The 65,567-nt window shown below is 44.9% G+C and overlaps 4 protein-coding genes across 5 annotated transcripts; all 4 read right to left on the reverse strand.

The window, feature by feature from the left end:
- Positions 1–11,351: 11,351 nt before the first annotated feature.
- LOC121445883 (paired immunoglobulin-like type 2 receptor beta) lies at positions 11,352–12,730 on the reverse strand. Its single transcript, XM_041648048.1, has 3 exons — positions 12,643–12,730; positions 11,929–12,315; positions 11,352–11,623 (listed from the first exon to the last, which is right to left on the reverse strand). Exons 1-3 carry the CDS (start codon positions 12,728–12,730, stop codon positions 11,352–11,354), a joined length of 747 nt encoding a protein of 248 aa, XP_041503982.1.
- Positions 12,731–20,023: 7,293 nt separating this feature from the next.
- LOC121445884 (paired immunoglobulin-like type 2 receptor beta-2) lies at positions 20,024–24,110 on the reverse strand. Its single transcript, XM_041648049.1, has 4 exons — positions 24,023–24,110; positions 23,309–23,695; positions 21,794–21,983; positions 20,024–20,036 (listed from the first exon to the last, which is right to left on the reverse strand). Exons 1-4 carry the CDS (start codon positions 24,108–24,110, stop codon positions 20,024–20,026), a joined length of 678 nt encoding a protein of 225 aa, XP_041503983.1.
- Positions 24,111–34,444: 10,334 nt separating this feature from the next.
- On the reverse strand, positions 34,445–36,346 carry LOC121444062 (paired immunoglobulin-like type 2 receptor beta). Its single transcript, XM_041645809.1, has 3 exons — positions 36,259–36,346; positions 35,573–35,959; positions 34,445–34,638 (listed from the first exon to the last, which is right to left on the reverse strand). Exons 1-3 carry the CDS (start codon positions 36,344–36,346, stop codon positions 34,445–34,447), a joined length of 669 nt encoding a protein of 222 aa, XP_041501743.1.
- Positions 36,347–49,841: 13,495 nt separating this feature from the next.
- Pvrig (PVR related immunoglobulin domain containing) lies at positions 49,842–51,369 on the reverse strand. Of its 2 annotated transcripts, XM_041649313.1 has the most exons (5): positions 51,273–51,369; positions 50,826–51,185; positions 50,625–50,748; positions 50,487–50,544; positions 49,842–50,273 (listed from the first exon to the last, which is right to left on the reverse strand). In XM_041649313.1, exons 1-5 carry the CDS (start codon positions 51,367–51,369, stop codon positions 50,121–50,123), a joined length of 792 nt encoding a protein of 263 aa, XP_041505247.1. In that variant the 3' UTR covers positions 49,842–50,120. The 2 variants fall into 2 exon arrangements, with proteins under 2 accessions (XP_041505247.1, XP_041505246.1); XM_041649312.1 differs by having other exon boundaries at positions 49,842–50,544.
- Between the last annotated feature and the right edge of the window lie 14,198 nt (positions 51,370–65,567).

Consider the following 65,567-nt stretch of genomic DNA (forward strand, 5'->3'; position numbering starts at 1 on the left):
CAAGAGCAGACCTGAACCAGCAACTTCCACAGGAACAAGCCCAAGGCAGCAACCTCCATGGAAGCAGCCCCAAATGACCCCTGGTACTGCAGAGCAAGCCCAAGGAGCACTGAGCGACCTCCAGGAACACAGAGTGCTCTCCGGGTGACTGGAACCGTGGCTCTAACTGCACCACTGGGTGCAATCATCTGAGTCTTGGATCCACTGACACCTGGAAGATTGATCACCTGAGACACAGACAACCCCAACTACACCAATCAGAGGAAAAGATGGGTATACTAAGTAAGAACACACTCAATACCACAAAGAGCAACAGAACACCAATAAAAACTAGTGGCCCTACAACAGAAAGACTTGAACAACCAAATATAGATGAAGCACAAGAAAATGACCTAAAAAATAACTTTAAAAGAATGTTTGAGGCCCTTAAAGAGGAAATGAAAAATTCCCTCAAAGAAATGGGAAAAAAGACAAAAAAAAATTGAAAAAAAAAATCAACAAATCCCTTCAAGAAAACCAAGAAAAAGCAACCACACAGGTGGAAAAAAATTATTAAAGACTTGAAAGTCAAAATAGAGACAATAAAGAAAACACAAACTGGGGGAATTATAGAAACAGAAATTATGAAAAAATGATTAAGAACCACAAATGCAAGCATAAACAGCAGAATACAAGAGATGGAAGAGAATCTCAATCGCTGAAGACACAATAAAGGAAATAGACTCATTAGTCAAAGAAAACATTAAATCTAACAAAAGCTTAACACAAAATATCCAAAACATATGGAAGACCATGAAAAGACCAAGCCTAAGAATAGTAAGGATAGAAAAAAGAGAAGAACTCCAGCTCAAAGGCACAGAAAATATATTCAAGAAAATTATAGAAGAAAATTTTCCCAAGCTAAAGAAAGATATACATATGAAGATACAAGAAGCTTGTAGAACACCAAATAGTCTGAATAAAAAAAATCCCCTTGCCACATAATAATCAAAACACTAAACATACAGAATAAAGAAAGAATATTAAGAGCTGCAAAGTAAAAGGCAAAGTAATATATAAAGGCAGACCTATTAGAATTACACCTGACCTCTCAATGAAAAAAAAAAATGATAGCCAGAAGGTCCTGGTCAAGCGTTATGCAGACAGTAAGAGACCATGGATGCCAGCCCAGACTACTATACCCAGCAAAATTTTCAATCACCATAGACAGGCAAAACAAGAAATTTCATGACAGAACCAGATTTAACCAATACCTAGCCACAAACATAGCCCTTCACAAAGAACTAGAAGGAAAACTCCAACCCAAGGAAGTTGGCTACATCCACAAAGACACAGACAATTGATGATCTCACAGCAGCAAATCCCAAAGAAGGGAAAAACACAATAACCACCAATAATAAAAACTAAAATAACAGGAGATAGCAATCACTGGTCATTACTTAATATTAAATGAACTAAACTCACCTATAAAAAGACACAGACTAGAGACGCACAGAGGCGGAGCGGCGGCGGCCAGACGTGGCGGAGCAGCGGCGGCCAGACGTGGCGGAGCAGCGGCGGCCAGACGCAGCGGAGCGGCGGCGGCCAGACATGGCGGAGCGGCGGCGGCCAGACGCAGCGGAGCGGCAGCGGCCAGACGCGGCGGAGCAACACCGCATACAGGAAGAGGCTTTCGGGGACCGGCGCAGAGGCAGACCCAAGCGGCGGGAACAGGCATGCAATAAGGAGAGCAGATCGCCCTACTACAATCGAATCAAAGAGGTAGGCCTTTGGTTGGCCAGGTCACTGGCACAAGGGGAGCCTGGTCCTGTCCTGAAGATCCTTCAGAGGGGTGAGAGGGTTCTTGGCCTGCAGCAGGAACCACGAAAGAGAGTGAGGGCATTTTGTAAGCGGAGCCCTTGGCCAGCAGGGAAACCTGATCCGGTTTTTAAAGGACCCATTGGATAGGATCAATAGGAGGAGATGGGCAGGCGCCAAGGCAAGAATTCTCCCAATAATCCGAAAAACAACATGAAAACATCAGAACCCAATGATCTTACAACAGAAGTATTTGAACAACCTAACACAGAAGAAATGGAAAAAATCGACTTTATGAAGATAATAGAGTCCCTTAAACAACATGTAAAAAATGCCCTTATAGAAATGGATGAGAAGTATAACAAAAAGTTTGAAGAAATGAGTAAATACGTACATGATACCCTGGGAAACCAAGAAAAAACCATCAAACAGGTAATGGAAACAGTTCAAGAATTGAAAACTGAAATGAAGGCAAAGAAGAAAATACAAACTGAGGACCAGCTGGATATGGAAAATCTAGGCCAACGAGCAGAGTCTACAGAAACAAGCATAATCAATAGAATACAAGAGCTAGAAGAAAGACTCTCAGATGCTGAGGACACCATAGAGAAAATAAACGAACAGATCAAAGAAAACAGCAAAGCCAACAAATTTTCAACACAAAACATTCAGGAACTATGGGACACAATAAAAAAACCAAACCTAAGAATAATAGGAATAGAAGAAGGAGAAGAGTCACAGCTCAAAGGCCCAGAAAATATTTTCAACAAAATTATGGAAGAAAACTTTCCCAACTTAAAGAAAGATATTCACTTAAATATTCAAGAAGCATACAGAACACCAAACAGACTGGATCAAAGAAAAACATCTCCTCGCCATATAATAATCAAAACACAAAATATACAGGTTAAAGAAAAAATATTAAGAGCTGCAAAAGAAAAAGGGCAAGTAACTTATAAAGGTAAACCGATCAGACTTACACCTGACTTCTCGATGGAAACTATGAAAGCCAGAAGGTCCTGGATAGAGGTTCTGCAGAAGCTAAGAGATCATGGATGCAAACCCAAACTACTATACCCAGCCAAGCTATCATTCATTATCAATGGAGAAAACAAAACATTCCAGGATAAGAACAAATTTAAACAATACGTAGCCACAAATCCAGCCCTACAGAAAGTAATAGAAGGAAAATCGCAACCCAAGGAATCCAACACTGCCAACACTGCCTACAATAACCCAGGCATCTAATGACCCTTCACGAGCACATCTCAAAGAAGGGAGACACACAATCTCTACTACCAAAAGCAATAAGAATAACCGGAGTAAACAACCACTGGTCATTAATATCACTTAATATTAATGGGCTCAATTCACCTATAAAAAGGAACAGGCTAAAAGATTGGATACGAAAACAGGATCCAACATTCTGCTGTTTGCAAGAAACACATCTCAACCACAAAGACAGGCACCTACTCAGAGTAAAGGGTTGGGAAAAGGTGTTTCAAGCAAATGGTCCTAAGAAAAAAGCAGGTGTGGCCATACTAATTTCTAACAAAACTGACTTCAAACTAAAATCAATCAAAAGAGACCGAGACGGTCACTTTATACTCATAACAGGAACAATTCATCAGGAGGAGGTCTCAATCCTGAATATATACGCCCCCAATATAAAAGCATCTACTTATGTAAAAGAAATATTACTAGAACTCAAGGCAGACATCAAACCACACACACTAGTAGTAGGAGACTTCAACACACCTCTCTCTCCAAGGGACAGGTCAATCAGACAGAAACCTAATAGAGAATTAAGAGAATTATTGGAGGTAATGAAGCAAATGGACTTAACAGACATCTATAGAACATTCCACCCAAATAGGAAAGAATATACCTTCTTCTCTGCAGCTCATGGAACCTTCTCAAAAATTGACCACATACTCGGAAACAAAGGAAACCTCCACAGATACAAAAAAATATCAGTGTCCACCTGTGTCTTATCAGATCATCACGGATTAAAATTAGAAGGCAACAACCACGCTGCCCCCCAAAAACCGACAAACTCATGGAAACTGAACAGTCAACTACTGAACCACACCTGGGTCAAGGAAGAAATCAAGAAAGAAATTAAAGTCTTCCTTGAATTTAATGAAAATAAAGGGACAACATACTCAAACCTATGGGACACAATGAAAGCAGTGCTAAGAGGAAAGTTCATAGCACTAAGTGCCCACTTAAAGAAAACGGAGAATGCATACATTGGGGACTTAACAACACACCTGAAAGCTCTAGAAAAAAAAGAAGCAGACGCGCCCAGGAGAAGTAGAAGACTGGAAATAATAAAACTGAGGGCTGAAATCAACAAAATAGAAACACAGAAAACAGTCCAAAGAATCAATGAAACAAAAAGCTGGTTCTTGGAGAAAATCAACAAGATCGACAAACCCCTATCCAAACTAATTAAACGACAGAGAGAGAACACGCAAATAAATAAGATCAGAAATGAAAAGGGGGACATAACCACAGACACAGAGGAAATTCAGAGAATCATTAGATCTTACTACAAAAGCCTGTATGCCACAAAACTGGAAAATACAAAAGAAATGGACATTTTTTTAAATAAGTACCACATACCAAAGCTAAACCAAGACCAGGTGAATGATCTAAATAGACCGGTTTCTCGCGAAGAATTAGAAATGGTTATCAAAAATCTCCCTTCGAAAAAAAGCCCAGGACCAGATGGTTTCAATGCAGAATTCTACCAGAACTTCCAAGAAGAACTAATACCTATACTCCTTAATGTATTTCACAATATAGAATCAGAAGAGTCATTGCCAAATTCCTTTTATGAAGCTACAGTTACCCTGATACCAAAACCACAAAAAGACCCAACCAAGAAAGAGAATTACAGACCGATCTCACTCATGAACATCGACGCAAAAATTTTCAATAAAATACTGGCAAACCGAATCCAAGAACACATAAGAAAAATTATCCATTATGATCAAGTAGGCTTCATCCCAGAGATGCAGGGCTGGTTCAACATACGCAAATCTATCAATGTAATCCACCATATAAATAAACTGAAAGAAAAAAACCATATGATCATTTCACTAGATGCTGAAAAAGCATTCGACAAAATTCAACACCCCTTTATGATAAAGGTCTTGGAGAGAATAGGGATACAAGGGTCCTACCTAAATATAATAAAAGCTATTTACAGCAAGCCAACAGCTAACATTAAATTAAACGGAGAAAAACTCAAAGCCATCCCACTTAAATCAGGAACACGACAAGGATGTCCACTCTCTCCATACCTCTTCAATATAGTGCTTGAAATTCTAGCAATAGCAATAAGACAACATAAGGAGATCAAGGGGATTCGTATTGGAAAGGAAGAAGTTAAGCTTTCGTTATTTGCAGATGATATGATAGTGTACATAAGCGACCCCAAAAATTCTACCAAAGAACTCCTACAGCTGATAAACAGCTTTAGTAATGTGGCAGGATACAAGATCAACTCCAAAAAATCAGTTGCCTTCCTATACACTAAGGATAAGGAAGCAGAGAGGGAAATCAGAGAAGCATCACCTTTCACGATAGCCACAAATAGCATAAAATACCTTGGGGTAACCCTGACCAAGGAAGTGAAAGATCTACTTGACAAGAACTATAAGTCTTTGAAGAAAGAAATTGAAGAAGACACCAGAAAATGGAAAGACCTCCCTTGCTCTTGGATTGGGAGGATCAACATAGTAAAAATGGCAATTCTACCAAAAGCAATCTATAGATTCAATGCAATCCCCATCAAAATCCCATCAAAATTCTTCACAGATCTGGAGAAGACAATAATCAACTTTATATGGAAAAACAAAAAACCCAGGATAGCCAAAACAATCTTATACAATAAAGGATTGTCTGGAGGCATTACCATCCCTGACTTCAAACTCTATTACAGAGCTACAGTATTGAAAACAGCTTGGTATTGGCATAAAAACAGAGAAGTCGACCAATGGAATCGAATAGAAGACCCTGACATTAACCCACAAACCTATGAACACCTGATCTTCGATAAAGGAGCTAAAAGTATACAATGGAAAAAAGAGAGCATCTTCAACAAATGGTGCTGGCAAAACTGGATGTCAATCTGTAGAAGAATGAAAATAGATCCATATCTATCACCATGCACAAAACTCAAATCCAAATGGATTAAAGACCTCAATATCAGTCCGAACACACTGAACCTGATAGAAGAGAAAGTGGGAAGTACTCTACAGCACATGGGCACAGGAGACCACTTCCTATGTATAACCCCAGCAGCACAGACACTAAGGGCATCATTGAATAAATGGGACTCCCTGAGGCTGAGAAGCTTCTGTAAAGCAAAGGACACTGTCACTAAGACAAAAAGACAACCCACTGACTGGGAGAAGATCTTCACCAACCCTGCTACTGACAAAGGTTTGATCTCCAAAATATATAAAGAACTCAAGAAACTAGACCGTAAAAGGCTAATCAACCCAATTATAAAGTGGGGCACTGATCTGAACAGAGAATTCTCAACAGAAGAACTTCAAATGGCCAAAAGACACTTAAGGTCATGCTCAACTTCCTTAGCGATCAGGGAAATGCAAATCAAGACAACTTTAAGATACCACCTTACACCTGTCAGAATGGCGAAAATAAAAAACACCAATGATAGCCTTTGCTGGAGAGGTTGTGGAGAAAGGGGTACACTCACCCATTGCTGGTGGGAATGCAAACTTGTGCAACCACTCTGGAAAGCAGTGTTTCGGTTTCTCAGGAAATTCGGGATCAACCTACCCCTGGATCCAGCAATACCACTCTTGGGAATATACCCAAGAGAGGCCCTATCATACAACAAAAGTATATGCTCAACTATGTTCATGGCAGCATTGTTTGTAATAGCCAGAACCTGGAAACAACCTAGATGCCCTTCAACGGAAGAATGGATGAAGAAAGTATGGAATATATACATATTAGAGTATTACTCAGCAGTAAAAAACAAGGACTTCTTGAATTTTGCATACAAATGGATGGAAATAGAAAACACTATCCTGAGTGAGGTAAGCCAGACCCAAAAAGAGGAACATGGGATGTACTCACTCATATTTGGTTTCTAGCCATAAATAAAGGACATTGAGCTTATAATTCATGTTCCTAGAGAAGCTAAATAAGAAGGTGAATCCAAAAACAAACACATAGGCATCCTCAGGAATATTAACCTTCATCAGGCGATGAAAGGAGACAGAGACAGAGACCCACACGGGAGCACCGGACAGAAATCTCAAGGTCCAAATCAGGAGCAGAAGGAGACGGAGCACGAGCAAGGAACTCAGGACCACGAGGGGTGCACCCACACACTAAGACAATGGGGATGTTCTATTGGGATCTCACCAAGGCCAGCTGGCCTAGGTCTGAAAAAACATGGGATAAATCCGGACTAGCTGAACATAGCGGACAATGAGGAATACTGAGAATTCAAGAACAATTGCAGTGGGTTTCTGATCCTACTGCACGTACTGGCTTTGTGGGAGCCTAGGCAGTTTGGATGCTCACCTTACGAGACCTGGATAGAGGTGGGCAGTCCTTGGGCTTCCCACAGGTCAGGGAACCCTGATTGCTCTTCGAGCAGATGAGGGAGGGGGAATTGATCGGGGGAGGGGGAGGGAAATGGGAAGCGGTTGTGGGGACGAGGCAGAAATCCTTAATAAATAAATAAATTAAAAAAAAATAAAAAAAAAAAGACACAGACTAAGAGAATGGATACAAAAACAGAATCCATCCTTATGCTGCATACAAGAAACACACCTCAGTCTCAAAGACAGACAGCCTCAGAGTAAAGCATTGGGGGAAAAAAATCCAATCAAATGAACCTAAGAAACAAGCTGGTGTAGCTATCCTAATATCTAACAAAATAGACATTAAACTAAAATCAATCAAAAGAGACAAAAAAGAGACAAAGAAGGACCTTTCATATTAGTCACAGGAAAAATCCATCAAGAGTAAACCTCAATACTGAACATCTATGCCCGAAATGCAAGGGCACCCTCATATGTAAAAGAAACACTTCTAAAGTTTAAATCATACATTAAACCCAACACTAATAGTGGAAGACTTCAACACCCCACTTTCACCACAGCACAGGTCAGTCAAACAGAAAATTAACAAAGAAATAAGGGAACTAAGAGATGTTATGACTTAAATGGACTTAACAGATCTATAGAACATTCCATCCAAACACAAAAGAATACACCTTCTCCTTAGCACTTAATGAAACCTTCTCAAAAATTGACCACATACTAGGTAACAAAGCAAACCCCAACAGATACAAAAAAAAATGGAATTACCCCATGTATCTTACTGGACCATCATGGCTTAAAATTAGAATTCAACAGCAACACTAATTCCAGAAAGCCCACAAACACTTGGAAATTAAACAATGCTCACCTGCGTCATCAGTGGGTCAAGGAAGAAATAAAGGAAGAAATTTAAGACTTCCTAAAATTCAATGAAAATGACCACACAACATACCCAAATTTATGGGACACAATGAAAGCAGTGTTAAGAGGAAAGTTCATAGCACTAAGTGTCTACAAAAAGAAGCTGAAAAAAATCTCACACTAGTGAGTTAACAGGACATTTGAAAACTCTAGAACAAAAAGAAGAAACTCACTCAGTAGGACTACATTTCAGGAAATAATCAAATTGAGAGCTGAAATCAGCAAAACAGAAACAAAGAAAACAATACAAATACTCAATGAGACAAAGAATTGGTTCTTTGAAAAAAATCAACAAAATAGACAAACCTTTATTCAAACTAACCAAAAGGCAGATAGAGAATATCCAAATTAACAAAATCAGAACTGAAAAGGGGGACATAACAACAAACATTGAGGAAATCCAGAGAATCATTAGGTTATATTTTGAAAACCTGTACTCTACAAAATTAGAAAACTTAAAGGAAATGGACAACTTTCTGGATAAATATCACTTACCAAAATTAAATCAAGACCAGACAAGCAAATTAAAAAGACCTATAACTGCTAAAGAAATAGAAACAGTCATCAAAAGTCTCCCAACCAAAAACTCCCAGGGTAGGATCGTTTCAGCACAAAATTCTACAAGATTTTCAAAGAAGAACTAATACCAATATTCCACAAATTGTTATGCACAATAGAAACAGTAGGAATATTGCCAAACTCTTCTTATGAGGCTACAATTACCCTGATACCTAACCCACATAAAGATATTACTAAGAAAGAAAATAACAGACCAGTTTCACTCAGGAATATTGATGCAAAAATACTCCATAAAACAATAGCAAACAAAATATAAGAACACATCAGAACCATCATCTACCATAATCAAGTTGGCTTCATCCCAGAGATGTAGGGATGTTTCAACACACAAAAATCTGTCAATGTATTCTATCATATAAATAAACTGAAAGAAAAAACATATGATCATCTCATTAAATGCTGAAAAAACCTTCAACAAAATACACCATCCCTTCATGACAAAGGTTTTGGAGAGATCAGGGATACAGGAAACATACCTAAACATAATAAAGGCAATATACAGCAAGTCAACATCAAACTAAATGGAGAGAAACTCAAAGCAATTCCACTGAAGTCAGGAACAAGATAAGGCTGCCCACTCTTTCTGTATCTCTTTAAAATAATTCTTGATGTTTTGGCAATAACAGTAAGATAACAAAAAAATCAAGGGGATTCATATTGGAAAGGAAAAAGTCAAACTTTCGTTATTTGCAGATGATATGATAGTTTACATAAGCAACCCCAAAAATTCTACCAAGGAACTTCTACAACTCATAAACACCTTCAGTAATGTAGCAGGATACAAGATTAACACACCCCCAAAAAATCAGTAGCCCTCCTTTACACAGATGATAAATGGACTGAGAAAGAATATCACCCTTCACAATAGCCACAAATAGCATAAAATATCTTGGAGTAACTCTGACCATTTAAGTGAAGATCTGTATGACAAGAACTTTAAATCTTTGAAGAAAGAAATTGAAGAAGACACCAGAAAATGGAAAGATCCCCCATGCTCGTAGGTAGGCAGAATTATCATAGTAAAAATGACAATCTTACCAAAAGCAATCTACAGATTCAATACAATGCCCAGCAAAATTCTTCACAGACCTCGAAAGAACAATACTCAATTTCATATGGAAAAGCAAAAAACCCAGAATAGACAAAACAATCCTGTACTATAATGAACTTCTGGATGCATCACAATCCCTGGCTTCAAACTCTACTTCACAGTTACAGTACTGAAAACAGCCCAGTTATTATCATTAAAAACAGGCATAAGGACCAATGGAGCCCAATTGAAGACCCAGATATTAATCCACACTGCTTCAAACACCTGATTTTTGACAAAGAAGCAAAAAATATCAAATGAAAAAAAGAAAGCATATTTAAGAAATGGTGCTGGCATAACTGGATATTAACATGTAGAAGAATGAAAATAGATTCATATCTGTTGCCATGCACAAAACTCAAACAAATAGATCAAAGACCTCAACATAAAACCAACCACACTGAACCTCATAGAAGAGAAAGTGGGATGTACGCTTGAACGCACTGGCACAGGAAACCACTACCTAAATATAACCCCAGCAGCACAGACACTGAGAGAAACAATTAATAAATGGGACCTCCTGAAACTGAAAAGCTTCTGTAAAGCAAAGGACATGGTCAACAAGACAAAACAACAGCCTACAGGATGGGAAAAGATATTCACCAACCCCATGTCAGACAGAGAGTTGAGTCCAAAATATACAAAGAAATCAAGAAATTGATCATTAAAAGAACAAATAATACAAGAAAAAAACGGGGTACAGACCTAAACAGAGAACTCTCAACAGACGAATCTAAAATGGCTGAAAGACTCTTAAGGAAATGCTCAACATCCTTAGCCATCAGAGAAATGCAAATCAAAACAACTCTGAGATTCCATCTTATACCTTTAGAATGGACAAGATCAAAAACACTGATGACAGCTTATGCTGGAGAGGATGTGGGGTAAAGGGAACACTCCTGCATTGTTGGTGGGAGGGCAAACTGTTACAGACCCTTTGGATATCAGTATGGGAATTTCTCAGAAAATTAGGAAACAACCTTCCTCAAGACCCAGCAATACCACTTTTAAGTATATACACAAAGAATGCTCAATTGTACCACAAGGGCATGTGCTCAGCTATGTTCATAGCAGCATTGTTTGTCATAACCAGAACCTGGAAACAACCTGAATGACCCTTGACCATTGAATGGATAGGTAAAATAAGGTACATTTACACAATGGAGTACTATACAGCAGAAAAAAATAATGACACCTTGAAATTTGTAGGCGAATGGATGGATGTAGAAACCATCATATCGAGTGAGGTAACCGTGACAAGAGTATCAACAGGGCTTCATAGCTCTTCAGCCTAGACCAAAACAGTCTCCACAAAATCAAGATAGTAGCGAGACAAGCAATAGAGTGAACTCCAGCAGAGGCCATGTCTACCGGTTGAGAAACACTCGGACATAAAAGGTCCTGTGGGGTCTGTCGGTCACCAGCATGACCTCAGGCAGGGGTTGAATTCTGCCTGTGTCTGTGTCTCTCCATATATAATGACCACAAGCGTGCCCAGCAGTGGTGATGGATGGGCGGGGCAATGCCCACACAGTGACTAGGCTGGACCTGAGTGCACTCGGTGTGGAAGCTGAAGTCACAGCTGCCACAGAGGAGGTGAAGCGACCAGAAGACCTGATCATGGTGAGAACGTGGGGACCTATGTGAGAAGATGGGGGATGCTGAGCGAGAAGGGAGAAGAGGGCAATGACGAAGGGGGATTAAAAAAACTGGTGTGAGGAGAGGTGAGGGATGTGTCTTAGAGAGGGAGGAGGCTGCTCAGGGAGAGCAGCTAAGGCTTGTGGATGGTTATGGGGAAGAGGAAAGAGGAAGCTGGCAGAGCTCTCGGGAGGGGACAGAACACACGAGAGAGAATCTGTGCGAACGATCAGAAGTATAGAATCTCTAGTGACATCTATTGTATAAAAAAGCCAGGGCCACAGGGCTGACCTGGGATGTGCTTACCACGGGTGATGGTGAGGTGGGTCCCTTTATTCGAATGAAACTTCTGTAAGCCTTTACTTGTGTTCAGACGAACTTGGCAGAAGTACACTGTCTGGTCCTTCTCCTTCAAGTCCAGAATTGTGAGGACTCCGGATGTCTGAGGCTGTGTCCAGTTCAGGATGAGCCGGTCCTTAAAATGCTCATGTATAAAACCCGAGGAAGAGTTGTAGATCAATTCCCCATAGGACTGCTTCCATCTCCAGAGAATCCTCATTGGTGGAATTTGTTCCAATTCCCCAGGGAAGTAGAAGGAGAAGGGGATCTCGATGGAGCCGCCCTGGACACCAGAGAGGCGTTCTGGTTGCTCCACCCTATAGCCATTTACTCTGTTGGATCCTGCTGAGTTCCCTGGGAAGGATGGAGGAGAATCTGAAGCCATGGAAGGGGATAGAAAGGACAAACGAGAGTTTCCTGAGTCTTTACCCACAGGCAGGTGTAGGACATGGAGCACGACTGTCTCTATGTCCCAGTGCCCCATATGGGACAGGACAGACAACAAAGGGTTGGACTGGACCCACTCTGAGGGATGAGCTCTCTCTTGGGGTACAGGGGTCAGGCTGGATCCTGTAGCAGTCGCGTGTCCACATGACAGCCCACTCTTCCCAGCCCCACTGGTCTTTCCTATGTTTAAGGCAATGGCTGCTAGGAAGGTCCCCACCACTCACCACCACTCACCAGCTTGCACGCACACCACTGACAGCAGCAGAAGCAGGACCCACGCTATGACCCGATTCCCTCCATGAAATGAGACCAGCAGAGCCATCAGGCAGGAGAGGAGGCCCTGTGGAGGAAGCCTGGGGCACTCAGGAGTCAGGAAAGAATCAGGGTAAAGTGACCCACATTCCCCAGGCCTTCTCATGTGGAGGACAGTGAGGGCAGGACCTCTGCCTCTCCACCTCCTTGTGGCCAGCAACTTCCTTTATCATTCTGGCTTCTTCTTTCCCATGTTGCAGAAGATCCACCCTTGTGAGACAATGGCCATACCCTTGAGCCCAACCCTGATTTTGGCAGGAAGATATGGAACTGACCTCACCAGGCCAGCTCTCCTCTCTTACACCTAGGCCTCCTGTCCTCAGTCTTGCCCATTTCCTATGTGGTCTCTACCTGCTTTGTTTTCTCATCTCCATAATTTCCTCCACTCCTGCCCCTCCCCCGATCTATGTTTCATTGCCCTTCACCTTCTGGTTGTTTGTGTCTCTCTAGTAACCTCAGGTAGAGAAGTGGTCAGGTTCTGCTCACTTCAGACACAATGAGGAAGGAAGTGATGTGGACGCACATTCAGATCCCAGACCTAGTAGAGTTCACCATCACCCTGTGTCTGCTCTTTGTCCTGCTGTTGCCTTTCAGGAACTCTTCACAGCGCCCCAGCAAACCCAAAACCCAGTGGCTACTCTGGCCCCAGCTACACACTGCTGCTGAGTCTGTGACATCCCTGGGCTTCCTGGGTGATCCCCTTCTTCTCTACAGTGACTCCTTTTTTTTATTGAATTTTTATTATCCTCTACATTTTCCTCTGCTCCCCTCCCTGCCTTTCGTCTCTCATATATACCACCCCAAGGTCCCCATGTTCCAAATTTACTCAGAAGATCTTGTCCTTTTCTACTTCCCATGTAGATTAGATCTATGTAAGTCTCACTTAGTGTCCTCTTTGTTGCCTAAATTCTCCGGGATTGTGGTTTGTAGGCTGGCTTTCTTTGCTTTGTATTTAAAAAACACCTATGAATGAGAATATGTGATAATTGTCTTTCTGTGTCTCTGTTACCTCACTCAAAATAAGGATTTCTAGCTCCATCTATTTTTCTGCAAAATTCAAGATGTCATTATTTTTTTTCTGCTGGGTAGTACTCCATTGTGTAAATGTACCACATTTTCCTTATCCATTCTTCGGGCGAGGGGCATTTAGGTTATTTCCAGGTTCTGGCTATGACAAACAAAGCTGCTATGAACAAAGAATTAGAAGCCCTGGCACATGTCACATGACTGGTACACAGCAAGTGACTGGACTTCAGTCCCATCGAGTTCTTTTTTTTTTTTTTTTTTTTTTTTTTTTTAATTTTTCGAGACAGGGTTTCTCTGTAGCTTTTGGTTCCTGTCCTTGTATTCCTCCACTCCACACTGACTTGTGGCTGCCTGTTCGGTGCAGTCTCTGACCTCCACTCAAGGCCGATAGATCTTCTTCTGAGCTCCTGGGAGGCCATTCCCACAGAGCACTTGAGAGATTCCCTCTGGCTGTGACAGTACCAGAACATTCTTTGGATGAAGTGGGCAAAGAAGGTTCAGAGCAGCAATGTGTCACTCATGACATAATGCCTGGGACAACTCTAAGCGTGGACACAGCTGACCTGTGTTAGAAATAGAGGAGCAAGCAAAATTCAAGAGGTCCTTGTTTTTTACTGTACGTACTGGCTTTGGGGGAGCCTAGGCAGTTTGGATGCTCACCTTATGAGACCTGGATAGAGGTGGGCGGTCCTTGGGCTTCCCACAGGTCAGGGAACCCTGATTGCTTTTTGAGCAGATGTGGGAGGGGGACTTGATCGGGGGAGGGGGAGGGAAATGGGAAGCGGTTGCGGGGAGGAGGCAGAAATCCTTAATAAATAAATAAATTAAAAAAATAAAATAAAATGAAAAGTAAAAAAAAAATAGAGGAGTAAGAGATGGGGGCAGAGGCTGTGTTGGCCATGGGTAGCTGCTCTAGGAGGGTCATCCCACCCTTCTCCATGACAGGATACCATCAGTTCCCTGAAGGGCTGGAAGACATGATTGTACCAGGGGAAGTGGCATCATTCTCCCTGAGTGATATGTGCAGAGGTGACTTCCCATTCCCTTAGATTTCCTGGCACTGACTGCCTTCTCCATGCTCCCCTCAGGTGACTATGCAGCTGTCCTCTGTCATGTCTGCTTTCTCTGCCTTCCTTACAGTCCCCATTGTCCTCTGATCCTTTGACCTGGGCCAGAAACAAATTCCAGTGGCCTCACTCCCAGCTACACATGGACACAGATCTTTATCCATCCATCCTGTCCTTGGAGACCCCAAGCACAGAACTTTTGGGATGAGTTGGCCCCAAATTAAAGTTAGGAGAGGGGATGGAGCCTATTTAACCTGTCAGAAAGCCCCCAAACTCCTTTACTGGATGCAGTCCCATGTAGTTCAGGCTGGGCCTTGAACTTCTTATGTAGCCAAGGATGACATTGAACTCCTACAGATCCTCCTCTCTGCCCTCCCAAGTTCTGAGTGGCAGGTGTGACCCATCGTACCCCTTTGTCTCCTGCTGGAGATAGAACCCAGGGTTCCGTGCATGTCAAGCACGTAAGCACTCCACCAATGAACCCTCTCTTCAGTCTCAGTGAGGTCTGAGAGGGGGCCATCCTGGTCATGTGACTCACCTCCAGGGTTCATCGAGCCCTGCTCTATAGTCTAGAGTCTGTCACCAAGGAGAGGCTGGACCTCATGAGGCTGCCATATGTCAGCTGCTGGTGAACAGCTCTTTTGCAGAAAAGGCTCTGGTTGGTCCTTCAGGATCCCAGCCACCACTTGTACTCAGCCTCACTGCTGCCACATGCTGGCCTCTGAGTCCCAAGTCGTGGGCTCTGTTGTTTCAAGTCCTGGACTCAGCTAGATCCCCATAGGGGCCCTGCTGTGGGATGACTTCTGTCCAGGATGCTGTAATGAGTTTCCTGCAGTGACAACCGTGTTTTCCCCAAAAATAGTGACTTGGCCCTGCAGCCATGATGCTTTCACAGGGCATGGGCACTTTCTGTGGAAGAGCAGCCTGTGACTGCAGTGTGCACACTGGGGCTTTTGTGTGCTTGTGACCTTGGGACTGTCAGGTGAAGAGTTAGAACCTGGCTGTTGCTCAGGCTGTAGCATGGGTATACACAGCCTCCACAGAACAAAAAAGGAAGTGTAATTTAAATATTTAACACAAGGTGGGCTAGACATGGTTGTGCAAGCCTTTAATTCTAGCGTTTAGGAGGCAGAGGGGGAGGCAAGTGGATCTCTGTGTGTTGGAGGCTCCCTGGTCTATATATCCAATCTATATAGCCTGGTCTATATACCCAGGCCAGCAAAGACTATATGGTGAGACTTGGTCTCAATAAGAAAAAGCAAGACTACAAACAAAAACAAAACCAAACAACAAAAAAACTACAAAACAGAAAAGAGCAGAACGTGCATGATGTCTGAGGTTGTGCTCTGGACTGCACATACATGAGCACACAGTTATTTGTGCACATCTCTTCCTGCACAAAGACACACACAGTCATCCAAGGCAATTTCACAGGGGATGTGCCACCACGTGTTTAACCAGTCCTCCTCCTGAGAAAACATGGCCGCCCCATTTGTCTCTCCATTTTTTGTCACACTCCTAGCACTCCCTGAATTCTTCTTTGAGTGACAGCATACAGATTCTAGATGGACTCCAAAATAACCCACACAGACTGGGTCCTGAAGAGAGTTAGGAAGATGCTAGAGGGGATGGCAGAAGGATGGGGGCTGGTGATGTAAACAGGACACTCAGGCTGCACTAGGACATTACAGTAGCACAGATGCCCCATCCCTATCTGAACTGTTCTTTCTCTCCTAAGATGACATCATCATCTTCATCTCCCACATGTGCCCCAAACCTCAGCATGAGCACCTCCCTGCACCACAGTAGAGGGAAGCAACAAGAAGAGACTCTGTAGTGTGTCCTAAAGGCCCAGTGAATGAGGTTGCATGACCTATTCTTCTGGATTAAGTCTCCAGGTTTTGCTGTTGCCCAAGATTAGAGACAGAACCTCATGAATCATCAAGTCTGAGGTCACAGAAACTAAGAGTCTCCTAGTCCCCTCTACAACACCATATATTTCACTTTTAAAAAGTCAAAAAAAAACCAAAGAAAAAGCAGCAAACAAACTAATTACCGACAATATATACATAGTGGCACATGACTTTATCCCAGCACTCTGGAGGTCGAGGCAGGTGGATTTCTGTGAGGTAGAGACCAGATTGATTTACATAGAAAATTACAGAACAGTCAGAGCGACATAACAGAGAACCCTGCCATTTCAAAAACAAAGATACAGAGAAAAGCAAACCTACTATGGTTGTAAATTTTGTATAAGTGAATCTAGAGAGAAAACTAGTGACATCTTCAAGTTATCTGTCTCCAACCGAAGTGAACTAATAGATGACCTGCCTCCATCACCTTTCTGTACTATTTGTAGTTTTGCTTAGTTTTGGTTTGTTGACTTCAAGACAGGGTCTCCTGTACAACAGGCTGGCTTCGATTGCATGGGTACTAAAGACAGCCTGCAATTCATGATCTTTCTATCTCTACCTATCAATCATTGGCATTACAGGCATATGTTGCCATACCTAGTTCCCTTTAGTACATTTTGTTACTGACTGGCTCAGGTCAGGGAACACAAATCCCAAAGACTAGATCCCAACGTCTTCTTCACAGTTGGACCACAATGTTCCCTTCACCCAATGGGAATTTGATCTGGTCTGGGTTAAAGCACCTAAATGTTGTTGAGATTGTTGGTTCTGTGTTCTTTGCCTCTTAAAATTCTCCTTTGGAACAATGAAAACTGACCTGGCAAGTCACTTGAACGTTAAAGTAACAGCTCTGAGGTCCCTTCTCTCTGTCCAACTACTAGGAGAGTAGAGTTGATGAATGGACCCTCCTTTAGATGACTGGCCAGACCACCATAACTGCCGCCTGCTTGTGTGAACACCTCAAGGTGAAGAACCAGCCTGGCTCCATCTTAGGCTTAAAAGTCATCTTAGAGTAAAAACAAATTAGGTTCATTTATGCTTTGATTAAACCTCTATATCTCAAGGATTTGGTTTTGCCCCACCTCTACCCTTAACTATAAATGGTTCCATACTGCCTGTTCCAGGAATGACAATCATGTCTTTATTTTTTGTTTAAATTATTTATACCCATTTTGTGACTCTACCTTTGTTTCAGAAGCTTATGTGACCACCCACAATGACTTGTGATGCCCACCTACCAACCACGTCATGGTTTCAGGAGGACTATCTTGTTATGCTTATGTTATGCTCCTGTAACACAGACTGTTTCACCCACCAAAATCCTTCATTTGGAAACCCCTACCTGAGTTACAAAAGACCTGTCTTCCTTACATTCAAAGTGATGACCTCTTGAACCCTGCCTTAGGGAAAGCAGTTATTTTACACAAATAAAAAGCTTGCTTTAATCAATTGCTTGCGTTAATGAATTTGATCATGATAGTTTGCGTTGGCAGTCTACCTACTCCCTTCTTTGGGCTTAACCCAGGGATACCCGGAGGAGACACCACCCCAGCTGCCAAAGTTACTGGGACCATGGCTGCTGCTGAGTTCAGTCTCAGAGGCTTGGATCCAGTTACACCACAGCAGGCACCCCACAGCTGCTTCAGGAGACTTCACTTTAGCCATGAGAAGCCTTGGTGACTTCTCCATATCCCTCCATCTTCAGCAAGCATCATGGGGTTGGGGACAATTTTCCCAATGACTCAGCTAGTTCCATGACTGATATGCACTCAAGGCTTCTGATTGGTGGATCTCAATCAAACATGCCCATGAACATCATCTAGCTATAAAAGCAGCCTGATTTTGATTATTATTGGTCAGTCTGCTGTCCGTTAGTCCCAGCATGCTCTTTGGTAGAAGCTGACTGGATGACTATCAAATGTTAAGACAGACTGGTCTTGAAAAGGAAGTCTTGTCTGGGGGAGACCCCAGAGGTCAGAACATCCACATAGCAGAAAATCAGGAAACTGAGTGCATGTAGATTAACCTGTGAGTTAGGGAAATCCAGCAGGGGACCCAAGCAAGGTATGGCCTGTCACCTGAGTAGTAGCATGGAGGGGTCAGGAGCTGTAGCTGAGATGGCAGTGTCCAGGGAGAAAGGGAGAGAGGAACTGGGATCCTCATGCAGTGCTTCTCAGTGTGGACCATGGTCCTTGCTTCTCTCAGTGACACTGCCTCTCTGAACACAATCTGCTACTCTCTAAGAGGTCCCACATGAGTGGCGGGGTCAAGGGAGATTTATTGAAATTATTATTAAATCCATAGAGAGACAGGAAACAGGACAGTGAGGCTCTCAGGAACAGAGACAGAAAAGATGACCTGGATTCTAAGGAGAGGAAATCAGAGTCTACATGGCAGAAGTGGGGGTTCTCTTCTTGTACCCCCTGTTCAGGGACAAGATGTATCTCAGATCAGGACTGTAGCCATGCTCTCTGAATCTAAGGCAGAAGACAGGGAGGAGAGTGAGATGCAGGGTGTGTGGCCAGCATCTATACTTTGATGGAAACTGACCACCTTGGTTAGATGCTGGAGCTTGGAAGTCTGGTAGCAGCAGATAACAGACAATGTCACAGCAGGTGCCTGTGGGTGACCCTGAGAGGAAAAAGAGGAGTTTCCAGAGTTAGTCTCCCTGTACATTTAGGTGGCTAGAAACCAAACCCAGGTTATTGGGCTAGGCAGCAGTGCCTTTTCTCACAGTTATATTGCTGGACGACACTATTTTTGGTTCATTAATATGTAATTTTAAAATGCTTCGACTAAAATAAATTTAGAAAATGTTATGATCATGATTTACCCCGGGGGAATCTAAATTGCTATTTTCTTTTATTTATTTATTCATTCATTCATTTATTTATTTATTTATTTAAGATTTCTGTCTCTTCCCCGCCACCACCTCCTACTTCCCTCCCCCTCCCCCAACCAAGTCCCCCTCCCTCGTCAGCCCAAAGAGCAATCGTTTTCTGACAGAGCCTCTGACTGGCTTGGAGCTCAGCAATAAGGCAAGAGTAGCTAGACAGCCAGTGCCAGGGCTCTACCAGGCCCTTGCTTGTCCAGGGCTGGGATTACAAATTCCTGCCACCTCCCTGGCTTATATTGTGCGTTCTCGGGATCAAGCTCAGGTCCTCCTGCCAAGGGCAAGGCTTTTCTGACTCAATCATCTCACTAGTTCCCTTGCATGCCTCTCAAAACAATCTTTCCCACATAGCCCCTCACCTGCTCCTTGGCATGACAGCCGCTCACCTGGCTGGGGTTTCAGCTTTAGTCTGCTGGCCTGTAGGAGAAGAACCAGTGTCAGTGTGGCAGCCATGCTGATCCTCTGTCTGCCTCTCAGCTGTTCTCTGTGTTCAGACATTAGGGGCGCAGGGCAGCAAACAGCTCTGCAGCAGCCAATCAGGGACAGGACTGAGAGTCCCCAGGACCTGAAGCCAGTCCTCAGCTGTCCTTCTGCACAGCACAGCCAATCAGAGGACAGCTCTCCTGTCCACTGCCCCTTGTCCATGTCCTTCTCCCTTTGCTTCCTTCCCCTGCCTTGAACTCATGTCCCTTCCCTGCTCTCCCTGCTCTGCACTCACCACGCCTCCCTTTTGTCTCCCTGAATGTGGCTCTCTGGCTTCCCTGTGAGTGCAGGCTGCCTCTCCCTGCAGATTCAGTCTCAGGGTTCAAATCCCAGTCAGCCTTCTGCTGCCTCCCAGACTGCTGCTCTCCACCTCTCAGCTGCTCTTCTCATGGCAGGGCTGAGCCCTTCTGAAAACTACTATCTACATCTTCACACTTTATTACTGCAACTTCCGTTACACGCCACTATCTGCTATCTCTGCTCCTGCCCTGTGGTCTTCTACTCGGCACGCATTTAAGTCTGCTCTGAACCCAGTTCACACTTGACTCTTGTTTTGTGTGTACAAGGTCACAATGAGCCCAGGCTGTCCTTCAACTTTCTATGTAACTTCAGGCAACCTTGTTCTCTTGATTCAGCTCTCTGTACTTCCCAATGCTGGGATTTGGGTGTCCCCTACTCTGTTCCCAAGATTGTATCTTAGAATCCTTTTGACTTTTAGAAGACAAATCATTTATCTATACAAAAATTCACTTGAGATTTGAATAGAGATTGCATCAAATTTTTAGAATGTTTTGCATTGTAAGGACTTATTGTATAAATTTTTCCATTATTTAAATAATCTTACAAATTTCAGCATTTTCCTACCCTTTTAAAAGTATTTTAGGGCAGTGTGTGTGTGTGTGTGTGTGTGTGTGTGTGTGTGTACATTTGCATGTGTACACACGTGTTTGGATGACAGAGGACACTCTTGGGTACGATCCTGCAGGAACTGCCCACCTTCTCTTATGTGACAAGTCTGTCATTGGCTTCTCACTGATTGGGCAAGGCTGACAGCTTCAGGGATCCTGTTGTCTCTGCCTGCCTAGTGTCTACCAACATGACCAACCTTTTAAGTGGATCCTGGGGATGGAATTCATGTCCTTGTATTTCTGTGGCAACCAATTGACTAACTATACTATCTTTCCAGCTGCTCTGCAATTTCTCTCAGCCAATGCTTTTTTTATTTTTTAGGGTGCAAATCTTTCACCTCTCTTAGTGTAGGTTCTCCCAGACATGTTCTTTTCAACTGTGGTCTATTGAACACCGCTGTTTAATTTCTGTGTTGATACCATATCCCCAACTCAAGCAGTTCTCTGTCTTCACGGTCTCACTTCCTGTAAGATGCTGTCCCTGAAGGCTGCTCTACCTCAAACCTTGTTTAGCAGCCACACCTCTTTCCAAATGAGCAGTTAGCCCTAGGGCTCCCGCGTGCCTCTTGAATTCCTTAGGAGCAGGCTGTGTTCATCTGTAGTTGATACTCTAATTTCCAGCTAGGATTCTACGGAAGTCGGAGCAGACTCAGTCCTGGTTGAGTTCAGCCTCCTTTCTGTCCCTGTGTTCTCTGGACTCTGTCCTGTACAAGCTCCTCCTTCTCCATCCCACACAGCTGAGAACTCAGAGAGGAAGTTAGGTTGAGGGTCTGGTCCACTCACCTTTGCTTCCACCAGAGGAAGATCATCAGTACACAGATTGGGGTTATGAGCACAGCCGTGGCCACAATCACCCCGACTGTGGCTACTATGTTCACAAAAGAAGGATTCCTCTGGCCCTCTGAGTTCTCCAAGCTAGCCGTGGTGGCAACAGAGGAGACCATGGAGGGGCTCTTCGTGGTGGTTCTGACGACTGTGAAGAAATGGGGAGTGAGCAGATCCTCCCTGGATGAGGAGGGATGGGGTGAATGTCACATCTTGTCTCCTCTGTGGTATGTGGGATGGGGAGCAGATGTTAGAAGTAGGGGGTCATCACAACATAAGGAACTGTATTAAAGGGGGTCTGCATTAGGAAGGTAGAGAATCACTGCTCTAGACCCAGGAAAAAGGTCCTTTCTCTTTCTTCCCTGAGCCCTGGCAGCTGCGGTTAGACATTACATCAGGTCTACATGGCAGCTGTAGAGACTGCACAAGAACTGTGCTGTGGGCATCCTCTCACAGGTTGGTTTTAATCCAGTCAACAGCCACTGCTGGATGTGGTGGCACAGGCCTTTATCTCAGCACTTGGGAGACAAAGATAGGCAGAGTTCTGTGAGTCAGAACAACCAGAGCTACATGGAGATACCCTGTCTTATAAAAAGCAAAACACCAAAATGTATTTTTAAAAAAAAAAGAGTCACAGAGCAAGGTTGTGGTCAACAAGGAAGCACACAGAGTCCTCAGCTCCTGCAGGGCCATTTAAAGGGTGCAGGAGTAACAGCAGCATAGAGTTCCACTCCGTGTTTCCAGTGCATGGGTCTGCAGTTACTTCTGCTTCAGAGGAGAGGAAGGGATCAGGAGACAAAGCAGCCACTTCATGAAAATGGGGACATTAGTTCCCAAGACCCTTGAGGCTTGTGTGGAAGCAGTGAGGGCAGGAGGGCATGGAAGTGGAAGGGCAGTTGGCAAATGGAGAAGAGACAAGGGAATGGATAGGGATAGGTGAGGGGTGTGTTCTGGAGAACTAGGAGAAGAAATAGGGAACTATGGTGACAGGTGGCAGCTTACAGTTGAACCTTAAGACACCAAAAATATGCAATGGGCACCAACTGCTTGTTTTGGACTTAGGTTGGGGCTGTGTGGAGATGCTCCATACGGGGACTAACTGGAGCCCTGACACAGGACCAAGTGAGTCAGCTACATCCTGGAGAAATCAGTCCACTTCAAGGTCATGGGGAAGGGGGACATGGACAGGACCACAGTCTTAGTTTGGGTCATAAAGGAGGTGAACTAGAGGGTAGGACACAAGCTGAACCCAAGAAATGGTGGGTTCTCTCCGAGCAGAGAATTACAGACAAGCTCAGAGGAGATGGAAACAGCAAGGGCTTGTCACAATTACAGGAAAAGATTCTTTTGGCAGACGCATAGGCAAATCCAAGGAAAGGAATATGAAAGAGACTCAGAGTTGTGGAGCCTGAGGCGACATCTAAAAGACAAGGAAGCTAGAGAGGCATGGAAGCCACAGCCAGGATGGCTCACCTTGGGTGATGGTGAGGTGGGTCCCTTTATTCGAATGAAACTTCTGTAAGCCTTTACTTGTGTTCAGACGAACTTGGCAGAAGTACACTGTCTGGTCCTGCTCCTTCAAGTCCAGGATTCTGAGGACTCCGGATGTCTGAGGCTGTGTCCAGTTCAGGATGAGCCGGTCCTTAAAATGCTCGTGTATGAAACCCGAGGAAGAGTTGTAGATCAATTCCCCATAGGACTGCTTCCATCTCCAGAGAATACTCATTGGTGGAATTTGTTCCAATTCCCCAGGGAAGTAGAAGGAGAAGGGGATCTCGATGGAGCCGCCCTGGACACCATAGAGGCGTTCTGGTTGCTCCACCCTATAGCGATTTACTCTGTTGGATCCTGCTGAGTTCCCTGGGAAGGGTGGGGGGAAATCTGAAACCATGGAAGGGGATAGAAAGGACAAACGAGAGTTTCCTGAGTCTTCACCCACAGGCAGGTATAGGACATGGAGCACGACTGTCTCTATGTCCCACTGCCCCATATGGGACAGGACAGACAACAAAGGGTTGGACTGAACCCACTCTGAGGGATGAGTTCTCTCTTGGGGTACAGGGGTCAGGCTGGTTCCTCTAGCAGTCGCCTGTCCACATGACAGCCCACTCTTCCCAGCCCCATTGGTCTATCCTATGGTTAAGGCAATGGCTGCTAGAAAGGTCCCCACCACTCACCACCACTCACCAGCTTGCACGCACACCACTGACAGCAGCAGAAGCAGGACCCACGCTATGACCCGATTCCCTCCATGAAATGAGACCAGCAGAGCCATCGGGCAGGAGAGGAGGCCCTGTGGAGGAAGCCTGGGGTACTCAGGAGTCAGGAGAGAATCTGGGTAAAATGACCCACATTCCCCCAGGCCTTCTCATGTGGAGGACAGTGAGGGCAGGACCTCCCCATCTCCATCTCCTTGTGGCCAGCAACTTCCTTTATCATTCTGGCTTCTTCTTTCCCATGATGCAGAAGATCCGCTCTTGTGAGACAATGGCCATTCCCTTGAGCCCAACCCTGATTTTGGCAGGAAGATATGGAATTGACCTCACCAGGCCAGCTCTCCTCTCTTACACCTAGGCTTCCTGTCCTATCCAGTCTTGCCCATTTCCTATGTGGTCTGTAGCTGCTTTGTTTCCTCATCTTCATAAATTCTTCCACTCCCTCCCCTCCCCCAATCTATTTTTCATTGACCCCCCCCCCCACCTTCTGGTTGTTTGTGTCTATTTAGTAACCTCAGGTAGAGAAGTGGTCAGGTTCTGCTCACTTCAGACACAATGAGGAAGGAAGTGATGAGGACACACATTCAGATCCCAGACCTAGCAGTGTTCACCATCACCCTGTGTCTGCTCTTTGTCCGGTTGTTGCTTTTCAGGGACTCTTCACAGCGCCCCAGCAAACCCAAAACCCAGTGGACACTCTGGCCCTAGCCACTCACTGCTGCTGAGTCTGTGACTTCCCTGGGCTTCCTGGGTGATCCCCTTCTTCTCGACAGTGACTCCTTTTTTTATTATTGGTTTTTTTATTGACCTCTTCATTTTTCTCTGCTCCCCTCCCTGCCTCTCCCCTCCTCCATTTTCCCCCCAAGGTCCCCATGCTCCCAATTTACTCAGGAGATCTTGTCTTTTTCTACTTTCTTTGTAGATTAGATCTAAGTATGTCTCTCTTATAGTCCTCAATGTTGTCTAAATTCTCTGGAATTGTGGTTTGTAGGCTGGTTTTCTTTGCTTTATGTTTAAAAACCACCTACGAGTGAGTACATGTGATAATTATCTTTCTGTGTCTGTGTTATCTCACTCAAAATAATGTTTTCTAGCTCCATCCATTTTCCTGCAAAATTCAAAATGTTATTTTTTTCTGCTGTGTAGTACTCCATTGTTTAAATATACCACATTTGCCTTATCCTTTCTTCAGTAGAGGGGCATTTAGGTTGTTTCCAGGTTCTGGCTATGACAAACAATGCTGCTATGAACATAGCTGAGCACATGTCCTTGTGGCATGATTGAGCATGCTTTGGATATATACTCAAAAGTGGTATTACTGGGTCTTGTGGAAGGTTCTTTCCTAATTTTCTGAGAAATTGACACACTGACTGACATCCACATGGGTTCTACCAGCTTGTTTTCCCATTAGCAATGCAGAAGTGTTCCCTTTTCCCCACAACCTCTCCAGCATAAGTTGTCATCAGTGTTTTTGATCTTGGCCATTCTAAAGGTGTAAAATAGAATCTCAGAGTTGTTTAGATTTGCATTTCTCTGTCTTTCAGCCATTTTGGATTCCTCTGTTGAGAGTTTTCTGTTTAGGTCTGTACTCCATTTTTTTTATTGGATTATGTGTTCTTTTGGTGACCAATTTCTTGAGTTTTTTATATATTTTGGAGATCAGACCTGTCTGATGTGGTTGGTGAAGATCTTTTCCCATTCTGTAGGCTGTCGTTTTGTCTTGTTGACTGTGTCCTTTGCTTTACTGAAGCTTTTAAGTTTCAGGAGGTCCCATCCCATTTCATAATTGTTTCTCTCAGTGTCTGTGATGCTGGGGTTATATTTAGGTAGTGATCTCCTGTGCTAATGCGTTCAAGTGTACTTCTGATGGAGAAGGGTCATCTGTCTATGTGTTACTTTCATTGGTTAATAAAAAAAGTGCCTTGGGCCTTTGATAGGACAGAAAATTAGGTAGGCAGAGTAGATAGAACAGAATGCTGGGAAGAAGGGCAGTGAGGCAGATGCTATGGAGCCAGCTGCCAGGTCAGACATGTTGAATCTTTTCTGGTAAGCCACCACCTCGTGGTGCTACACAGGTTATTAGAAATGGGTTAATCAAGATGTCAGAATTAGCAAATAAGAGGCTGAAACTAATGGGCCAGGCAGTGTTTAAAAGAATATAGTTTCTGTGTTATTATTTCCGGGGCTAAGCTAGCTGTGCAGAGCTGGGCAGGATGAAAAGCAGGCCTGCCCGTGCAGCTCCTTCTACATATTTCCCACTTTCTCTTCTATAAGTTTCAGTATAGCTGGCTTTATGTTGAGGTCTATGATCCATTTGGACTTGAGTTTTGTGCATGGTGAGAGATATGGGACTATTTTCATTCTTTTACATGTTGATATCCAGTTATGCCAGCACCACTTGTTAAATATGTTTTCTTTTTTCCATTTGATATTTTTTTGCTTCTTTGTCAAAAATCAGGTGTGTGAAGATGTGTGGATTGATATCCGGGTCTTCTATTCAGTTCCATTAGTCCTCTTATCTGTTCTTATGCCAATACCAGGCTGTTTTCTGTACTGTAGCTCTGAAGGAGAGTTTGAAGTCAGGGATTGTGATGCCTCCAGAAGTTCTTTTATTGTACAGGATTGTTTTGGCTATGCTTGACATTGACTCCTAAGTGACTCTGGCTTCTGAAGAAGCCTTTCTGCCTCCCACCAACCTTAACACACACTCAGAAGAGGAAACCAAGAATCAGAGAAGCCCTGCCACATATCACATGACTGGCACACAGCAAGTTACTGGACTTCAGTCCCATTGAGTTTTTGCATTCCTCCAGTCCACACTGACTTCCGGCTGCCTGTTCGGTGCAACCTCTGAAGTCCCCTCAAGGCCACGGATCTGCTGCTGGGCCGTAGGGAGGCTGTTCCCACAAAGCATTTGAGAGACTTTGTCTAGCTGTGACTGTTCTAGAAGATTCTTTGGATGAAGTGGGCAAAGAGGGCTCAGTACAGCAATGTGTGATGACATAGTGCCTGGGACATCTCTGAGAGTGGACAGAGCTGACCTGTGATAGGAATAGAGGAGTAAGAGATGGGGGCAGAGGCTGTGGTGGCCACAGGAATGGTTCTGTGGAGGTCATCCCACCCTTCCCACGACAAGGTGTCATCATTTCCCTGAAGGGCAGGAAGACATGATTGTACCAGAGGGAGTGGCATCATTCTCTCTGAGTGACATGTGCATTCCCTTAGATTTCCTGGCATTGACTGCCTTCTCCAGGCTCCCCTCAGGTGACTATGCAGCCTCCTACTGTCATGTCTGCTTTCTCTGCCTTCCTCAGAGTCCCCATGGTCCTCTGATCCCTTGACCTGAGCTCTCATGGTCATGGACCTCATTCTCATGGCCTCGCTGCCAGCTGCACATGGACGCACTTCTGTGTCCATCCATACTGTCCTTGGATACAACAAGCACAGAACTTTTGGGAAGAGTTGGCCCCAAATTAAAGTTAGGAGAGGGGATGGGGCCTATTAAACCTGTCAAAAAGACCCCCCCACACTCTTTTACTGGATGCAGTCTCATGTAGTTCAGGCTGGGCCTTGAACTTCTTATGTAGCCAAGGATGACATTGAACTCCTACAGATCCTCCTCTCTGCCTCCCCCCAAGTTCTGGGTGACAGGTGTGACCCATCGTACCCCTTTGTCTCCTGCTGGAGATAGAACCCAGGGTTCTGTGCATGCCAAGCACGTAAGCACTCCACCAATGAACCTTCTCTTCAGTCTCAGTGAGGTCTGAGAGGGGGCCATCGTGGTCATGTGTACTCACCTCCAGGATTCATCGAGCCCTGCTCTATAGTCTAGAGTCTGTCACCAAGGAGAGGCTGGGCCTGATAAGCTGCCATATGTCAGCTGCTGGTCAATAGCATTTTTATACAAAAGGCTCTGGTTGGTCCTTCAGGATCCCAACCACCACTTGTGCTCAGCCTCACTGCTGCCACCTGCTGGCCTCTGAGTCCCAAGTCATGGGCTCTGTTGTTTCAAGTCCTGGACTCAGTTGGATCCCCATAGGGACCCTGCTTTGGGATGATTTCTGTCCAGGATGCTATAATCAAACTCCTGCAATGACAACCATGTTTGTTCCAAGAACAGTGACTAGTCCCTGCAGCCATAATACTTTCACAGGGCAGGGACACTTTCTGTGGAAGAGCAACCTGAGGCTGTGGTGTGCACACATGGGGCTTTTACACACATGTGACCATGGACCTGTCAGGTTACAGTTTCAGAACACGGCTGCTGCTCAGGCTGTAGCGCATGTGTGTTCTTCTCACATAGAATAAGTCAGCAATGTTATTTAAAATATTAAAACCCAAGATGGGTTAGACATAGAGGCCTTTAAGTCTAGCATTTGGGAGGCAGAGGGAGAGACAAGTAGATCTCTGCATTTGAGGCTCCCTGGTATATACAGCCAGTCCCAGGTAAGCAAAAACTATATAGTGAGACCCTGTCTCAAAAAAACAAAAATAAGCAAACAAACAAAAACCAAATCAAACAACAAAAACCTACAAAAAACAAAATACCCAAGGTATATGATGCCCTGAGGTTGTCCTCTGGCCTAGGCACAGTTATATGCACACATCTACCGCTGCACACAAACACACACAGTCATCCAAGGCAATTTCTCATGGGATGTGCCACCATGTGTTTAACCAGTCCTCCTCCTGAGTAAACATGGCCTCCCCATTTGTCTCCCCTTTCTCTGTCACACTCCTAGCACTCCATGAATTCCTCTTTGAGTGACAGCATACAGAATCCAGTTGAACCCCAAAATAACCCACCCAGACCAGGTGCTGAAGACAGTTAGGGAGATGCTAGAGGGGATGGTAGAAGGATGGTGGCTGGTGGTATAACAGGACACTCAGGCTGCACTAGGACATTACAGTAGCACAGATGCCCCGCCCCCATCTGACCTCTTCTTTCTCCCCTAGGATGACATCATCATCTTCATCTCCCACATGTGCCCCAAACCTCAGCATGAGCACCTCCCTGCACCACAGTAGAGGGAAGCAAAAAGAAGAGACTCTGTAGTATGTCCCAAAGGCCCAATGAGTGAGGTTGCGTGACCTATTCCTCTGGATTAAGTCTCCAGGTTTTGCTGTTGCCCAAGATTAGAGACAGAAACTCATGAATCATCAAGTTTGAGGTCACAGAAACTAAGAATCTCCTAGTCCCCTCTGCAACATCATATAATTTGCTTTAAAAATGACAAACAAAGAAAAAGAAGCAGACTATTAACAGACAGTGTGTACATAGTGTCACATGACTGTATCCCAGCACTCTGGAGGCTGAGGCAGGTTGATTTTTGTGAGTCAGAGACCAGACTGATCTACATAGAAAATTACAGAATAACAGAGACACCCCGCCATTTCAAAAACAAAGATACAAACAGAGAAAAGCAAACCTACTATAGTTGAAAATTTTGTCTAAGTGATTCTAGAGAGAAAACTAGTGACATCTTTGAGTTCTTTGTCTCCAACCAAAGTGAACTAACAGATGACCTGCCTCCATTCCCTTTCTGTACTATTCGCAGTTTTGCTTAGCTTTGGTTTGTTGACTTCAAGACAGGGTCTCCTGTACAGCAGGCTGGCTTCAAACTCAAAGCGTTCTAATGATAGCCTCCAATTCACTGGTAGTGGATCTCCATATCCCTTCTTCTTCAGCAAGCATCATGGGGTTGGGGACAATTTTCCCAATGACTCTGCTAGTTCCATGACTGATATGCACTCAAGGCTTCTGATTGGTGGATCTCAATCAAGCATGCTCATGCTTCTCTTCTGGCTATAAAAACAGCCTGGTTTTGATTCTTATTGGTCAGTCTGCTGTCCGTATGTCCCAGCATGCTCTTTGGTAGACGCTGACCCACTGACTATCAAATGTTAAGACAAACTGGACCTGAGAAGGAAGTCTTGTCCTAAGGGAGACCCCAGAGATCAGTATATCAACACGGCAGGAAATAAGGAAAGTGGGTGCTTATAGATGGGCCTGTGAGGAAAGGAAGCCCAGCAGGGGACCCAAGGAAACCATGGTCTTTCAACTGAGGAGTGTCATGGAGGGGTCAGGGGCTGTATCTGAGATGTCAGTGTTCAGGGAGAAAGGGAGAGAGGAACTGGAATCCTCATGCAGATGTTCTCAGTGTGGGCATTGGTCCCTGCTTCTCTCAGTGATGCTGCTCCTGAACACATTCTGCTAGTCTCTTAGATGTCTCACACGGGGTCAATAGAGATTTATTGAAACTATTAATACTTCCATAGAGAGACAGGAAACAGCACAGTAAAGCTCTCAGGAACAGAGACAGAAAGGATGACCTGAGTTCTAAGGAGAGAAAATCAGAGCCTACATGACAGAAGTGGGGGTTCTCTTCTTTTTTACCTGTTCAGGGACAAGATGTATCAGAGATCAGGACTGTAGCCATGCTCTCTGATTCTAAGGCAGGAGTCAGGAAGGAGAGTGAGATGCAGGCTGTGTGGCCAGCAATTTTTACTTTGATGGAAACTGGTCACCTTGGTGAGATGCTGGGGCTTGGAAGTCTGGTAGCAGCAGATAACAGACAGTGTCTCAGCAGGTGCCTATGGGTGACCCTGAGAGGAAGAGGTGGAGTTTCCAGAGTTAGTCTCCCTGTACATTTGGATGGGGAGAAATCAAAGCCAGGTTATTGGGCTAGGCAGCAGCACCTTTTCTCACATAGTTATCTTGCTGGCCCACACTATTTTTGGTTCATTAATATGTAATTTTAAAAAAGGCTTTTCTGATTGAATCATCTCTCCAGCTCCCTTGCGTGTCTCTCATAACAAACGCCCCTAATCAGCCCCTCACCTGCTCCTTGGGATGTCAGCTGCTCACCTGGCTGGGTTTGGACTTTAGTCTGCTGGCCTGTAGGAGAAGAACCAGTGTCAGTATGGCAGCCTTGCTGATCCTCCATCTGCCTCTCAGCTGTTCTCTGTGTTCAGACATTAGGGGCCCGGGACAGCAAACAGCTTTGAAGCAGACATTCAGGGACAGGTATGAGCATCACCAGGACCTGAAGCCAGTCCTCAACTGTCCTTCTGCAGAACACAGCCAATCAGAGGACAGCTCTCCTGTCTATTGCCCCTTGTCCATGCCCTTCTCCCTTTGCTTCCGTCCCCTGCCTTGAACTCATGTCCCTCCTCTGCTCTCCCTGCTCTGCACTCACCAGGCCTCCCTTTTGTCACCCTGGAACCTGGCTCCCTGGCTTCCCTGAGAGTGCAGGCTGCTGTCCCCTGCAGATTCAGTCTCAGGATTCGAATCCCAGTCAGACTTCTGATGCCCCCCCCCCCAGACTACTACTCTGCACCTCTCAGCTGCTCTTCTTCTCTGTTGCAGGGCTGAGCCTTTCTGAAAACCACTATGTCTTCACACTTTATTTCTGCGCCCTGTCTTGTAGTCTTCGACTCTCGATGTATAGAAGTCTTCTCTGAACCCAGGCCACACTTGGCTCTTGTTTTGCATGTGACACATTCCACGAAGTTCTAGAGATGGCTTCCTCCGGTTCCTGTCATTCCAGAACATTCTGTGTACTAATTGGGCAAAGAAGGTTCAGAGCAACAACGACTGCCTGGGACATCTCGAGAGTGGACACACTTAGACTGTGGCTGAGGTAGAAACATGGCTGCGTTGGCCTCAGGGCTGGTTCTGCACGCGGATCAATCCTTCCTTCCCCATGACAAGGCTCCATCAGGTCCCTGAAGGGTAAGAAGACATGATTGTACCAGAGAAGTGGCACCATTCTCCCTGAGTGACATGTGCAGCGGTTGCTGGCACTGATGGCCTTCTCCACTGTTTGACTGTGCTTTCACGCAGGTCGCTGTGCAGGCCACCCTCTCTCGTACCTACTTTTGTAGCCTTCTTCACAGTCCCCATGGGCCTCGGCTCCCTTGACCTGAGCCAGGCACAACCCCTCATGGCCTCACTCCCAGCTCACATGGACACATGCCTTTATCTATCCATCCTGCCCTGGGAGATGCTGAACACAGAAGCATTAGGATGAATTGACCACAGATGGGCAGTCAGGAGAGGGAACAGGGCCTATTGTACCTGTCAGAAAGCCATGGCCCCTTTTATTGGATGGGAATCTCATGTAGCCCAGGCGGGGCCTTGAACTTGTTAAGTAGCCAAAGGTGACCTTGAACTCTTACAGATCCTCTTCTCTGCCCTCCCAAGTGCTGGGTGACAGGTGTGCCCCATTGTGCCCCTTTGTTTCCTACTGGAGATAGAACCCAGGGTCCTGTGCATGCCAGGCAGTTAAGCACTCCACCAGATGAACCTTGTCTTTAGCCTCAGTGAGGTTTGAGGGGAGGCCCTCCTGGTCATGAGTGCTCACCTCCAGGTTTCATCTGGGCCTTGCCCTACTGTCTGGGGTCTGTGGGTAAACTGAACTGCTAAGTAACCAAGCAGGTGCTTACCTGATGAAGCTGATATATGTCATCTGCTAGTCCCCACTATTTTTATAACCGGCTCTGGTGGCTTCTACAGGATCCCTGCTGCCTCTTGTGTTCAGCCTCACTGCTGCCACCTGCTGGATCCTTAATCATGAGCTCTGTTCCAGTTTCAAGTCCTGGACTCAGTAGGGGACCCAGCTGTGGGATGATTTCTGTCCAGGATGCTGTAATCAGTCTCCTGCAGTGAGGACCACGTTTCCCCTACAGCAGTGACAGGGCCCTGCAGCCATGACACTTTCACAGAGGAGGGACACTTTCTGTGGAAGAGCAGCCTGGGTCTGTAGTGTGCACACATGAGGCTTTGTGCACAGGTGACCATGGGGAGTGTCAGACTGCAGTGTTAGAACCTGGCTGCTGCTCAGGCTGTAGCACATGTGTGCTCTGCCCGCACAGAATAAATAGGTAAGTAAGTATAAATTTTTGTTTGTTTTTTGAGACAGGGTTTCTCTGTGGCGCTCTGCCTACTTTAGAACTCACCAGGCCTCCCTTTTGTCTCCCTGGAAACTGTATCCCTGGCTTCCCTGTGAGTGCAGGCTGCTGCACTCTGCAGATTTAATCTCAGGGTTTGATTCCCAGTCAGACTTCTGCTGTGTCTGAGGCCACTTCTCACCCACTTCTCAGTTCCCTTTCTTACCTCACTGGAGGGTTGAGTCTTTCTGAAGACCGTGGGACCCCATCTTCAACTATTTATTTCTGGGCTCCTAGTTACACTCCAGAATCTACTCATCTCTTCTCCTATCCTGTAGTCTTCTGTTTACCATGGATTTAAATCTGTTCTGAAATCAGTCAACACTCGAATTTCGTTTTGTGTGTGTACAAGGTCTCAATAAGCTCAGTTGGCCTTCAACTTTTATGTAACTACAGATGGCCTTCAACTACTGGTCCCCTCTGCATTTCCTTAGTGCTGGGGTTACAGATGCATCCCACTGTGTCTCCTTTTTTTCTTAGAATCCTTGTGAATTATGAAAGATAAATCATTTATCGCAACAAAAATGCAACTCAAAGTTAAATAAGGATTGCATTGAATTTTTAGAGTTTTTTGTGTTTTAATGACTCAATGTATATTTTTTTGATTTTGCAAATAAGAGGTAGCCTTACATTTATTAGTATTTCCCTGAATTTTATCAAATTTATTTGGGGCAGTATGTATGTGCATGTGCATATTTGCATATGAACACACACATATGTGAATGACAGAAGACAACCTTGGGCAGGAGTTCTGCACCCTAGTGGTTGAGACAGATCTGTCGTTGAATTGCTTCATGTTGGCTGGGCAAGGCTGGCAGCACAGTAAGCCTCAGGGATCCTACCATCTTTGCCTGCCTAAGTATCTGCCAACATGGCCAGCTTTTTGTGTGTGCTCTGGAATAGAACCCATGTCCTCAAGTTCATGGGCAAGCACTTTGCCAAGTGAGCCGTCCCCAGCTGTTACATGACTTCTCTCGGCAATGTTTTGTTTGTGGTGCACAGTGCTTTTACTTTGTTTAGTGAAGGTTCTTCCTATGCATTTTCTTTTCATTTCATAGGCCCATAGCACACTGCGGTATTAAATTCTCTTTTTATGCCATACCACCAACTCAAACAGTTGTCCTTGTACAGAGTTCTCGCTTCCTGTGAGATGCTGTCCCTGAACTCCAGTCTTCCATGAGCCCTGCTTAGCAGCACAGCTCCTCTCAGATGAGCAGTTAGTCCTGAAGCACATGTAGGCCCCTTGATTTCACAAGAGAAGGCTTTGTGTCCATCTTCATTTTATCCTCTTTCCCGGCAAAGTCTCTAAGGAAGTTAAACTCAGATTCAGTCCTTGCTGAGTACAGTCCCCTTCCTGTCCTTGTGTTCTCTGTACTCTTCCATGAACAAGTAAATCCTTCTCCAACTTCCCAAGCTTGGGTGAGTCCCTGTCCTGGACCACTCACCTTTTCTTCCACCAGAGGAAGATCAGCATCACATAGATGGGGGTTATGAGCACAGCTGTGGTCACCACCACTCCAACCATGGCTCCTATGTTCACAAGTGAAGGATTCCTCTGGCCCTCTGTGTCCTCCAGTCCAGCTGTGGTGACTGCAGAGGTGACGATGGAGGGGCTCTGCATGGTGATGCTGACTGCTGGGGAGAGATGAGGAGTGAGCAGATCCTCCCTGGATGAGGAGGGATGGGGTGAGTGTCACATCTTGTCTCCTCTTGGGAGGTGGGATGGGAAGCAGCTGTTAGAAGTTCACAGAGGGGAACACATGCTGAAGGCTGAGACTCCAGGAGAGCAAGCTCAGTGCACACCTCCACCTGTCCTGGCTGTGTGTCCTCAGATTTTCACTTAGTCATAGATAATTAAGCCATAGAAATAGAGTTGGTTTTGTCACAGATGTGGATAATGAACAGACATGACCCAGTCCATATAGTGGTTGCTGCTCAGACCTTAGAACTCGAGATTGATCCCTAATGTTCATATAAAAAGCTGGGTGAACTGGGCATGGCCATTAATCTTAGCCCTAGAAGTAGAGGCAGGCAGATCTCTGTGAGATAAAGTCAGCCTGACATATATATATATATATATATATATATATATATATATATATATATATATATATTGTGTTCCACACCAAACAGAGTTTAGTGAATTCTAATCCCAGTACTGAGTAGGTAGAGTCAGGCATGTCTCTGAGGCTCACTGGCCATACACCTTAACCTAGCTGGCAATCTTGAACCCAATGAGAGATCTTGTCCCATAAAATAAGATGGATGACAGCTGAGGTTGTCTTTTAGTCTCCACAGGCACTCCACTGCGGTGTTAGTTTGGAACAAAATGGGGTGATCTAGGTGGAGGGCTAAGGCCTAGAAAGTGGGGTCGGGTTCTCTCTGAGCAGAGAATGGAAGAACAGGTCAGCGGAGACAGCAAAGACTTGTCACAGCTCCAAGGGAAAGATCCTGTTGTCAGAGGCTCAGGCAGAGTCAAGGGAAAGGAAAATGAGTTGGGTAGCCTGAGGTGACACCTAGAGAACAAGGAAGCAAGAGATGCATCAAAGGCAGAGCCAGGGTGGCTCACCGTGAGTGATGATCAGTTGGGTCCCAACAGCTGACTTCAAAATCTTCCTGCCTTCTCCTGTGTTCAGATAAACTTGACAGAAGTATTTGTTCTGGTCCTTTTCCTGAAGGTCTAGGATTCTGAGGACTCCAGATGTCTGAGGCTGTGTCCAGTTCAGGATGAGCCTGTCCTTAAAATGGGCGTGTATGAAACCGGAGGTGGCGTTGTAGATAGGCTCCCCGATGAAGTTCTTCCATCTCCAGAGAATCCTCATTTGCGGATTCTTTGCAAACTCCCAGGGGAAGTAGAAGGAGAAGGGGATCTCAATGGAGCCGCCCTGGACACCAGAGAGGCGTGCTGGTTGGTTCACCCCATACAGTCTTTTTCTGTTGGATCCTGCAGAGTGCCCTGGGAAGGATGGGGGAGAATCTGAAGTCACTGCAGGAGTTGGAAAGGACAGCCCAGAGCTTCCTGAGTCTTCACCCACAGGCGGGTGTGGAACAGAGGGCACGACTGTCTCTATGGCTGGGACAGGAAAGACAGTGAAAGGTTGGGTTGGACCCACTCTGAAAGATGAGCCCTCTCTTGGGGCAGAGAGGACTGGCTGGCTCCTCAAGCAAACACCTTTCCACATGACAGTCCTCTCTTCCCAGCCCCACTCACCCCTCCTGTGGTTAAGTCCCTGGTAGTGAGGTCCCCACACTCACCAGCTTGCAGGCATGCTGCTGGCAGCAGCAGAAGCAGGACCCAAACCAATGCTCGAATCCCTCCAGGAAATGAGACCAGCAACACCATCAGGGAGAACAGGAGTGACACCAGGGTGCTCAGGAATCAAGAGAATAATTGTTAAGTGATCCACATCCCCTGGGCCATCTCATGTGGAGGACTGAGTGGGCTCAAGACCTCCTCATCTCCACCTCCTTGTAGCCAGCAACTTCCTTTATCATTCTGGCTTCTTCTTTTCCTATGTTGCAGAAGATCCCCCTTGAGGTTACCCACAAATAACCATGCCCTTGGACCGATCCCCTATTTTTTGACTTGACCTCTGCCTGCTGGGCTCTCAGCTCTTGACCTCCTGTCTGCCCAGTCATTTTATTTATACACCATGCTGTCCCCTTTCCCTCCCTCCTTGTCTCTACCTCCCCTCCCCCTCTCTCATACATCCTCCTATTTTGCTGGTTCTCTGTGTGTCTCAGTCTCTCATCCCAAGGAATTGACTGCCTCCTGGACCTGCACATGCTCTCTCAGGGAGAGGAAAGCTGACCCATGTCTCTGACCAGCTGAATGCCACGCTCAGATAAGAGATGCTGATGATGGAGGTGCTGGAGTGGATGCTACCTCAGCCCCAACTCTAGAACATGGTCCCTTATTCTGCTCTTCGACTCCTTCCTGTTCCTCAGTAATCCCTTAATGTTCTCAGGCTGAACCAAGGCCTGGTGAACCCTCACTGCCCTGTCTACTCCCTGCTGCCAAGTTCACAATGTCCCTAGGCTTCCCAGGTGATAGTCCCCTCCCTAGACATGGGTTTCTAAAGCTTATCCTGTTTCTGCAAGAGGGTTGTTGCCCTCCCACCCACAGAGGTAGTCCTGGCTCAGCCCATGCCACCATCAAATTGCAGGTCTGAGGGGACTCCAGTCTCACTAAGTCCTTGAGGGATCCCGTGATCCACAGAGGAGTCAGCCTCGCTACAGTGCATCACTCAGCCCTACCTCGACGTCCAGGGACAGGTGACACCTTCCACGAAGCTCTAGAGATGATTTTCTCTAACTGTGGTCTTTCCCGAATGTGGGTAAAGAAGGTTCAGAGTAGCTATGTGTCACTCATCACGTACTGCCTGCGACATCCTTGAGATGGACTTAGATGTCCTGTAACTAAGATGTGATGGGTGGAGGCAGAGGCTGTGGGGAACTCAGGACTGGTTCTGTAAGAGCGTCATCCCTCCCTTCCCCAATACAATCAGCGTGATTCAGCTATGGCAGGAAGACATGACTGTACCAGAGGAAGTGGCATCAGACTCCCTGAGTGACACATGCAGAGGTGACTTCCCATTCTGGACACTGACTGCCTTCTCCACAATTCTCTGCAGGCGGAAAAGCAGCCAGCCCTCTCTCATATCTGCTTTCTCTGCTTTCCTCACAGCCCACATGGTCCTCAGATCTCTTGGCCCTAGCCAGGCTCTGAGTTCCTGTGACTTCTCTCTTTGTTGACACAGTTATGCCCGTTGTTCCCTGGGAACCCAAAGGTATGGAATCTTTGGGATACACTGGTTTTTAATGCAAAGCTTAGTTAGAAGAGGGGACAGATGGCCCACTTCCTTTGTCAGTAGAGTCTTTGTTTTGCATAGCTCAGGCTCTATAGGTGAGGATGACCACAATCCCCCTCCATTTCCCCCTGTGCTAGGATTACAAGCATGCACCACCACACCCAGTGTATGTGATGCTGGGGACCCGACCCACATCTTCACACAAGCTAAGTACCAGCTGAGCTACATCTCAACCCCAGCAGGATCTTCAGAGGATGCCCATCTTTAGTTTCTGTCTGGCTTTTTTTTTTCTACTGTCTGTGGGCAATCGGAAGAAGGTCACTTGATTGCCAAGTCATCCAAAGAAGCAAGCTCACAGGGGTGCCACAGGCCAGGTACTTGTCCTCAGGAACCATCACAGAGCAGGCTCTGAAGACCTACAGCTCTTCTTGGCCTCAAACCTTACACCTCACTGTTGTTACCTTCTGTCTCCCTAAAGCCAAGTGACACATTCTTTTTCCTTTCAATGCCCTGAACCCAGGTGGATGCCCATAAGACTATCCTCTACTAGGGCTTGTCAAGGACCTGGGGTACTCAGCTTCCTTAAATGTTAATGATATTTCCCCAATATGAGAGACAAGACCCAGGAGTCACGGGCAACCTTGGTACTATCATGTAGGAGGAACTTTCTGGAACACAAAGGCCTGGGGTTTTGATGATCAAAGCCAGGGATGCATGAAGGAATACTATCTGCTCCCAGGATGCCCTGAGGCCATGCTTATCCTCTCTGCCCACAGCCAGAGCTGCTCTACCGTCAACACAGATCATTAACTCATTGGCTGCTCTCCTTCTCTTTCTACCATCCGGGTTTCCACAGTGGGCAGGAACCTCCTACGTGTGCCCTTGTCCCTTACTCTCCCCTCACTCCAGCACACCCAGCCTTCTCTCCGCAGGAGTCAAAGCAGCGGGGTTTGCGGGATGTGAATCTTATGCCACCATTTTGCTTAAAAACAAAAACAACCCACAAAGGGATTGCTGCAAAACCAGATGCCGTGTGTTCAGTGCACCCACATAGTAGGGAGAGAGAACTGACCCCCGAAAGCTGTCCTCTGACCTCCACATGTGCACCATAGCCTTCACAAGTACATAGTTCTTGTAGCCACCCATAATAAAAATAAATGCCTAAGGGGACAGAGAGATTGCAAAGAGGTTGTGAATTTGTACTGCTCTTGGAGAAGCCTGGAGTTTGATTCCTAGCACTCAATTTAGGTAGCTTACAAGCCAGGATTTTGGTGTTTCCTTTCAGAACTTGGGTCAGATTAACCCAACACCCACAAGGGACCATCAGCTCCAACCTATGGAATAGTTGGGAAAAAAACACTGAAATACAAGACAGGATGTTATAAAAATGTGTGTCCACGGTCAGATATAAAATGGAGCCACTCTTGTCAATGTCCCAAAAGTGAACACAGCTGGAAGAAGCAGATGTATTTGAGAACAATTGCCTGAGGGTAAGAACCGGGTCACAGCCTTACATGGAGATTTGTGAAGAAATCTTACAGGGTAGGAGAGATGGCTCCATGCTTGTAATTCTAGCACTGGCTGCTCTAGCAGAGGACCTGGGTTTGGTTCCAGCATCCACATATAGGCTCCTAACCACCTGTAACTTCTGTTCTAGGGGATTCAATGCCCTCATCTAGCTTCAGCAAGCATGACACATATGCAGTACACATATACATTCCGACAAAACACTAATTCACATACAATAAAATAATGTTTTAAAAAAGAGAAGTTAATCTTACAAGAGAAAAGTCCAGATGTGTGGGTGCATGGAAGTCCAGGAGAGGTAGAAATAGCGAAGTCTACACACTTCCAAGCTTGTCCTGAATCAAAAATTCCAAGCTCGAATTTGATCTAACACACCTGACTTTGAAGAATACAAGTATCACAGATGGGGGCAGTTGGGTTTTTTAAATTTTTTTAAAAGAAAGGAAGCTATATTTTTTTCATTTTACGTACCAATCCCAGTTCCCACTCCTTCCCCTTCTCCCATTCCCTCCACCAACCTCCCTACCCTACCCATCATCCACTCCTCAGAGAGGGTAAGGCACATTGCTTTGGGAAAGGTCCAAGGTCCTCCCTACTATATCTAGGCTGAGCAAGATATATATACTACTGTATCCATCCAAAGAGAACAGGTTCCCAAAAAGCCAGTACAAGCAGTAGGGATAAATTCTGGTGCCACTGCCAGTGCCCCCACAGTCTGCCCCAGCCATACAACTGCCACCCATATTCAGAGAGTCCAGTTTAGCAGATTTTTGACTTATTTTATAAAATGTTGGACTCATTTATTCTTTTATTCTGTGTGTATGGGTGTTTTGCCTCCATGTATGTCTATGCACCACATGTGTGCCTGTTCCCTGTGGAGGTCAGAAGAGAGCATTGGTTCTCCTGGAACTAGAGTTACAGACAGTTGTGAATCACTGTGTGGGTGCTGGGAATTGAATCTGGGTCTTATGCAAGAGCACCAAGCTCTCTTAATCACAGAGCCACCTTTCCAGCCCCAGTGGGAGTGGTTTTAAGGACGAAGGAAAACTTCAGCTGATGTGTGATGGGAACCCAGAATAAAGACATTGGATAGAACCAGAAGCCCTCCCTCTAGGCTCCTCCACATAGCGTGTGGGCAAGGGTACTGTGTTTAGTAAAGAGAAAAATGACTATTTTTTACTGACTCCAAACATGTTTTGTGAGTCCATGTCATATGGAAAAATCAGAAGACCACAAGAACAATGTGTTTATTTTGAGCCTCCCCCCCCCCCCCACACACACACCCTAAGACAGGGTTTCTCTGTAGCTTTGGAGCCTGTCCTGGAACTAGCTCCTGTAGACCAGGCTGGCCTCGAACTCACAGAGATCTGACTGCCTCTGCCTCCCGAGTGCTGGGATTAAAGGCGTGCGCCACCACCGCCCGGCTTTGAGCCTCGTTTTTGTATTCTGTTGTACAGTTTATATGACACTCGTTTAAGGTCATGTGTATTTACCTCAGCCGTTGTTGAAAGAGCCAGATTGCCTCATTCTTGTGCCCCTTTTGTTCGACCACAAGGGTAAGAGGACATTTTGCAGAAGTCGGCTCTCTCCTTCCACTATGTGGATCCCAGGGAATGAAACTTGGGTCGTCTAGCTTGGCAGCAAGCACCTTTTACCCACGGAGCCATCTTGCCTACTGCAGTTTTACTCCTCTCATCCACAGCTATGCCTTGGTTCTGCAAAGTGCGGGTGGAGTGCCAGAGGTGGACAGAATGAGTAACGGGCGAGGAAAGGGAGAGTGGTCAAGCTGGGGAGCAGCAAGGAAACCCTCTAATTTGGTTCACTTTTAGTTTTTTAAAAAAATCACAGACTTTGGGCCAGGCAGTGGTGGGGCACACCTTTAATCCCAGCACTTGGGAGGCAGAAGCAGGCTCTATGATCTTGAACTCTATGAGTTCAAGGTCAATTGGTCTACAGAGATAGTTCTAGAACAGGCAGTGCTACCCAGAGAAGCCCTGTCTTGAAAAACAAACCAAACAAACAAACAAAAACAAAAAAGTCACAACCTTTGGAGGTCATGCAGATGAACAATGTGTTCTTGGTCTTGCATTAGCTTTGATCTGTTGACGACATCCCCAACTGAAGCCACCTTATAGCTTAAAACAGTTGTCCAGGAAAAGATACCTTTTGCTGTATTCTCCTGCAAAAGATGTTTCTCGTCTCTTAATGCCTCTTACGATTAACTTCATTATTAGAGGCACCTGGAAAGTGAACCAGAAAGACCCCAGTGATAAGAATCACTCATTGGTGTCTTCTCCATATTTATTGCACCCAGCAGCAATTGTGGTCACTTGCCAGCTGGAGTGGTGTCGCCTCTGGGCATCCCTGAAGTGTTCACACAAGCAGGCTACCGTGATGTCAGTCTGGCTGGTCATCTGAACTAATGGCCAGTCGTTGTCTCCTCCCTTCGGGTAACTGGGCACAGAGAAGGGGTCTCAATGCTGTTACTCAAATAATTATGTGACTTGCCAGAACAGTTTCCAAAGAGAGAATGACCCTTTGCCAGGTTGTTCAAAATGGAGAAGCATTAAAGTATCCCAGAACAAATACTTACACAGAAATCAACATTCTCAACCACATTTAAGTGCTTTACCCTTGGCCAAACACCCATAGGAAGTATTGAGTCTCAAAGGAACAGTATGGTACCCTTGGGGACAGATGTTGGGTTCTAGCCTGGCCACCAGTGTTTGAGAAGTTAGGTTCCCTGGCCTGAGGTAGTCTGTGAGGAGGAGGAGGAGGAGGAGGAGGAGGAGGAGGAGGAGGAGGAGGAGGAGGAGAAGGAGAAGGAGAAGGAGAAGGAGAAGAAGAAGAAGAAGAAGAAGAAGAAGAAGAAGAAGAAGAAGAAGAACTAGAGGAAGTCAGGTGTAGTGGTGCATGTCCATAATTCTATAATTACAGCAGTTGGGAGAGATGGGGAGATACGGTATTCACATCACCTTTGGCTACATCTTGTGTTAAAGGCCATCATGGATGACTTGAGAACCTGTCTCAGAAAAACAAAATAAAAAATACCAAGTATTTTGAAAAAGTACTAAAGGAGAGGTAATGGATGAGTTCGCTTTGGTCTAGAAGGAAGTTGAAAGTGGTATATAGTTTTCTATTTAGACTTAGTCAACTTTTGTGGGGTACCATTGTTTTCTGTTTTGTTTTTAAGTAACACACAGACAGTTGAAGAGGGAACAGGTAGTTTCTGGGAGATTCTGTGTAACATTCCAACTCCCTGATCTTGAGTTTCTTCAGCAGATGTAGATATCAGTGAAAGCTGGGAGTCTTCCTACCACAAGCATAGATGACTTCACCCACTCCCACTAACTCTGCCTTTAGGATGGAGTAGACAGTCCCCTCTTGGGGGCTCCTGTGGACAGGGATACAGGCAGGTGGACTGAGAGGGTGAGGAGACCGTAGGTGGCGCTGTTGTCCTAGGGGGGGGGAGAGACAAATGGCCACTGCAAGGCTCTCATAAAGCAAGAGCTGTGGCTTAAGCATCCTCTCTCCATGACAGTTCTCCATATGTCTAGCACCTTCTCCAACCTCCCTTTACTTCCAACAGGGCTGCATCTGGGAGCAGCTTGTCTTGGTTGTTTATTTGGGGTCTGGGCTGAGAGAAGTCGGGGACAGGAAGGGCAGAAAGGTGGACAGGGGATTTCGTCAGTGAGTTTATGTGCTGAGTAAAGGCTCACAGGGCCTGCAGGATTGTCCCAAGGAAGATTCTGGTAGTAGATGGCACACAGGAAAAATCAGAAGGTTCCGCCCTGTTCTCTGCCGCCACGACTGTGGAGCGGTCAGTTGCAGAGGACAGCCAGGTCTGAGTGATGCTGTCATCATGAGCAGGGTAACAGTGCCAGTTTGAAACCAGAAGAGGGAGAATTTGGAAGCACATCTCAGTTGGGTCTGAGGATAGAGTAGGGGCAAGTCAGAGGACACACCTGAGACTTGGGGAAGAGCATAGGGAAGAGAAAAGGTAATGTCAGAGGGTCTGGGAAAAGGCAGAAGCAGGGGAGAGGAAGCGGAAACAAGGGTCAGAGTACAGTCGTGGCTGCTAGGGGACAAGAAGCCAGGGGCATCAACACCTGAGCTGAGTGGGCTCGCTGTCTACTCTGATGACTACCATTCATTCGTGCCTTCTCTGTGTGTTCAGATGAGAGGAAGAAGTGTGACCCCATGCCCAGTTCAGGTGACTAAGTTCTTGAAATGCTCCTGTACAGAAGGAAGGCAGGGTGGTGTAGATAAATTGCCCCGAGGAACTGCTGCCATCTCCAGAGAATCATCATGTGTGGATCCTTTTCCAACTCCCAGGGGACGTAGAAGGAGAATGGGATCTTGATGGAGCTGCCCTGGACACCAGAAAGGCTTCGTGGTTGGATGGCCCAAAGGGTCTTTCTCTGTTGGATCCTGCTGAGTTACCTGGGAACGACAGAGAGAATCTGAAGCCGAGGAAGGTAATGGAATGGACAACACAGAGCTTCCTGAGCCATCGTCCATAGGTGTGGGGGGGACATGGGGCAGGACTGTCCCTATGTCCTACTGTCCCATATGGTACAGGAAAGACAGAGAAAGGTTGTGTTGGACCCACTCTGAGGGATGAACTCTCTCTCTTGGAGCACAAAGGACAGGCTGGCAGTCACCTGTCCACATGTCAGCCCACCCTTCCCAGCCCCACTGCCCGCCCCTCCTGTGGTTAAGGCAAAGTCCCTGCTAGCAAGGTCCCCAGCAGCTTGCAGGCATGCTACTGGTAGCACAGGAAGCAGGATCTAGGCCATGGCTCAGTTCCTTCCAGGAAATGAGACCAGCAGAACCATCAGGAAGGCCAGGAGGCCCTGTAGAGGGGCCCTGAGAGTACTGAGGAGTCAGAAATGTTTAGAGTAATGTGATCCAATCCCCAGGGCCTTCTGAGGATCACTGAGGAAGGCCAGGATCTTCCCATTTCCGTTGCCTTATGGCCAGCAACTTCCCCACCAGTCAGATTCTTCTTCTCCTTTATTGTGGATCTTCCCTTGTGGTTACAGACAAGATAGATGCACCCGTCTTTTGGCCCAGCCCCCACCTTCTGCTGGGAGATGTTGTCCTGGCCTTCACTGCTTAGTCTTCAGCTCTCCCACTTTGACCTTCTGCCCTGTCACATCCTTCACATGTCCTGTGTTGTCCCCTGCACTCTTCCAGATGGTGGTTGTAGCTTAGCAACTCTCAAGCCCTGGACTCTTTCCAGCCAGCCCTGTCTTGTGAGCAAGCTGATGTATTTCACAGATGCTGAACCTGTTTTTCCAAGAGTGAATCTGTGAAATCCATTGGGCTATGGATCCCTGCTCTGCAGAGCTTGGCTGGAACCTCAGTTTGGGAACCCTTGTCCCCTTCACTATAATTTTACCAAAAGACCTAATGTCTGGTGCTTTTAGCGATGTGGCCACAGTCACACCACAGACTGACTCCCTCACAGGGTTTGAAAAATCTCAGGCAATAGGAAGGAGGTGGCAGGCTCCGCAGTTCCAATCAGACTCTTCCCACCCCACAGCATCCTGATTAGGGTCACCCCCCTGGTCCTGCTAGCCAAGCTCTCAGATCTGATTTGGTTTTCATATACCATAGCCTGTTGTGATTGTTGGCAGTCTTCCAGCCACCTACTGTTCCTGGTGGCCCCACAAGGCTGGAGTTGAGGCACTGAAAACAGTGCACCAGGTGATGGTTTGAGGCCCAAGAGCTAACCACACAACCCTTCCAGTCTCAAAGTCATTGTAGGCTAGTCCCTAATTGATGGAGGTGGGTCATTTGTCTGATGTGGGAGTGATTTCTTATTAATAAAGAAACTGCCTAGACCCATTTGATAGGCCAACCCTTAGGTAGGCGGAGTAAACAGAACGGAATGCTGGGAGAAAGAAGCTGAGTCAGGGAGTCGCCATGATTCTCCCACTCCAGACAGACGCAGGTTAAGATCATTCCTGGTAAGCCAGCTCGTGGGCTACACAGATTAATAGAAATGGGTTAGATCAATATGTAAGAGCTAGCCAATAAAAAACTGAAACTAATGGGTCAGGCAGTGTTTAAAAGAATACAGTTTCCGTGTAATTATTTCGGGTAAAGCTAGCTGGGTGGCGGGACACAGCCCGCCGCTCCGTAACACAACAGAATGGCGCCCGACGTGATGGACTAAATCCACTTAAAAACCTGAGAAGGCTTAAAAATAAGGGAGAGAGACTTTAACACAGATTTTTGCTGTTTGTTGGTGGCGTGCTGTAGAGAGATTTCCTGATTCGGCAACAGCAACAGAAAAAAAAGCTGCGTCATTTTAAACTGCGGCTTCTTGGGACTGTGCCGGCAGTGCAAACTCTGGCTTTAAAGCATTTCAATGGATTTTATGGGACTGGATGTTTGTGTTCCCGCTTGGGATCGGAAGGAGAGTGCTCTCAGCGCTCCCCGCCTGCACCTGGGCAGATGGCAGAATCAGGCTTAGGCAGGCGGAAGAGCATGGTGAAAGAGACGTGTTTTCAGACTGCGCAGTGCTCTGCGTGTCAGATTTGGTTGTAACTTGGATAAAAAGAGTTTCTGTGCTGCATGCTCAGTCTCAAAATTAAACTACTGAGTGCGGCTCCAATGAGGACTTGCTGTGTGCCTGGAACTGTGCACAGCTCAGGGGCACCAAATGGATCTGAGGCAGGAGAGGCTGCTCCTTGCTGAACTGTGCTGGTTGGCAGGAACTACCGTAATTACCATAATAACAGCACAGTTAAGGTTTAGACTGGGCAGGACACAGGTGGTACCGTATTACCTGTACATGGTGCAACTTAAGTTTTTAAGAAGTGCTTAACATTTTAAGAAATGCTCCTGGATAGTAAAAATATTACAGATTCACAATAAAACAGATTCAGACATAACAGACCTCAGTGGATCACAGCGTTGGATGAATGTACATAGGCTTGAGAGAGAGAAGAATAAGAATATAGAGAATAAAGCAAATGTCTTAAAAAAAAGGGTAAAGTCTTTAAAGAGACAGAATACAGATAGTTAAGAGATTAAATAAAGAAAAATAAGCCACGTAAAAATGGAAAATTCACAGAGAGTCTGGATTATGTACATTGTGTTTTCTTTAAAATTTTTGACTATGAAGGAGCTAAGTACAGAGAGACATTTCATTCTATGGGCTGCCAAGTGGAACCAAAACGGATATCATGAGGGTATGACTTCAGAATTTGGGTCTAAGGATATGATGCTTTGGAAAGGGTCTTCTTTTGTTTTCACAGAGGACCAGACCCTGTGGATTTCTTCTATTACAATTTGGTATGATAGACCACGCCCTCCTGAAAGGTTGTTGTAAACATCTTCAGAAAATTGCTTCGCTAAACTGCCAACTGAGATGAAACTAGCACACAGGTTATACCATGAAAGACCTAATTAACGACGCCCCCATTCAGCAGGAAGCAGTTTGGAGAGAAAAACTGCGCCCATGTTCCCAAAATATTGTTTATAAATGTTCTTTTACATTTAAAGGGGGATATGATATAGGTATGAATAATTTGCATTGGTATGGATTTTAAGGTCAATTTTGTTATATGTATATGTATTTTTGATCTTGAATAAGGTGTGATTGTGTAGTTCATTTTTAAAATGTAATGTATAATTAGGAAATATAGGTTGTTGATGGATAATCATAAATAATAGTCAAGTTTGTGGTCATGTTACTTAGATTTTCTAGATATATAGAGATATATTTCAGATAGGCATTCTTCATCTCTCTCAAAGGCTACAGAATATGGCATTTAAAATATTTTAATAACTTAGGACTTTTCATGACAATGAGACACGTCTGCTCCTGGCAGCACCAATCTACTTCGAGAGAAAGATGGGCATCAAAGAGGATCCTTATGGAGTTTGATAGCCATTTGGGCAAGAAACTGCTCTTGCCTGGACTGTTGCATAAAATGGACACAGAGAACCCGCAGAGAGAGGACTGCTGAACTTGCCTAAAGGTGAGATGGTCTTTCGGGGTTCATGACTCATGAAAGAGTCTGAGAGACATTCTACAGGACACAACAAATAATGACTAAACTGTCTTTGGAATTTCCTGCTTCATGAAAATGTCTGCTGGATACTTTGGGCCTGAAGGCTGAAGATGGATGCCCCAAAGATACAAAAGAACTTTGGGTGACTGTCCAGGCAGCAAAATGTCTCTGTCATTTCTAGAGTTTTCTTATTTCTTGTTTACTTAGGTAGTATTATATCCTTCTGGAGTCTTTGATGGAGTTGAAAAATGAATAGATAGTTATAGTTTTCCTTAGTTATGATAAAAGATAAAATAGATATAAATATTGTAACTGTAATTCTTGCTTGATAACTGTTTTGCTATATGTAATTTTACTATGTTAAAGTTAAAGCCTTTCTTTTTTGTTTAAACAGAAAAAGGGGAAATGATGTGGGAGTGATTTCTTATTAATAAAGAAACTGCCTAGACCCATTTGATAGGCCAACCCTTAGGTAGGCGGAGTAAACAGAACGGAATGCTGGGAGAAAGAAGCTGAGTCAGGGAGTCGCCATGATTCTCCCACTCCAGACAGACGCAGGTTAAGATCATTCCTGGTAAGCCAGCTCGTGGGCTACACAGATTAATAGAAATGGGTTAGATCAATATGTAAGAGCTAGCCAATAAAAAACTGAAACTAATGGGTCAGGCAGTGTTTAAAAGAATACAGTTTCCGTGTAATTATTTCGGGTAAAGCTAGCTGGGTGGCGGGACACAGCCCGCCGCTCCGTAACACAACAATTTGTCTGTTGCTTTCATTGGTTAATTAATAAAGAAACTGCTTGGCCTTTAATAGGACAGAAAATTAGGTAGGTGGAGTAGACAGACAGAATGCAGGGAGAAAGAAGCCGAGTCAGGCAGTTGCCATGGTTCTCCGACCCCAGAAGGATGTAGGCTAGAATCCTTCCTGGTAAGACACCATCTTGTGGTGCTACACACATTATTAGAAATGGGTTAAAGTAAGATGTGAGAGTTAGCCAGTAAGAGCCTGAAACTAATGGGCCAAGCAGTGTTTAAAAGAATACAGTTTCCGTGTAATTATTTCGGGTATAAAGCTAGCCGTGCAGGCGTCCAGGTGCCAGGAATGTAGCCCGCTGCTCCTATTACAACACCTAGTGTAGAGCTTTATGCTGATGAAGAAAGGTATTGGGCACAGGCTTCTCAGGATGTGGAGGAGACAAACTAGACTGCCAAGAGGGCAGTGAACCATGAGGAAGACAGAAGGAGACAGTTGGGCTATGCTGGCGTCCAGACATCCAGGGTTAGGTGCAAGCTGTGGGGGATGGGGAGAGGTATCAGGAATAGGGAAGGTGAGAGACTAGGGACACCCTCAAGCCAGGTTGTCAAGGGAGTGAGGCTGAGGGTAGACGAGGCTGCGCTGAGGAAGCCAGGCTTGGGGTGACTGGAGGCAGAAGGAGTCAGTGGGTGCCTAGTTGCTGGTCTTCCCAGAAGTGAACAGGTAGGGAAAGGAGCAACTGTTGGTAGCTTCTGGATAGTGGCTGGGGATGGTCAAGGTTACCCAGCCCAGTGGAGGGAGGGCAGGGCTATCAATCCCAGGTCTCTCTCCCTACTTGCAGCTCTTTGAGGAAATCCCCTTGCCCATGGCTTCTTGGCTTCTTGTACTAAGGCCCCATAGGCACCATCTGAGCTCAGCAGCAGGGTTAGTTGTCACCTGGTAGAGACAGGACCACTTACAGTAGGTCCAGGGGTGCAAGTGAAAGGCAGCCCCACCAGGAATGCACAGGCGGTTTTTCCCCCACTAATAAAAAACCTCCTGCCTCTCCCCCAAGCTTCTCTGTATGTTCAAGCGTAGCGAAGTCTACAAAGGCCAGTCCAAACAACAGGTCAGGCTCCTTAGTTTGCAATCTCCACGCTGCTTGGGCTTCTGCACCCTCCTTATGCACCCCACAAACAAGGGGAGCCTCTCATGTAATCGAGCTATGTGGTTCTAGAATGATCTAGGAATCCAAATCAAGGTCCTTAGGGCTCAGAGGGCTGTCTCAGTCATTTTGTCTCCTCTGTAGATGACGTGGGGGGCCCAGGGTGCTTGTCTCATGCAGAGGAACCCAGTTCCTGGGTGGAACGACTTGAGATGGATGAACCTGTGTTCAATCCCTGTGTCTGCAAGGCCTCTCTGCCTGCCTCTGAGTGGCCAGTGGGCAGCAGTGTCCAGGTCTCTGCTCATAAGAGAAGACCTGGAGGAGCAACAGTAGAGGCCAGTAGAGGGTACTAAGGCTCCACCCCAGCTACACAGGGAATCTATCATGAGGAGGCCAGGTCAGACAGCAGAGGTTGAAGCCCAAGAGACACTTCTCCTGTGTCCCTCAGCAAGAACCAACCACAGGTTCAGCCTGGGTCTCAGTCCCAGTTCCTTTTAGCTCCAACCTGGGTTCTTCCTCCCAAGAGACTGAATCTGCCTCTGACCTCCTAAAGCAGCAAAGTCCAAACAAAGCTAAAGTTCCAAACAGAATGATCACTTTAATGACAGTATTAAAGACATCATCTGGAGGGGGTTGGAAATATGTGCAAAACAGGATGTAACTGGGCCTTTGCCATAACCTCCACCCACACCTAGGTCATATAAGTTCACACACTGACCACATTCTAGCTAGCAGGATGTGCTCTTATCAGAGGCCGAAAAATAAAACAAGATTTATGAAGAGGCCTGTGTCCAGGATAAAGACATCAGCAAAAGGATCTCCCAAAGGCCTGGAGGAGACTGAGGGTGCCTGTCATTGGGTTCCCACGCACAGGGTACTGTATTCCAGACAGTCGGTGGTACCAAGGATGTCAGGAACGGGGTGTGGAAGATTTTCTCTGGCCAGAGCATACAGTCCATTCTCAGTGGAGACGAAGCTGCCACGCACAGAGGCCAACCAGGGAAGCTGAGAAGACAGGCAGCGGGGGTTCGTTGGTTGGTACTGGTCTTCGGGGAAGAGGGATGAACACTGGGGCAGGTGCTGGTCATGGTGGACCATAACCTCACACAGAGGTGCTGAATCGGGTGGTGGTGGGTAGAGAGCAGCCAGGGATGCTTGGCTGGCAGGCTGTGGGGCACAGCTGGTGCCCCGCTCCAGAAACCATCCTTCAAGGCTCACCTGCGTTTGCATCTGTGCCTGGGTGCTGGTGGAGGACGGCTGAGAGTTACTGAAACACCTGGGAGACAGAAGAGGAGGAATCAGGGGCAGAGGGCAGCTAGCCAAGCAGTGTGGGAATGTTACTGGGCCTGTTCTCACCAACACTTCTGCCGCCGCAGGAGACAGAGTATAAAGATGAAACCAAATAAGAGAACCCCCAAGGTTCCAAAGATCCTGGTCAGGTCTCCTTGAAGAATGGGGCCTGGACTTGGGGTAGAGAGTCCTAGAAACAGAGAAAGGTGTCAAGATGGGAGGCCAGTGTCAAGGTCCTCCCTGTCTCCCATCTTTCCCCATACACACCTGGATCTGAGCTATTGAGGTCTCCACAGGCAACTCTGGAACCCTGAGGGAAGGTAATGAACTCACAGCAGAATGAGGTGTTGGCCAGGAGGTTTCTTGCCTTGGATTGTTCCAGGGTCAGAGTGAGAGAGATGCTATTTAAGGTTTCCCAGCGGACCTGGGAGGCAGGGGCCCACTTTTGGGTGCCAAGTTCTGGATGTAACACGGCTAGTTTGGTCATTCGGGCATCAACAAATCCTTCCCAACTCACTGTTACCAGAGAGATGATGTTGGTTCCTAAGACCCCACAGTGAACTGAGAGGGAGAAGGATGGGAGTTTGGGGGCCTCTATTTGGACTCGCACCCACACCACGGGGCTCCCTGAGAACAAAGACAGGAAGGTCAGTGGCTGTGTCCCCACACTGTCTCCTCCCCATGACTCTGTGTTTCTCTGGCTTCTCCACTCACCTTTAGAGTCACAGAGGGTCAGCAGCGATGAGAATAGGACCAGGGCCTGGACCTGGGCCATATCTGTTTCAGGGACGGCGTTTGTTCCTGTTCTCATGGCAGACGGTTTTCAGTGTCAGCAATTAGAGTTACACCAGTGGCTCCCCACAAGCTAGCCCTATTTCCTTTTTGAAGGCCCTATTGGTAATCAACTCGGGGTAGCAGGTTCCCCCACTTAAAGTTACAGTATCAGGATTTGCTTGCCACTTCCAGGATCTGCAATGATGGGGAAGCTGCAGGGGTTACTGCCATCAGTCAGCTCGTTGCCTCAGGGATAGGAGGGTGCATGGCTGCTCCTGAGGCATCCAGCCTTACCCAGGGAAGGGGCAGGGAATGGAGCTACTGGAGAATGCAAGATCTTACATCCAGGAAAGCCACCGGAGAGTCATCCAGGAGCCAGCCTGAACGACCCAGCACACTCTCCTTATCACATACTAGCAGTCTGCAGTTTGAGTCTGCAGCCCACTGTCCCTCCCCAGCTCCTGTCCCATGTCACCCAGAAACCCAAAGGGAGACTTCACTGGCCCCTTGTAGAGCTCTGCTTGTTGGCAGCCAACTTCGAGCTGCTTCGACCTGAAGCATGGTCACCTGAGACTTTTTGTTCATCTCCTCCATCCTGCTGACTCCCATTCTAATCAGCTGACTTCCCTCAGCCGCCCTTACCACCATCAACCCATTTATGTCCTCATCTTCTGGGAAGAGAGAAGTGACAAGTTGGCTGGCTTGTCATCCCATGTTGCCCTTGGCTTCACTGAAGCAGCCTAGGTAACCCAGACAACACACGGGTCACTCCTTCACTCGCCCACCCCTATTTCACTTGGAGCCAAAGCTTGACATCTCTCTGACATGTTCCGCCTCCCTTCTTGCCTCTCCCCACCCCCTATGTGGTAGCATGCTGTGTGCTGAAGATGGAGGTCCCAAGGACAAGTTGGCCTTTGCCTATGAATTCTGTCACAGAGGCAGTGAGTGGCCCCACAAAAATTGTTTTTCTTTCATCAAGTGTTGCTTCAAATTACTGTACTGTGCAAGGTCATTTACAGAATGCCACAAACTGGCCAGGGTGCCTCCGTGCAGGGGTGACAGGTGACCCTATCCAAGGTTCACAACATTATGTACTGAGAACCTGAATCCCAGGTCTGCCCCAGAGCCCAGCTTAGTATCTGAGTACTGTCTTGCCACTTCATCCTTGCCTCTCCAAGCATAAAAACCATTCCTCAGAGATGCCAACCAGAGTGGCCTCTGGGCCATTGCCCCCACAGTTCCCAGCCTGGCCAGCATTCTCTCCATCCTTTGATCTAAGGCCCAGAGGACATTTCTGACAGAGGCCTACTGTCATCAGTGAATGCGATAAAGCTGACTTACCTCAGAGAGGCCAAGCCATGTAGGCCACAGGACCTTTGAAAGTTCTCATAACAAAGTTAGAAAAGTTTTGAAAATTCCCAGCACCTTCCATTGAGCATCTGCAAGACTAATTAGATAATTAACTGGTTGGAACTTCTGAAACTGTCAAGCGTTCAGAATGTTTTAATGCTGTCTTTAATTGTCTTATTAGCTGTTAGGTTTCAGACCTGGGGCAAATGGCTGAGATGTCTGTCCATTGATCTATCAAAGTGGACCTGACCACTAGGTTCTCCCTGTGTCTCTCAGTCCCTATCTATTATAGGGCTTTCCTGGCTAGCTTACCCCACCCTACCCTAAATTCTAGCCCAGGGGCTGGGCTGCCCTTCCCTATATAATCTAACCATTTTGTCTATCTAGTCCTTTTCTTCTACTCTTTTTTGGGCCTCCTGGATGCTGCACCTGTTTCTCCTCCCTCCCCTGCCCTGTTTTCCCTTCTCCTTTCCCTTCCCTCCCCTCCCCTCGCCCCACTCTCCCTTCCCCTTTCCCTTCCCCCTTCACCTCACGAGGCTCAGGGCCATGTCCACTCAGAACTCTCCCAGATGTCCCTGCCTCTGACTATGCTCTTCCATGTATCTATAACAAACTTTCTCCTCCACCTAGGAGCGGTCATGTTCCTCTCCTCTTTCCTTCTTTCATTCACGCAAAGCATTCAGGTCTTTCCTGGACAGATGGGACGAGCATCAACCAACTTCTCAGTTCAGATGTGGAAGTCTTCTCAAAGGCACCGCTTCCACCAGAAGCCCTGACTACCACAACCCGGTCTCCTTGTGAAAGTAACCAGATCTTTCCTGAGTGTCCTTGTGCTTTCTGTCTGATGGCTTGACCTCATGCAGAGAGAAAAACAGGCAGTGGTTTTAATAAGACTCAGTTCCTGAGGTCCAAACACAGGGTTCTGCATGGCCCAGTCCATTTTAATCCAGAATATTGGGGATCAGGGGGTCAAGGCACCTGATGACCTGTGTTCAATCACTGGGTCTCACATGGTAGAAGGAGAGAAAGAACTCCTGCAAGTTGTCCTCTGACTTCTATATTGCATGCGAGGATGTGCAGCAAAGTAACTGAAGAATGTCCTTATTATAGATAAGATATGAGGGCTAAAGTTAGCTCTTAAGTTTAAGTTACTACTCTTAAGAGATCTATAAAACAAAAATACCTCTACTCTGTAAGCCCCACTTGCCCGAGGACAGATAATTTTCTGGAATGCTGGGACTGTTGTTCATGTAAGATAACAAGTCAGGTTTTCACTTTTGTAACCAGGTTGGTTGCCCCAACTGTACAGGATATACTTGGTCACGTGCAGGCAGGAGGCACATAAGCAGGATGTATAAAGGTCGGAAGCACAGAGCCGTGTGGGGTTTGCCTTTGTAATAAACACCTGACTAATGTGATTGGAGGCCATGTTGTGGGAATCCCCAGTATGGACCTGGTCAGTGTCTGTCATTCTGAACAGTATTTAATAAAACCAACTTCAAATTTGGCTCAAAAATTGTGGTTAGTGGGGCTGGAGAGATGGCTCAGTGGTTAAGAGCATTGCCTGCTCTTCCAAAGGTCCTGAGTTCAATTCCCAGCAACCACATGGTGGCTCACAACCATCTGTAATGGGGTCTGGTACCCTCTTCTGACCTGCAGGCATACACACAGACAGAATATTGTATACATAATAAATACATATTTTTAAAAAATTGTGGTTAGTTGTCTTAGTCTCCCCTGGTGGAATTAACAAAGGGAGCAAAAATGTCTAAAGGCATCTAGAAGAGCCCAAAACAGAGAGCAGAAATGTCTAAAGGCATCTAGAAGAGCCCAAAATAGAGAGAAAAGGTGGTGGACTGGACAACACCAAAGCTAGGGAAGCAGGAGAGAACAGGAAAGATAGCAGGAGACGGAATAACAAGAGGGATGGTGAGAACAGCAAGAGCAGGGGTGTAAAGAGAGCAGGGATCTAAGATGAGGAGGGCCAGCGGGCACAGGGACTTGGAAATGTGTAACAGGAACTTGTGAGTAGGGACCAAGGGAACCTGGAGGCCAGCGTGGACTTTGATATGCAATCACAGGTGTGTGTCCATGGAGAGCCACATGTTTATTTTGCCAGAGGCAAAGAAAAATGACTCCTTTCGATGGACATGAACCATTTCACAAGTTCCTGGGGGGAATGCTGGCTAGTTCTCTCCCTCCCTCCCTCCCTCCCTCCCTCCCTCCCTCCCTCTCTTCCTCCCTCCATTTCTCTCTTTTACTCTCTCTCTTCCCCCCATACACCCCCTCACCCTTCCATACATCCCCCCCAACACCCACTAAATAAAGTCTTCATACCCAAGTTCTCTCTTCATGGCTTATCTGTCTGACCCTTACCTACCCTGGTCCCACACCACAGTGGGACCTTCCAGGGGCACTCACACCATAAATCATAACAATAGCCAATTGTGATTTTTTTCTTGTGCTTTTTCTCCTTTTCCTTCCTGCTAGGCAGAGCCATCTCTGAGGAAGGCCCTGACTTCAGGAGAGCTGTGACTGGAGGAAGAGTGAAGCTGATATTGTTGGCCCAGCGCTTGCTCTTGATTCAAACACTCAGCTTCCTTCGGGAAGCCTAGAGAATCTGTGGTTCAAATAAAATGCTTGGGAGAGGGCAGGGAGGAGAAGTGAGCTCATGCCACAACTCAGAATAGCATTTGAAGGAAGAAGGTGTGCCAGAAGTGGGGGGAAGCCAAGCAGATTCCTGAAGCCAGATCTGGCACCTGCCCTGCTCATACTGTGTAGACTGAAGCCCAGAGGCACCTCACTCCGCATGCCTTGGCACAGCCTTAGGGAAAAATAAGAAAGCTAGAGACTCAGAAATTAAAATTTCCACCCACTGGGCAGAAGAAGGGCTGAGATCTTGGAGGGAAATGAAGCTGTATTTCTGCCCCTCTGAGCTTGTGGACTGAGGCTTGTAATTACTACATTTTACTTTTACATATATTTTCCTTTTGTATGTGTATTTGTGTATACACATGTGTGCATGTGTTGTGCAGGTCTGTGGATGTGGAGGCCAAAGGTCAGCATCATGTGTCTTCCTCGATCACTCTCCATCTTAGTATCTAAGGCAGGGTCTCTCACTGAACCTGGAGCTGACCAATTTGGCTCCCTAGGGCTGGGACTGCAGGTGCATGTGCCACACCTAGCTTTTTCTTTCTTTCTTTTTTACATAGGTTCTGGGGCATTGAACTCAGGTCCTCATCCTTCTTTAACAATCTGTTTATTAACTAAACCATCTTCCCAGTACCATTTTATTAAATTAATATAAGTAGTGAGAGATAAGCAGCTGAATGTGTACCACTACGCTAACTCTGTCCAGGGCCGAAAACCAATGAATCTTGGACTTCCTGGACCCTAACAAAAATGTTATCACCCTCTCAATATCACAGCATTAACTATCATGCTGAACGTCCTCTTTCTCTTACACAGATAACTAAATATATGTATATATGGGCTTTCTTACCCTTTCTTCACAGCATCCTTCTGTCATGGAGCTGACCAGCTGATTTCTGTTGTAATAAGCATGGCTTTCTCTCTTCCTCTTTATCTCCTTCCTCCTGGCAACTGTTCAGGTTCTCAGCCTGTCTGCTGTGTTGTTTTTCTCCTAAACTAAGAAAATTATTCTTGAGCTTAAATATATGCCTCACACATGTGATCCCAACATTTGGGGTTGGAGGCAGGAGGATTACCATGAGTTGAGTTGGAGACCAGTCCAGGCTACATAGTGAGTTCCTTCCTCACTACATAGTGAATATCCTCAGCTACAGTATGAAACTCTTCAAAACGTAACAAAACAAACACCAGACCAATGTAGGGCTGCAAGGATGGCTCAGCACTTAGGAGTATGTGTTGCTCCTGTAGATTAGAGTTTGGTTCCCAAGGCCGAGGTCCATCATTCATAACCACTTGTAACTCCAACTCCAGGAAATCTGATGCCTCTTCTGGGCTCCAAAGATGCTCTTCTGGCATCTGCACCCACATGCATATGCCCTGCCCCTCCACACACACTAAAAAGTAATATGTTTTACAAATAAATAAAGTTAAATAAGAAAATGAACTACAAGATAATGTAATCAAATGTAAACAGTCCTAGGCCACATCAGTGGAGAGCTGAAGCTCAAAATGTACCCATTAGCCACTGAACCAGGCAGCCTCACCATGTACCCGTTAGCCACTGAACCACTGAACCAGGCAGCCTCATCATGTGAACTCTTAGATGCTGCTGCAATGACTTGGGACTCTTGTTCAGATTCTACATAATTCTCCACTGGTTCTTTTTATTATTTTTTAAAAAGAAAACAAACTATCTTTTTTGCATTATACATACCAATCCCAGTTCCCACTCCCTCCCCCCATCCCATTCCTTCCACACACACCCTGCCACAGCCCCACCCAATCCTCAGAGAGGGTAACGCACAATGCTTTGGAGAAGGTCCAAGATCTAGGCTTAGCAAGATATCCATCCAAAGAAAATAAGTTCCCAAAAAGCCAGTATAAGCAGTAGGGGTAAATCCTGGTCTCACTGCCAGTGGCCCCACACTCTGTCCCAGCAATATAACTGTCACCCACATTCAGAAGATCTAGTTTGGTCCTATACTGTTTCCTTCCCTGTCCAGCTGGAGTTGGTGAACTCCCATTAGCTCAGGCAAACTGATATGAATCTCTTTGCTCATATTCTCACTCTCCCACTCTTCAACTGGACTTTGGGAGCTCATCCCAGTGCTCCTCTGAGGGTTTCTGCCTCTGCTTCCATCAGTTGCTGGATGTAGGTTCTATAGTGACATTTAAAATATACATCAATCTGACTAAAGGGCAAGACCAGTTCAGTTCTCCTCTACTGCTTATGGTCTTAGCTGGGGTCATCCTTGTGGATTCCTGGGGATTTCTCTAGTGCCAGGCTTCTTGCTAGCCCCATAATGGCTCCCTCAATCAAAACATCTATTTCTTGCTCTCATCTCTGTCTTTCCTCCATCTTGACATCTCATTCCCTTAAGTTCTTCTCCCCACTCCCCTTCTCCCTTCTTCTTCCCTTTCTGCCCTCCCTTCTCCCCCTACTCCCATGTTTTCAATGTTACCAGGCGATCTTGTCTATTTCCCCTTTCCAGGTGTGTGTGTGTGTGTGTGTGTGTGTGTCTGTCTGTCTGTCTGTCTGTCTCTGTGTGTGTGTTTCTTAGGGTTCACCTTATTACTTAGCTTGTCTAAGATCATGAACTATAGGCTCAATATCCTTTGTTTATAGCTGTCATCCACTTCTGAGTGAGGACACACTGTGTTCATCTTTCTGGGTCTGAATTACCTCACTCAGGATGGGTTTTTCTAGTTCTATCCATTTGCAAAATACAAGATGTCATTATTTTTTACCTTTGAGTAGTACTCCAATGTGTAAATGTGCCACATTTTTTTAATCAATTTTTTGGTTGAGGGGCATCTAGGTTGTTTCCAGGTTCTGGATATTGCAAATAATGCTTCTATGAATATAGTTGAACAAATGTCCTTGTAGTATGATTAAAGCATCTTTTGGATATATGCCAAAGACTGATATTGCTGAGTCCTGAGGTAGGTTGATTCCAAATTTTCTGAAAAACCACCATACTGATTTCCAGAGTGGTTGTATAAGTTTGCATTCCCACCATCAATGAAGGAGTATTCCCCTTACTCCACATCCTCTCCAGCATAAACTATCATTGGTGTTTTTAATCTTAGCCATTCTAACTGGTATAAGATGGAATCTCAGAGTCCATTTTGATTTGCATATCCCTGATGGCTAAGGATGTTGAACATTTCCTTAAGTGTCATTTGGCCATTTGAGATTCTTCTGTTGAGAATTCTCTGTTTAGTTCTGTACTCTATTTTTGAATTGAATTATTTGCAATTTTGATGTCCAATTTCTTGAATTCTTTATATATTTTGGAGATCAGTCCTCTGTCAGATGTGGGGTTGGTGAAGATATTTTCCTATTCTGTAGGCTGCCTTTTTGTCTTATTGACTATGTCCTTTGCTTTACAGAAACTTCTCAGTTTCATAAGGCCCCATTTATTTATTGTTGTTCCCAGTGTCTGTGCTACTGGTGTTATATTTAGGAAGTGGTCTCCTGTGCCCATGCATTGAAGGCTACTTTCCACTTTCTTTTCTATCAGGTTCAGTGTGGTAGGATTTATATTGGTATCTTTAATCCATTTGAACTTGAGTTTTATGCATGAGATAGGTATGGATCTATTTTCATTCTTCTACATGTTGACATCCAGTTATGCCAGCACCATTTGTTGAAGATGCTTTCTTTTTTCCATTGTATAATTTTAGGGGTTTTTTTTTTGTCAAAAATCAGGTGTTCATAGGTATGTGGATTAGTATCCAGTCTTTGATTTGATTCCATTCATCAACCTGTCTGTTTTTATGCCAATACCAAGCTGTTTTCATTATTGTAGCTCTGAAACAGAACTTGATGTCAGGGATAGTGATGCATCCGGAAGTTCTTTTATTGTACAGGATTGTTTGGGCTATTCTGGGTTTTTTGTTTTTCTGTATGAAGTTGAGTATTGTTCTCTCAAGGTCTGTGAAGAATTGTGTTCGGATTTTAATGGGGACTGCATTGAATCTATAGACAGCTTTGGGTAGGATTGCCATTTTTATTATGTTGATCCTACCTATCCAAGAGCATAGGAGATCTTTCTATTTTCTGGTGTCTTCTTCAATTTCTTTCTTCAAAGACTTAAAGTTCTTGTCAAATAGGTCTTTCACTTCTTTGGTTAGTTTTACTCCCAAGATATTTTATGTTATTTGTGTCTATTGTGAAGAGTGATGTTTCTCTGATTTCTTTCTCAGCTTCTTTATCATTAGTATATAGGAGGGCTACTGATATTTTTGAGTTGATCTTGTATCCTGCCACATTACTGAAGCTGCCACATCAGTAGGAATTCCTTAGTAGAGTTTTGGGGGTCACTTATATATACTATCATATCATCTGCAAATAGTGAAACCTTGACTTATTCCTTTCCAATTTGAATCCCCTTGATCTCCTTTTGTTGGTTTATTGCTCCAGCCAGAACTTCAAGAACTATGTTAAATAGATATGGAGAAAGTGGACAGCCTTGTCTTGTTCCTGATCTTAATGGAATCGCTTTGAGTTTCTCTCCATTTAATTTGATGCTGGCTGTTGGCTTGCTGTATATTGCTTTTATTATGTTTAGATACATTCCTTGTATCCCTGATCTCTTCAAGACCTTTATCATGAAGGGGTGGTGGATTTTGTTGAATGATTTTTCAGCATCTCATGAGATGATCATATGATTTTTTTTCTTTCAGTTTATTTATATGATCGATTATATTGTTAGATTTTTGTATGTTGAACCATCCCTGCATCTCTGGAATGAAGCTGATTTGATCATGGTGGATGATTTTTTTTATGTGTTCTTGGATTCAGTTTACCAGTATTTTATTGACTATTTTTGCATCTATGTTCATGAGTGAGATTGGTCTGTAATTCTCTTCCTTGGTTGAGTCTTTGTGTGGTTTTGGTATCAGGGTAACTGTAGCCTCATAAAAAGAGTTTGGTAATGTTCCTTCTGTTTCTATTATGTGGAACACTTTAAGGAGTATAAGTATTAGCTCTTCTTTGAAGTTCTGGTAGATTTCTGCACTGAAACCATCTAGCCCTAGGCTTTTTGTTTTGTTTTGGTTTGGTTGGTTGGTATCCTTTTGATGACTGCTTCTATTTCCTTGCAGGTTATGGGTCTATTTAAATTGTTCATCTAGTCTTGGTTTAATTTTGGTATGTGGTGCCTATCTAGAATATTGTCCATTTCTTTTACATTTTCCAATTTTGTAAAGTACAAATTTTTGTAGTATGATTTAATTATTCTCTGGATTTTCTCAGTGTCTGTCGTTATGTCCCCCTTTTCATTTCTGATTTTGTTAATTTGGATGTTCTTTCTCTGCCTTTTGGTTAGTTAGGATGAAGGTTTGTCTATTTTGTTGATTTTCTTCAAGAACCAGCTCTTTGTTTCATTGATTCTTTGTATTGCCTTCTTTGTTCCTATTTTATTGATGTCAGCCCTCTATTTGGTCATTTCCTGTCATCTACTCCTGGATGAGTCTGCTTCTTTTTGTTCTAGAGCTTTCAGGTGTGCTGTTAAGTCACTAATGTGAGCTTTCTCCTCTTTATGTAGGCACTTAGTGCTATGAACTTTCCTCTTAGCCCTGCTTTCATAGTGCCCTATAGATTTGGGTATGTTGTGCTTTCATTTTCATTGAATTCTAGGAAGTCTTTAATTTCTTCCTTGCTCCAGGGGTAGTTTGATGGAGCACTGTTCAATTTCCATGAGATTGTAGGCTTTCTGCAATTAATGTTGTTGTTAAATTCTATCTTTAAACCAGAATAATCTGATAAAAATCCAGGGGGTTACTCCAATTTATTTGTATCTGTTGAGACTTGCTTTGTTACCAAGTATGTGATCAATTTTATAGAAAGTTCCATGAGGTGCTGAGAAGAAGGCATATTCTTTTGTGTTTGGGTGGAATGTTTTGTAGATGTCTGTTTAGTTCATTTGAGTCATGACATCTGTTAGTTCTCTTATTTCTCTGTTAAGTTTCTGTCTGGCAGACCTGTCCATTGGGGAGAGTGGGGTGTTTAATCTCCTATTATTAGTGTGTGGGGTTTGATGTGCGATTTAAGGTTGAGTAATTTCTTGTTTACATATGTGGATGCTCTTGTATTTGGGGCATAGATGTTCAGGGTTAAGACTTCATCTTGATTGATTGTTCCTGTTACGAGTATAAAGTTTCCTTCTCTATCTCTTCTGACTGATTTTAGTTTGAAGTCTATCTTGTTAGATATTAGGATAGCTACACCCACTTGTTTCTTAGGTCTCTTTGATTGGAAAATCTTTTCCCAGCCCTTTACTCTGAGATAATGTCTGTCTTTGAGGCTGAGGTATGTTTCTTGTATACAGCAGAGGGATGGATCCTGTTTTCTTATCCACTCCCATGGCCTGTGTCTTTTTATAGGTGAATTGAGTTCATTGATTTTAGGAGATATTAGTGACCAGTGATTGTTAATTAGTGATAATTTTTGGTGGTAGTGTTTTTGTGTTTCCATTCTTTGGGGCTTGCTGGTGTGAGGTTATCTTTTGCCTGTGTTTTTGGTGGGTGCAGGTAGCTTCCTTGGGTTGGAATTTTCCTTCTAGTACTTTCTGTAGGGCAGGATTTGTGGATAGGTATTGTTTAAATCTGGTTTTGTTATGGGATATCTTGTTTTCTCCATCTATGGTGATTGAAAGCTTTGCTAGGTATAGTAGTCTGGCCTGACATCCGTGGTCTCTTAGTGTCTGCAGTACACCTGTCCAGGACCTTCTGACTTTCATGGTTTCCATTGACAAGTTGGATATAATTCTGATAGGTCTTGACATTTTTCTTTTGTAGCTATTAATATTCTTTCTTCATTCTGTATGTTTTGTGTTTTATTATATGACCACGGGATGGTTCTTTTTTTTTGGGGGGGGGGGTCCAGTCTATTTGGTATTCTGCAAGCTTCTTGTACCTTCACAAGGATATCCTTCTTTAGGTTTGGAAAGTTTTCTTCTATAATTTTCTTGAATATATTTTCTGTGCCTTTGAGCTAGAGTTCTTCTCCTTCTTTCCCTATTATTCTTTAGTTTGTCTTTTTATTGTGTCCTAGATTTCCTGGATGTTTTGTGTTAACTGTCCTTGCCTGCAGTCGGACTGATGAATATCTTAAACATCACCATAAAACCTTCATCCAGCAACTAATGGGAACAGAGGCAGAGACCTGTATTGGAGCACTGGACTCCAGTTGAAGAGTGGATGGAGTGAGAATATGAGCAAAGCGGTCCAGACCATGATGAAGACACCACTGAAACAGTTTACCGGAGCTAATGGGAGCTCACCAATTCCAGCTGTACAGGAAAGGAAACAGCATAGGACCAAACTAGTCCCTCTGAATGTGGATGACAGTTGTATGGCTGGGACAGGCTGCAGGGCAACAGGCAGTGGCACCAGGATTTATCCCTACTGCTTGTACTTGCCTTTTGGGAACCTATTCTCTTTGGATGGATACCTTGCTCAGCCTAACTATAGTGGGGGGGAGGGCCTTGGACCTTCCCCAAAGTAATGTGCCTTAACCTCTCTGAGGAGTGTATGGGGGGGGTGAGGTAGGGAGAGTAGGTAGAAGGAATGGGAGGAGGGGAAGGAGTGGAAACTGGGATTGGTATGTAGAATATGTATAATGAACATAGTTTGTTTTCTTTTAAAAAAAATATTTAAAAAGCGAAAAAGAGAATTTGTTGGATTTAACATTTTCTTTGACTGATGAATCTATTTCCTCTATAGTATCTTCCATATCATATCTCTCAATCTCTCTCTCTCTCTCTCTCTCTCTCTCTCTTGTTTTTTTTATTTTTCAAGGAGGGTTTCTCTGTAAAACAGTCCTAGCTGTCCTGGAACTATCTGTTATAGACCAGGCTGGCCTTGAACTCACAGAGATCTGCCTGCCTCTGCCTCCTGAGTGCTGGGATTAAAGGCATGCATGTGGACAGATGCACAGACACACACAGGAACTTTATTTGAGGGCCAGAGTTCAATTCTTCTTTTATTTTTCTCTCTGCTGGTTGTTCTGTTCTGTTCTTCTACCCTGACGTTTTCTTCTTTTCAGTTGTTCTCCTTCTATCTCTCTTCTGATGTTCTCTTTTTTCTTCTCTGATGGTTCCCTTCTCTTTCCTGATGTTTTTCCTTCTACATCTTTCCTTTTTCTATCTCTTATTTTTCTCTTATCCTTTTTATTCCCCAATACAAAGATTTCTATGCAAGAAAAGATTTCAACCTCACAACCACAAATTACATATTTTCCAAAAACAAATTAAAATCTTTACATAAGAAATCACATTAAGATCAGAAGTTACATGTTCTTCTTAGAAGTCCACAAGCAGTTAGACATTTTTCTCTGTATTAATTTTCACACCATAACATCTTCACCCCAAAGCAATGATTCCTTCATAAATGATTAACAAAATTTTAAGGAAGCCAAGTGTATCTCAGCCAGTTCATTTTGTCCTGACAGGAAGCTGTTTGGGGTTTCAGTAGAGCAGATTTTTTTTCTTAATTCTACTCCAGAGAAACTTTAAAAGAGTTCTCAGCTGACCATCTATTTTTCTGTATTTTATTGTTGTTTTATATATTTTTCTCCACTCCCCTCCCTTTCTCTCACCTTCTCTTCTACGCTCTCCCATGGTCCCCATGCTCCCAATTTACTCAGGAGATCTTGTCTTTTTCTACTTCCCATGTACATTAGATCCATGTATGTCTCTCTTAGGGTCCTCATTATTGTCTAGATTCTCTGGAATTGTGAACTGTAGGCTTTTTTTGCTTTATGTATAAAAGACACTTATGAGAGAATAGTATGATATTTGTCTTTCTGGGTCTGGGTTACCTCACTCAATATATTTTCTAGGTCCATTTCCCTGCAAATTTCAAGATGTCATTGTTTTTTCTGCTGTGTAGTACTCCATTGTGTAAATGTATCACATTTTCCTTATCCATTCTTTGATCGAGAAGTATTTAGGTTGTTTCCAGGTTCTGATAAACAATGTTACTATGAACATAGTTGAGCACATGTACTTGTGGTACAATTGAGCATCCTTAGGGTATATACCCAAAAGTGGTATTGCTGGGTCTTGAGGAAAGTTGCTGGGGGCTGGAGAGATGGCTCAGAGGTTCAGAGCATTGCCTGCTCTTCCAAAGGTCCTGAGTTCAATCCCCAGCAACCACATGGGGGCTCACAACCATCTGTAATGGGGTCTGGTGCCCTCTTCTGGCCTGCAGGCATACACACAGACAGAATATTGTATACATAATAAATAAATAAATATTTAAAAAAAGAAATCATCATACTGATATTCAAAGGGGCTGTACCAGTTTGCAATCCCACCAGCAATGCAAGAATGTTCTCTTTACCCCACATCCTCTCCAGCAAAAGTTGTCATTAGTGTTTTCAATCTTGGCCATTCTGACAGGTGTAAGATGGAATCTCAGAGTTGATTTGATTTGCATTTCTCTGATGACTAAGGATGTTGAGCATATCTTTAAGTGTTTTTCAGCCATTTTAATTCCTCTGTTGAGAGTTCTCTGTTTAGGTCTGTACTCCGTTTTTTTTTTTTTTATTGAATTATTTGTTCTTTTGACGACCAATTTCTTGAGCTCTTTGTATGTTTTGGAGATCAGTCCTCTGTCTGATGTGAGGTTGATGAAGATCTTTTCCCATAATGTAGACTGCTGTTTTGGTCTTTTTGACCATGTCCTTTGCTTTACAAAAGCGTCTCGGTTTCAGTAGTTCCCATCTATTAATTGTTTAGAGGTCTATTTAATTTGCTTATCTGGTCTTGATTCAATTTTAGTTAGTGATGTTTATCCAGAAAGTTGTCCATTTCCTTTAAGTTTTCCAATTTTGTGGAGTACAGGTTTTCAAAATATGATCTAATGATTCTCTAGATTTTCTCCATGTCTATTATGTCCCCCTTTTCATTTCTGATTTTGTTAATTTGAATATTCTCTCTCTCTCTCTGCCTTTTGGGTAGTTTGGATAAAGGTTTGTTTGTCTACTTTATTGATTTTCTCAAAGAACCAACTCTTTGTATTATTCTTTGTATTGTTTTCTTTGTTTCTATTTTGTTGATTTCTGCTCTCAGCTTGATTATTTCCTGCTGTCTAGTCCTCCTGGGCTAGTTTGCTTCTTTTTGTTCTACAGTTTTCAAATGTTCTGTTAACTCACTAGAGTGGATTTTTTCCAGCTTCTTTATGTAGGCATTTAGTGCTATGAACTTTCCTCTTCACATGCTT

Source organism: Microtus oregoni, unplaced genomic scaffold, assembly GCF_018167655.1.
Source record: "Microtus oregoni isolate MIOR12 unplaced genomic scaffold, Mior012 000003F_ref0000135, whole genome shotgun sequence".
NCBI classification, from domain to species: domain Eukaryota; kingdom Metazoa; phylum Chordata; class Mammalia; order Rodentia; family Cricetidae; genus Microtus; species Microtus oregoni.

Coding starts and splice junctions, on each gene's coding strand:
- LOC121445883 (XM_041648048.1), bottom strand. CDS start 12,730: ATGGCTCTGCTGGTCTCATTTCATGGAGGGAATCGGGTCATAGCGTGG. Junction 12,316..12,642: donor AGTGGTGTGCGTGCAAGCTG/GTGAGTGGTGGT, acceptor CATCCTTCCCAG/GGAACTCAGCAGGATCCAAC. Junction 11,624..11,928: donor CCACCTCACCATCACCCGTG/GTAAGCACATCC, acceptor CTTCTCACATAG/GTCCCCACGTTCTCACCATG.
- LOC121445884 (XM_041648049.1), bottom strand. CDS start 24,110: ATGGCTCTGCTGGTCTCATTTCATGGAGGGAATCGGGTCATAGCGTGG. Junction 23,696..24,022: donor AGTGGTGTGCGTGCAAGCTG/GTGAGTGGTGGT, acceptor CACCCTTCCCAG/GGAACTCAGCAGGATCCAAC. Junction 21,984..23,308: donor CCACCTCACCATCACCCAAG/GTGAGCCATCCT, acceptor ATTTCTTCACAG/TCGTCAGAACCACCACGAAG.
- LOC121444062 (XM_041645809.1), bottom strand. CDS start 36,346: ATGGTGTTGCTGGTCTCATTTCCTGGAGGGATTCGAGCATTGGTTTGG. Junction 35,960..36,258: donor AGCAGCATGCCTGCAAGCTG/GTGAGTGTGGGG, acceptor CATCCTTCCCAG/GGCACTCTGCAGGATCCAAC. Junction 34,639..35,572: donor CCAACTGATCATCACTCACG/GTGAGCCACCCT, acceptor ATCTCTCCCCAG/CAGTCAGCATCACCATGCAG.
- Pvrig (XM_041649312.1), bottom strand. CDS start 51,369: ATGAGAACAGGAACAAACGCCGTCCCTGAAACAGATATGGCCCAGGTC. Junction 51,186..51,272: donor GACCCTCTGTGACTCTAAAG/GTGAGTGGAGAA, acceptor CTTTGTTCTCAG/GGAGCCCCGTGGTGTGGGTG. Junction 50,749..50,825: donor CCTCAATAGCTCAGATCCAG/GTGTGTATGGGG, acceptor CTCTGTTTCTAG/GACTCTCTACCCCAAGTCCA.